Genomic DNA, 72,089 nt, shown 5'->3' with positions numbered 1-72,089 from the left:
GTTTGTATAAATGGGTGAGGCATAGAGTAGAGTAGAGATGAGATGAGTTTTGGCTATAGCAGTCCTGGCTGCTGGAGTAAGAAAGGGTTTGATTCTATAGAGGGATTCAAGTTTCTTGTTGACTGTTTTTATTGTACTGTTAATATGCATGTCAAAGTTGAGGTTGTTGTTTATAGATATTCCTAGGAGTTTGGTAGTTAGATCTGGAGAGATAATAGTACCATTGTTAGATGTAAGTGTAAAATGTATAGGGGTGGACTTGCAGTTTGGTGAGAAGAGTAGCAGTTTAGTTTTCTTTGGATTTTGTAGGAGGCAGCGGTTTGTAAACCATTGTTCAACAGTATTAAATGCATTCTGGGTGATGGTCTGCAGTTCAATTTGAGAAGTAGCTGAGCAGATAATAGTGGAGTCATCTGCATACTGAATGCAGGTAGAATGTGGAATTGCTGACTGAAGATCTTTAATATAGATGGAAAATAGGAGCGGCCCTAATATGGAGCCCTGAGGGACACCAAGGGAGATGGGAAGGAGATTAGTAAGATTATTGTGCCAGAGTACCGCTTGTTTTCTGTTATCAAGGTAAGATTTGAACCAGTTGATGGCTAATGGGTCTAGTGATAGAGATTTCATAATATGCAAGAGCAGCTGGTGATGAACCATGTCGAAAGCTTTGGATAAATCAATGAATACTGCAGAAGAAAGAAAGCCGTTGTTAAGATTATTGTTAATACAATCTGTAAATGATAGCAGGGCAGTGGTGGTACTGTGGTAAGGTCTGAAACCATGTTGACAGTTTGCCAGTAGCTTATTTTGGAGAAGGTGGTTTAGAAGTTGCTTCTGGATACATTTTTTCCATAATTTTTGCCAGAGGAGATAGCAAGGCTATAGGATGAAAGTTGGATAATTCATTAGAGTTCCCACCTTTGTGTAGAGGAATAATGTAAGAAATTTTCCAGATGGATGGGATATTTCCTTCACTAATGGTTCTATTGATAAGGATAGATATAGGGTAGGCAATGGCTTTGGCTCCCATTTGAAGGTATTCTCCTGGGAGTTGGTCAGCAGAAGGGGTGGAAGGTTTAAGTTTTAGTAGAAGAGAGCATATACTAGAAGTAGACACTGGTTGCAATTGAAAGAATGGAGGAGGACTTAAAGATGAATTGGGCAGATTTGTGGTGTCTGGTGAAAGATGGCTAGCAAGAGATTGGATGGCATTGGTAAAGAAAGAATTAAAGGAGTTGGCAGTGTGAATGGGATTATCTGGGTTGGAGCCTGGAGGGTTAGGGGTGGTTGATTGTCCTGGGTGAAGAAGTTTGTTAATACTGTTCCAAAACATTTGAGGTTTATTTCGATAGGTTTGCTGTATTTGGAGGTGAAAGTTCTTTTTATCTAGCACTATGGCTTTTTTAGTATTATTTCTTAGTTGTCTGAAAATTAAGTGATCTAATGGGTTTTTAGTAGTACGCCATTTAACCCAGGCTTTGTTTCTCAGATGGATTTTATGCCTTGTAGTGTTTGAGAGCCAGGGTGCTGGTTTAGCTTTGCATCTAATAGAGCATAATGGTGCATGGTGGTTCAGGATGGTTAAGAATGTGGTATTAAAATAGGCTACAGCTTCATCAAGTGGAAGATATTTTAGTGGTGACCAATTACATTGCTTAAGTTCTGTCAGGAATAGATCATGGTTAAATTGTTTTTTACAGCGAACAGTTCTGGCAGTGTTGGGATGAGTGAGGTTGGTTTTAGATCTAATAAAGTAGGTTAGGGAGTGGTTACTTAGATCATCTGGGAGGGTCCCTACTTTGTAGGTTTGTAGAGGATTATTAGTAAGTATCCAGTCCAAGGTAGTTTCTTTGTTGTTGGGTTTGTGAGTTCTGGTAGAGGAGTTAATAGTTTGTGTAAAGCCATATAAGTTAATATGGGTGGAAGGGTGTATACCATTACAGGACTGCCAATCAATATTGATGTCTCCTAAAATGATAGTTTCTTGTGGGAGGTTGATAGTAAGACAATTCAGGATATTTTCAAGGGTATTAATATTGTTTCCTGGTGGAAGATATAAACAGATGACATTAATAGCTTTACTAGGGTTGACCTGCAGTTTAGAGATGAGTATTTCGGCTTTATTGTCTAAAGGTGGGTTAAGGTCAATGGTGCTGATTTATAGTTTGGTTTTGTAGAGGATTGCGACCTCTCCTCCCTTTTTGGTAGTACGGTCTTTTCTGATGATATTATAACCTGGAGGGGTTACTTCATTATCTTTGACTGTTGGTTTAAGCCAAGTTTCAGATAGGCATAGGATATCAAATTGGTGGACATCTAGGAGGGCATGTAGGTGTGGGATTTTATTAGTAATGCTGCGTATATTAAGATGTGCTATAAGGAGAGAGTTAGCTGGCTTGGAAGGGGTTATGGAGCTACTGGTAATTAGAGTACATTTATCAGTGGTAGAGGTATGGTTAGGACCAGGGTTTGGGTGTATGTCTCCATCTAGTAGGGAGTGAAGGTATGTGATGTGTTTATGGTAAAGTAACTTGTAAGAATAGTTAGGTAGTTTTTTATTATTGGGATTGATATATTTAATGGGTGCTAGTCTGTGATATTTGGGAATTATGTAGTTGGGTGTGGATGTAATGTTTAGGGAGTTTGGAGTAGTGGCTACTGGTAATGTAGAAGTATGTTTAGAGGGAAAGGGGGTGGAGGAGTGAAGTGGTTGTTCATAAGAGGTTAAGAGATAGGTAGTAAAAAGAGAAGGAAGTAGTGTGAATAAGAGAAGTAGTTGAATTAGGAATTGGGTGGGAGATGTTGGCATTGTGGAGTTAATAGATGGGAGTCGAATGAGTGGTGTGGTAGGTAAGTTGGTGTAGTGGTGTCTATGAAGGTAGGAGTGAACAACAGAGTTAGTTGGAGGTGGGCGTGATTAATAATATGGTGTTGTGTGAGGTGTGGTGTGATAATGATGTGAGCAATGTTTTTGGTGCAATGTTAGAGGGGGTGTGGTGTAGGAGGAATAAGTGTAGGAGCAGGGGGGGTGGGTGAGAATTGGGGGCAGGGTAAGGGAGTGGAGTGAGCTTGCAGGGCGAACGGAGCAGGATGAGACAAGGAGTCCTGTATCAAGAAAGACAATCAGTGAAATAGCGAGGCAACAGGTGAGTATAAAGGCAGAGAGTGTAGCAGGGAGGAAGAGGCTTGGCAGTGGGAGATTTAGGATGCTTAGAGGGGTGAGTGGAGATAAGAGACACTTTAGGGCACAGTAGGATAGGAAGAGACAGAGTTTAGCTAGTGCTAGGAATTTAGTAAGGATAGCCTATTACGAGAAAAGCTTTAGTAAAGAACAGAAGGTATAGCTAGTAAGATGTAAAAGAAAAGTGTAAAGATATAATGTAGACAGTGAGTAAAGAGGCGCCACCTAGTGGGCAGTCACCGTAATTACAGAATATGCCGCACCTGAGGTAATGCCAGGCTGAGGGAGATGAGGAGATGTAGGAGAGGATGCAGTATAGATATGAGCAATTCAGGAGAAAGTATTGGGAAGTAGAGTGTGAGATAGGCTAGAAGTGGGGATATAACAGACTGCTATGAGGGGGGGGGGGATTGGCTGCTGCCTTACCTGACTCAGGAAACTTGATTAACCTGGCAGTGTAGTAATGTTTTATTATGAATACAGTCTTTCAGCTAACTATAGCAAACATACTTTCTCTTTTAGTGTTTCTGGGAAGTCTCCAGGGAGCTGATAGGTAAACCTCTTTACACTGAGTGTATTTCCTTGGGAGTCAAGCCAGGCAGATTCAGTCAGTCCGGCTAAGGGATGTGCAGGAACACAGAGCTGGTGTATAGAGAGAGAGAGAGAGAAACAGGTAGTGAGGGAAACAATACAATAGCTAGACTACACAGGCAAAACCTTATATAGACATTATAATATATCCAATCTCAGCAGGAAAAACAATAGTATACGTATATGACAAACAAATAATGACAGCACATCTGCACAGAAGGCATATACTATTAAAGGATAGCGCAAATTGTTAGGTCCCCTGTGCTAGACACTGGCAGTTAAATGCGAGTGCAGCAGGAATAAAAGTAGTGCAAGTTGTTTTCCTTTCTGCTAAAGCAATAAAAAAATAGGATATACTCGCAGCCTTTTTTATTTAATGCTAGCAGTTGAGAATAGTTAAAGAACAGGAGGGTTTAGCTAATGACTGATAATGAGAGAATGATACATTCTAGCAATCCAGTAATCTGGCTAGTTATAACGCTCGTTAGTGGATGGCCCACGTGCAAAATGCCGATAGGTATTAGCATGGGCGAGAGAATTACAATATGGCGCGCACTGTTCGCTACTATTGATAAAAACAAATATCGTACACAGCTATGTCATACATACATAACATACAAAGCTATGTCAAACCCAGAGCTGTTGGACATGCTCCACTTAAAGAAATCCCAATCCCTCTGAGCTACATGCTCTAGGGACCTAAACCTTGTCACCACAATAAACAGAACATGCTGGAGGGATAGATTCCTGTCCCAGATACTTCCCATACTCCGGAATAAATTACCTATCTATATCAAACCAAGCTCCTCATTAGCACTCTTCAAGAAAAATCTTGATGATTGGATGGGAAATAGGAAATTCACCCCGGGATCACTTCTGTGTCTCTGCTCGACAATGGCACAGGAAAATAAATTTCTTGGGTAGCAAAAGCCAGGGTATCTTTTTGGCTGGGCTTGTATAGGCCCCAGGGCCGATAGCCTAGTACCTACCTATGAAACAGAAAACCAAAGAAACTGTGTTGGGTAAAACCTTGGTGCAGAAATAAATCCAAATGAAAGATAAAAAGTAAAAAGTAAAAAATGCACCAAGATAACACACAGCAAAATGTTTAATCACAGCAAAGTACAAAGTGGTAAGCGTTTTCACAACCGAAGTTGCTTCATCAGACACCACAGTAAAAAATGCACAGGTTTAAATAGAGATTCTAAAATGCCAATTAATCAATAAAATCACACAATGATTAAGTAGCAGTGAAAAACAATTAAGCCTCATGCTCAAACTAAAAAAAAGCATTGCTTAAGAACATTGCTTAAAAAGATAGTACAAAAAGGAATCAAATACTATACATGAGAAAGCACTTAAAAAACGTATAAAATCATTATAAAACATGGAAAAATACTGTGTCTGATGAAGCAACTTCGGTTGTGAAAGCGCTTACCACTTTGTACTTTGCTGTGATTAAACGTTTTGCTGTGTGTTATCTTGGTGCATTTTTTACTTTTTACCTACCTATGACCCTATGAACCTATGAAACTTTGAGCCTTACCTAAAAAAGGTAATATGGGGACAGCAAGAGCCTTGGCTAGTATTCAGAAGCAAAGGGGTGACAGGTGCAAACCATCTCTAGCGAAGCAATGAGGCTTGTCTATCATGTCGTCACAGGCAGAGACTGGATCCCCTTTGAATGACACCAGAAGCTCAACCAGTTGTTGAAGTTTATAATTTTTCTGTTATATTGCAGTTTCATGTAGGTGAAGGTAAGATGCTACTCAAGGTCAGGGTCATACCAGCCTGGGCTACATGATCATAGAGCTACTATATATCTCTTGTCATGTTGTCCTGGGAGGTATTTCTCAGATCATTCACACTGACATGTACAAAGAACATGTCATATATGTACCTGTTCTGGAGTGATGTAAGTGCTTGTGTTATGTGGCGGATCATAGCACCTGACAGACAACTGACAGTAACCTTCCCCTTGTCCAGCCGAGTGAGTGGAACATCTGTGTGCCTGACTATGGAGCCACCTATTACTAGTGTGATGGGTATGTTGTTTTGCCTTAGGGCCTGTTGTGAGGCACACTGCTTTGGTTTACTATGTATTTTCTGGCGTGTGCTTGGTGGTGCATGTTGCTTGCTTGTCTGCTTAGGAAGACACTCTCTCTTTTTCAGATTAATATTTGTATTCTCCGAGTATGGTAATGTATATTTATGTGTGTGTTTTGCTGGTGCTTATATTGTAGGTCTATGTGAGACTGTTGGTGTTGTGGTTGTATGACCCTACTCCTCTTGATTGTATTGTCCAGTATTGGGTTGACAGAGCTTAGCCACCGGTTTGACCCTGTGTGTGCCATCATGTGGTGCATCAACCCATATATGATATGGTCATGGCCTATGCATACAATACACTCACAATACACCTAGTATGATAAGCCTGCTGAGGTTAGCAAATGTGAAAAAAACTTTGGGCAAACTGTCAGCAAGTAATGTCTGTATTGCACCCTGTAACTCCATATTGCTTGCTGAAGTGTAAAGACGTACTTAGTTTGGATTAAGAACCATGCACTTGCCAACTGTGTGTGTGTATATGTGTGTGTCTGTCTCTCCCTGGGGAGAGAGCAACCTTTTTGGAGACAACTCACACCCCTTAAAAGTGATATACTTATCTTTGTCAAGTCTGATGATGTCACCATCCTACAAATATACCTGTGGAAAAGTGCAATTCTAGTAATGTGTATAGTGCGTTGTGTAAATGCATACTGCTGTAGTATCCTAATGTAGTTAGGTAAGGGTTTAAATCCTGCACTGGCCAACTGTGTGTGTGTGTGTGTGTGTGTGTGTGTGTGTGTGTGTGTGTGTGTGTGTGTGTGTGTGTGTGTGAGTGTGTGTGTCTTCATGGGGAGAAGCAACCTTTTTAGAGACTACTCACACCCCTTAAAAGTGATATACTCATCTTTGTCAGGTCTGATGATGTCACCATCCTACAAATATACCTGTGAAAAGGTGAAATCCCAATAATGTGTATAGTGCGTCGTGTAAATGCATACTACTGTAGTATCATAATGTAGCTAGGAAGGAGTTTGAATCTTGCTCTTGCTGGGTGTGTGAGAGTGTGTGACACCGTTGGTAAATGTGGAGTGGGTTTTGCTTTTTCTAGTGTATGACATGTCACAATGACAACTGTATGTGCATTACACATGTAAGGTAGCTGTGGGGCAAAGCCATATACATACATGTGACCTCAATTATTTCATAGGTGGGTACTCTGCTTTCTCCATGAAAGCACCTGTTATCTTTGCCAGAGCATGCTGGCGCTTTCCAGACCTTAGGTCACTTCTGTATGCTTGTGACAAGCTTAGCCACTGCAGTGATCCCTGGTCTATGTCTTCTGTTTCACATCCACTCATCACGGTTTCTATTGAAGAGTGTGAGTGAGGGTTTATGCTTGAGGTATATTTGAATCCTGTTCTAAAGCAAGCAAAGTCTGGCAAAGATGACTAATCATTATAGGTGTGCAACAACCTCTGTGGATCTGCATGCAAACCCTTTATTGCTTATGTGCTGCACAGAGGGATTTCCAAAACACTTTGGTAATGTGATTATCAAAGGAGAAATGACTAAACACATGGCTCTATGTATACATTAGCAGCTGTTCCACATTTTGGGGGCTACTACCTATATGGTACTCTGGGGATACTTTGTTTTCTAAAAGTGGATAACGATACTTTCTTTTTCTTATAGCTTTACAGCATGAGTTTGACACCAGGTATCTGTCTCTATGATACCCTTTTGGAGGATGTGTGTGTCATCTGGAGAATAAAGTATAGCCCACAGTATGCATTTTCATCAAACATGGGCAGACACATCCCTACTATGTTTGCTTGTACCTAAAAAGCTATATGCCAAACAGGAGTGGTCCCAGGACTGAGTGCAGGTGAATACCACTTGTTACTGGCATAGAATTGTACATGGAGGCTGCAAATGTTACTGTGTGTCCTACATCTGTGCGTCAGTTGTCAATCTATCATCTAACAATCGTTTATGGTCAGTCTGTTGCGGTTATGTATAATACCAGAATGTGGGATGGGTATGAATTGCTGGTGAGCTATAGCTTGGCTGTGTGGACCTCCCCTTCTTCACCTATAGCCTTGTTAACTGGCTTGAAGTCTACTAGGTGTAGGAGCCATGATCTGGCCTTTAGAGAACCTAAGTGGGTATGGTGCAGTGTTTGCAGGTTCATAATGTCTCTGTTAATGAGTTCCATAATGCTGTGCTACATAGCCTTCCAGATAACATTTGTCTGGCTTACAGAGTGAGAGTTTGCAGGATCTGTTGTAGTTCTACCCTTAATCAATTTATGTTAACATTTACACTGGGTGTGACGAGGGTGGACAGGATTAAGAATAAGTATATTAGAGGGACAGCCCAGGTTTGAAGGTTAGTAGACCAAGCCAGATAGGTAGGATTAAGTTGGTTTGTACATGTGCTGAGGAGGGATGCAGAGTATATTGTGAAATAGATGCTAAAGATGAAGCCGCCAGGTAACAGGAAAAGAGGAATGCCTAAGATGAGGTTTATGGCTGTGGTGAGAGAGGACATGCAGGTGGATGGTGTGACAACGCAAGATGCAGAGGGCAGGAAGAAATAGAAACAGATGATCTACTGTGGCGACCCCTAATGGGAGCATCCAAAAGGAGAAGAAGAAGAAGAATTTGTAGCTCAACCCTTGTGGACTGTGAACACCATTACCGTGTGTCATTCCACAAGTATGTAACCTGTATACAGGCTGCATCTGGACAGAGTGTTTAGGTGAGTGGTGATTTCATATGTCAGCTTGTGTATGACACAGCCAGGGACACGGTCCATTACCATTGCCACTGTGGTTTAGACTTTGGTAAAGAGATGTTTTAACTATAGTGTCTCTGAATCATCAGGCTTTACATTCTTCAGGTCTGGAAATGTGGCCCTTGTGTAACGACAGGGTGGTGAAATCCACATTCAAACTGTCTGACAAGAAATTGGTAATGTCAGTCAGATAAGTGCACTTTGTGACCATTTACATTAACTGTGACCAGATCTGAGATTTCCCCTGTAGATTATAAACAACACTAAAGAAAGCTTTAGTGTTGTCGTTGGAATCCTTGCCATTTTGTATTTTGAAGCTTGCCTTGTATGTTTAATGAGGGCTTGTATTTTCCCAATGATACTGACCAGAGAGGTTATCCCTTCTTAGTATGTAACTCTTTTTGGTATAACTTCACACCTTCTATTATATATTTAGTTTATGGCAGGGGTCCATGAGACTAATGCACTTTTACTGTATAAGTGAGAATTTCTTGTGTTTGTGATAGCATGGTCCATGCAACCCTGTAGGTGAACAGTGTGCATTACTAAAGGATTATGCAAACCAATGACAGATAGCAACAACAGCATCACCCACAGCACAGTGTCAACCCGTGTCATACACACACATGCGTACTCAAGTTCCAAAATGTGTGTAATACAATGCATACTGGCCACCGATATAAACTATGGAGTGTGAACACCGGCCAATACAAGGCATGTCACCCTGCCCATGTCTCCAATATGCATGCAGATGCAGACAGTGCAACTCCACCATGTTCACAAATGGACACCTGCAAATGTGTGTTGCACACACCCCACACTTACTGTCCACTGTATAATGCATGCTGACACAACTACACACATCAGCCAAGTGGCACATGGGCAAACAAAATACAATTGGAATAAACACTGGTGAAAACAATACAACATTGCTAATTACAGCTTTAATGCATCATGCCTGCTCAGCTACACCTTCAAGGATATCATTACACTTTACTGCTGTACAACATGCTACACAACCAACCATTGCTATACTTTAATAAAGTCACCCTGTGCATCAGCACCATGTTAGCCTGTTCCTGCATCAATGTTACAGATGACAGGAGGTGGCACAGGTTTCATCATATGCACAGGGTGTGTTGTTGATTTGCCAGAGACCTACACTGAGCCATACAATTGACATGTGTTTGTGAGTGTGTGGGTGAGGGCCAAGAGTACTGTTATGGGTCAATGTTGATGTCATGTGTGTGGGTATGTGTTTGCCCTAGGTTTCTGGTTTATGTGTGTGCCATATACAGGGGCTTGTGAGACAGCTACAGACTGTACCTGGCAGGCTTTACAGATGACTGTCTCTGGCCATGGATACAGAAGCTGTGCCTGGCAAGGGTGCTACAGACAGTATCAGGTACTAATCCAGATTGGGTACTATCCGAAGAGGTTGACAAATGTCTACTGATCCAGGTCCCTGCTGGGACTGGCCAGAGCCATGTGCACGTGGTCTGCTAGGACGGTCTATGGACAGCCCCTCCCCAACATTGCTAGGGCTGGTACTGGCACTACAGGAGCGGCTGTCACTTGCTGGACATCCATGGTGACCTCCAGCTGGTGATGTTGCTGGCATATGTCCACATCGATGTCTCAACTATCCCGCACTGTCCTGACACATGGACATGATATTGTGGAGCACATCCAATGTCTCACCCCAATGTCTATCAATGATCTCAGTGTAGTTACGTATGGCACCTGCTAGGTCACGGATACTGTCATTTACAGAGGTATAATGAGCCCTCTGTGCCCTTAGCCCCTGTCCGGTGTGCCGCTCCATTTGTGTCTGTGCCTCCATGACAGCCTGGAACATGCATGTGGTAGAAAGAGGTGTGGCACATCTGCCAGGAGCATGATGACCAGCAGTACTCTGATGAGAACCCCTGGGCATCTGCCTATGTGGTACCATTCCATGCATCTGACTATGGCCGCTGTGTCCTGATACATGTGCCATAGATACCACACTGTCCTGACCAGTGCCAACCACACACTGTCCCTCAGCTAAGGGCAATGGTGATGATGGATGTACAGGCAGTATGACTGTGTGCATGGATGGGGTGGAGACTTGTGTACTGTCAATTGGTGGCCCAATAACAGACCCTGACAAACCTGCCTGTGCCTCAACACACCTATCCTCATGATCACTGTCTGTCTCAGTGACATCAGGTTCCCTGCTGTACTGAACCAGCCCCACCTCCCAACCTGTGAGAGGAAAACAGGAAACACACTTTATGACTTGAACATGACTTCAGACCACATGCACATATGCACACATGCACACACACACATGCACACATGTGCATATGCACACATGCACACATGCACATGCGCACATGCACACACGCACACACACAAAACTACACTCCTCCCGAAAGCAGACACACACAACACCAGCAATCACAGAACATACACAATAGCAGGTGATGGTGGGGTACAGTATCACAAGCAAAACAGTCATATCACACATGTCAGCATGCAGGACATGTGTTGCTCAACAGCAAGCAGTGCAAGTGTAGTCAGTCCTTGTTACTAACAGTAAACATAGCTTTGATGCATGTGTTTTGTTATTAGGTAATGGCCCTCCCCCTGGAACACAATGCGTACATGGACACAACATTGCTGTGCAAGTATTCATAACCCTGTGATGTACTGTGCACCATAACTCATAGGTGTACATACCATTACTGTATGTGTATCTGTGTGTCAGATAGGTATCCAATGCTGATTGCAGCCTTGGTGTCTTTAGCAAATAATTGTGGAGACATTTTTAGCACATGCATGATGAGTACTCACACAACATCATCAGTGGTGCATGTCTAATTGATGGAATACAATTTGGCCACATACCCAATGTACAGTACTTATGGTGAGTGTACATCATATTGTGGACATGCCAGTCTCATCCATGACATGGCATTCTAAAACACAACTGCATATTTAAACACTGCACATACCCAATATGTGTCATATGACCTAGCCACTAAATAGCATCACAAGACATATATGTGTCAGTTGTGCATATAGTGATTGGTATGCATACTGTTTAGAGGTGCATATGTGTGCACACACACATCATTCTGGTGTGTAGCAATGACAGCTATGTGTAGTACTGTGGTTACAATAACTGGATGGGGTATAGTACCATAGGCTGTCATCATGAAACATCAGGTGGTCACTCAAGGCTACAAATGTTTCACAAACCAGCACTAATCATGCTGTGCCAGAACTGTATTACCTTGGCTAAATTCACCATTTCACAACCAGTTGTTACATGAGTTTGTAAGGAGGCCAATAAGGAGCATTCTCTGACATGAATGCATAGTATGTTGCAGAGTGTTTAAATGCCCCAGGATAGGCCTCTACCTCTCAAGTATATTATGTGTAATGTGTGGATGAGATTTTGGATACTGGAGTGTGTCTTTACAGAAGGTTCGGAAATCCTTTATGTGTAGCATGTTAAAATGCTCTGTGTATGACATAGATGTGCATGTTATGTGCATGTTGAGTATAAACTGTGCCTATCCAATGGTCACTACAGTCTAGCCACATTTGTTTGAGATGGTCTGGGTATTGCATGTGTTTGAGGCAGCTAATCACATTAGTGAGATGTGCGTGCTCTTATACTAAACATGCACAGCATGTGTTATGGGTAGGTGTGTTACATGTGTACATGGCCTACACCTTAACTATGACATGCACTTTTTATTTACAATAATAAATTTAGAACACACTCACCAGCATCTGTCCGCTGCCTTGATGTCACCCCAGATGTACCTACATAGAGATGAGACAGTTTGTCAGTGGCCACAACTGCGGCATTGCTACTGTGTGTTTGCAATCTTACAGTACAGCAACAGTTTACGTTCACTGGGCTACAGATTATGTTCCAAATGATCAGTATTGCACAACAACAGACTCCACATCTTTGACAGATACACTCCACATCTCACATATGCATGATCTACCAGTACAGATAACAGTAGTCTACAGATATGCTATGTTACCTGCATGCTCCATGTGTGCTTGCTGGGTGGCTCCAAACTCCATCATGGTGTATGTCTGCTGCTGTTGTTGTTGGGCAGGTGCCACAAGGCTCATGAGCAGCTCCTCCACTCTGGTGAGGGGGGATGGATATTAACACCACCCCCTGTTGCAAGCTGTTGTCTACACACATCAGCGGCATGCTGACAGACATGTCTGAAAAGATCACTGCAGTGGTGGCGTACCTGCTCATATGTCCGGTTATGCAGGCCTACCTCATTGACCCTGCAGACAAGATCTTGCCACATTGCAGTATGCTCCTGCTGCTCCTGGCTGGTTTGTGAAAACATGAGACGGTAGTGCTGAATCAAACTGCTAGTAATGATATCATCTTCAGCACTACTGTAACTCGGGTTCCTGTGGTGGGCCATGATCCCTGGAAGACATAAATTCAAAAATATGTCTGAGCAAGTCATATAGCATATTTAACATTATACAGTACAGATATCACTGAACGGTCATATATAGCAACCTATAAGATAACCGAGAGTGAAACACTGTAACTGCCACTTATCACTGCTCACCCCACAACTGCTTGAAAGTGCCTTGCTCACTCTCTATCTAATAAACCATGTTCTGCAGAGCAACAAAATAAAATCACTATGTAAGACTATACAAGAGTACCTAGCACACTGTATGCAACTTGATGCACCACCTTGACACAGCAGATATACGTCAAGCTGATGTGTAAAGAAATATATCATCCATCAGAATCAGTGTAAGGTATAGTAAATGTATTACTATTATACCACACAACTTGTTAATGCCAAACCTGTGGCCAAAATATGTGCACAATTGAGAATATAGGTCACATACTGCTGTAGTACACTCTGAATGTTGCTAGATATGCAATTATATTTATTACCACACATATATCAAAGGACATGTTACAGACATACCCACACACACATCAGACAAAATCACAGGACACAAAGGTATGACAACCCAGATAAGCTTTCAGTGTGTACTATACAGTACTTTGTGTCAGTACTTACACAACCTTAATCTTGAGAAATGTAATCTGTGATGAATACAGGGACCACACAAAACAGTGAATGCAAGCAATGTGGACATACACCATACTTTGTTGTACAGGCCCAGAGCTTCAATTAGTACTACAGTACACACGGGATTTGCATTCAACATCGGTACCAATCAATAATCATAGACGTAGTGCTTTAGCCTCCACTGACACACAATAGTGAAAAACAAGGGACTTAATCACACTGTATGCAATGGCACTTATTCTGCCTAGCAACCGAATGCACAGCTTTTGATAGGATCAAAGCAAGGACCCATAATACCATAACATAAACAATTTCCCATTAAGCTATCTCACAGATACATATCTTTGACGTATTCACAAACATATTGACCATCACAGTCAGTGAACAGTACAGAGAATCTATTGCAACAAGTAGATGTAGGTGTGTATGAGTATATATGTGTATATATATATATATATATATATATATATATATACACACACACACACCCATTTGTCTACATATACACATATATATAAGCACAAATACATTTCACCTTCCATAGTGAGAATATGAATTATACAAAGGATGTAAGGTGTACAGTAATGTAATAAAATCGCACAGTCTTGGGATAAATGCATTGAAGGTGTTCACAGCCCAGGTAGCTTTATCAGGCCTTACTGGCTTCAACATTGCAAACTGAACAAACCACCCACAGTGTTAAACCACCATATGTCATATACCAGCACTGTATGCTGTCTTGTTTGTCGCAAACTAAAACCTACGTACAAATATGCGCATACTAACCTTCACCAATATATATATCTCTCCCCTTCGCAAATAGTTGCAATATGTCCCCTGCTCTAAGCACATATACAGATGTGAATATATATGACACATATATATTTCTCCGTATGTGTGTGGCATACACACACATGGTCCACACTGTTGTAAGCCCCTGGACCTCACAGATGAAATGTTGGGCCTTGCTGCAACACAAACAGGTGTCACATATGAACACATACCAACATTAGGGGGGGTATATATGGCAACAGATGCTAGATAAGCATACTAGACTGCTATTGCAGTTGCCAATGCTAAGCTTCACTTTAATATGACTATCATGCATGTGTTGTTCTGTCACACCCATGTATATATAATGTCAGCACTAATCCCCCCAACAGCCATTGGTCACACTACCTTACAGAACACAGATAACATGGATTAGATTGTTGACATTTAATGCTGAGCTACACATTTCACAGGTATGTCCCACTGCCCACAGGTACACACAGTATTGTCCATAGCAGTAGTTAAGCAGAACATATGTGCATAAATAAGTACTGCTGCCACATATGGATGTTTCACATGATGTAGACTATTCTTCAATAACATCTACTACATGCCAGTAAATACATATGTGTCGCATACCTTTCCTTTGTATAATTTGGTAATATTTATTTTTCCTTTTCTCTCTCTGTCTCTCTCTCTCTGTCAGTGTCTGCAATAGAGTGATTGAGTTTGTTGGCAGAGATTGCAGCCTGCTTTTGTAGGAATTTGCACATGAGCATGTGATGGCCTCTGCACCAATTAGTGGCCACCATTTGCTAACTGCATGCAGCCTGCTGTGTAGTAATTGCAGTAATCACTGTCATAGCAACCCAGTACTATAAATTGCTGACTCATGTAGGCGTGACCCTTTCAGCTTTCCAAGATGGAGATCATCTTTGTTTGGTGTGGACATCATTGTTTAAGACAAACGGTTGGTATAGTTCTTATATCAAAAGCCAGGGGTGTAGCCAGAGATTTACATTTTGTACTCAGACCTAATGTTGCTGCTTCCAGTACCCACTTTTCAGTGTAGAAATTTACTCACCCCTCAAAATGTTACCCCAAGAAACATGGAAAGATGTACTTTCTTTTCAACTGTTACAATTAACTGCCATACAAAGCTAATTATAGAGATGTATTCCTTTGGCACAAGAATTGTTTGTGAACTGCTATACTGTGAATATTCATTTACTCAGTTCTAAACAGTTTGTGCTTTTTTAGTGTTGACATTAGCACGAGCTGCTCTGGAAAACTGGACACATTTCAGTACAGTGAGTATGCTTACCTACATCCTTGGAAGACCCTGCACACACAGGTATATTCAACATTTGTGTAGGGTTGCATAAGTACAGAGAGCGTAAGTAGTATTGTGTGGATTTTATCTTGCTGAACTTACAGGGTTGCTGTGTACATATTAGTTTATCAAGGCAAGTAGTCCGTCTGCGTAACTCCCAACTTGGACCTATCCACATGATAGCCTGAGAATAGCCTGTTATTTTTTGTCTGTGCACCACACAGGTCTTTTCAGCAATAGAGCAATGGCATTCTTGCAGTTGATTGCTACCAGTACATGGCCACATCCATTTGTATTTCAGTGTTGCATTCCTACATAAGGGTATGCTTACAAAACTCCTTCCAAAGCTATTTGCACAGTGTGTAACAGCAGAAAGGCTAATATGCTTCTGTGTTTCTGCCTCTGCCATCCCTCTCAACCAATCAATTACATATTTGAACAGACTCAGGGAAAAGTCAAGAAAAAGTCAGGGACAATCAGGGACACCTTTAAAATATTAGTGCCATTAAGTTGAAACATTGAGATAATCACAGCATATTAATGAATACACCTTTTCTGAAGTAAAAGAAGTGTCTAACTCTTAATTATTGTCATTATTCATTAAGTGTAATTCACCACCTTTCTGACCAAAGTCAGTAGTTTTAGGAGGGATTCAGAGGGACAGAGCTAAAATTTGTGTCAAAATCAGGGATATCCCTGAAAATTAGGGACAGTTGAGAGGTATGGCCTCTGCCCTAAACAGATATGCTAGTGTTTGTCCTGCTGTGATACTGTGTGGGGTTGTAAAGTGATGGTGTAACATTATTTTCTTCTAAAATGGCTGCGTCTCTTATCACATTCATGTAATGTAATCCCACAACAACTGTTGGTCAACATCCACAGAACAAGTTGTGTGGTATGGTATTCCTAATTTTCCTTTACTTTCACTCATTCTGATGCATGATATAATTATTTAAGCACCAGCTAGATGTATGTCAATCGTGGCTTAGTGGTACTTCATGTTGTGTAGTGTGTGCAAGGTCCGGGGTTCGAGTCTTACAGAGGTGTTTTATTTTGCTCCTGAGCAGAACAGGGCCCTCACATACAGAGTGACTAAGGCACTTTTAAGCAGTTGTAAGCAGGTTTGCATGGGTTTGCGCAATGCCGAGCATTGCTTAGCTAAGCGCAAACAAGCACAAACCCATGCAAACCTGCTAACTACTGCTTAATAGTGCTTACTCCCGCTCACCCCCACGCTAATTTCTTTGAAAGAAAAAAAAAATGGGGAGAGAGGAAAGTGGTGAAAAAGGGGCCCAAATAGGGAAAGACAGTATAGAAAATAGCTCGGAATGTGCAGGACGGGTGTAGGGAAGATCCACAGCTGCCCATTTCTTCAACAGCAACTGCTGTGCATATGCAATAAATTTGGAGATAGATATGAACCCTTCAACCCCTGACAGATGGGTGAGGACAACAAAGTATGTTGTAATACCAGTTAAATAATATTTCATGTGTCCAGTGGCCATGTGTACAAAATGGGCAGCTATGTATGGGGCGTACTTTTTTTTATGGGAACAGACTGCCCTTTTTTTTCAGGTGAGAGTGGAATGTGGGGTAGGGGAAGTAGGTATATTTGGGGAGGTAGTTTGGGGAGGTAAACAGACAAGACAAACGAGATGCATACAGGGGTGGTATATGACACGTGGTGGGTGAACACCTTTGATGGGAAGGGATATTTGGAAATCGCAAGCCCATGAGCCTCCAGATGGAAACTGTGGGACTGAGGTCCCCACCCATGGGCAGTCACCACTGCACCTTCATGGTCCAGAGGGTGTCTGTGCTGTGCTGGGGGCTGTGTAGGAGGGGTAGCCTGACCCGGGAGTTGCACCACTCGGGCCTCAAGCTAGCATAGAGGTTCTGCAACAGAACGTTCAATCTCTCTACTTGCCACAGCCCGGACCATTCAAAGGGTAATAGGTGCCCCTCCACCCATGCTTGCACGGGGGGGGTGAGCCCCATCCCCTGCAGCACTTCCACCCAAAGGTGGAACAGGGCCAACGGAGGAGGAGGTCCCCAGCTGCGTACCAGTTCTGCTGGTGCCAGGTGCCATGGCCAGCTGAGGTGGGACAGGTGGGTCCGCTGGGACCGACCTTCCCATACGAACTATGTTTTGGAGAGTTAGTAAAAGTCAACAGCATACCCAATTAGTTATAACAGCATGCAGAAGTATTCCCATTAAACCAACACACCAGATTTTCAACAGTTGAAAAGCAAGCATAACACATGCATATATAGAACAATAGTGGACATTACATCATGCAGGTTGAATTGATGGCAACAGGCCACCAATATTGTGGTATTTTAACAAGGCACATGCATAGCAATAAATAAAAATATTTATAAACCAATAGGACATATGTCCCAACACATGTTTTGAGATTAGACATACCGACTGAGGTGTGGAATTGCATTTTTTATGCACATACAGTAGGGTGGGAAAAGATAGCTCAATTAACACCTTATATATCCTTCTAGTTTTCACTACATTTCTATTAACTGCAGTTATATGTCCCTTACATGTATTATTACACTACCCAATGTCCTTATATTGTGCAATTGGATTTTGTTAGATCATTATATACATGAGCTATATCTTACATACAAACTGTCCAAGATGCAGATGTTACTGCAACATATTTTGAGAGTTGCTCACACACACTACTGCTAAGATGGTACACTGACAGATCTACTTTCGTATAATTATCTAGATATGTTCAGGTGAAAGTATCTATTATATGTTAACACCTCCCTACATTTCTGGCAGCACACTGACATTTCTGGGGAACACAATACCAAGCTACTCATGTGCCAGATTAACCTGTACATGCTGGGCATGAACCAACAGTTGATGGTTGTACATTTGCATACAAGCTACTGGTATTCCCTTCATCCACGTTATATGGACCTACCCAAGTGTGGGTTGACACTGCTTAATACAACACTACTATTTGTAGAATGCAACAGTACAACAACATATCAAAGAAAATGACACAGATGCACTCCATAAATCATACATTTATTAGAGGATTATTAAACCTTTATTTATTGCATTAAAAGACTTTTTGAAGGCTCTCCCATTTATTTTATATAACAGTACATGCAGAATAATTACTAACCTGCCTCATGATGCAGCCTTTGAAGCCTATATTCATGGGCTTGCTGGTTCATAGCATGGTCACCTGCAGCTGTGAAGTAAATGCAGTGATATTGAGACATACCTATCCATAGTATAGACAAGTATATCAATTCTTAACTACTTAATACAATGGCTACTTACTCAGTACTGGGGCATTAGACATTGTACGGGATTCCTGGATCCACTGGTCCAGTTGATCATCCCTGCATTGCTTCAGGTCAGAATAATGGCGTCTGACCTGCTCACCAGTCGGAGGAACACCAGTGGCACTGGTGAGATCATGGGCAAGACTGTTCCAGGCCTCCATTTTATATTGGGTACCCTGGTACTGGCCCCACAGGAGTCTTTCCTCATGATTGTGGACATAGAGCCAAACCATAATTTTGGACTCCTGCATGCCCCAGTGTTGCGCTCTAAATCGAGTGCATTCACCAACACCAGCCATGCTGACTGCAGAAGGAAGCTACAACCAGTTATAGCAAGTATTCCCACCTGTGGAGCTTAAGTATGCCTCATTTCCCACACTTATCTGTGATTGCCTAGTTTTGGAAAAACTCAGCTGTAGGCATGCCTGCTTAGCTGATGTTGGCAATGTTTAAAATTCTTTTAATAGATATGTGTCTGTTGAAAGTGCATGTTTGTGAAATGCTGTCGTGGCCTAGTGGTTAAGTACTGTGACTATAGTGCACAGTATCCTGAGTTCGAGTCCTGTCACTGCTTTTTATTTTCCTGCTGGGCAGACCTGACTGGTTAAGGAACAGTAAAGCAGGTGTGAGCGTGTTTACCCGACTTTGCTCAACTTTGCCCGACTTTGCCTGATGTTGCCTGATGTTGCGCTGGTTAGCGTGGTGCACAGCTACGCGTAAATACGTTGTAGTTGTGCTTGTTAGCGTGGTGCACAGCTATGCGCAAATACATTGCGGTTGTGCTGGTTAGCACGGTGCGCAACTACGCACAATTGTATTTAACTATGCTCAATAAAGGTAAAATGTGCTTAGCAGTGCTTTATATTGCTTAACATTGGGTACTCATGCCTCAGAATGCATAACCATTTCACCTTTGTGTATATATATATATATATATATATATATATATATATATATATATATATATATATATGTATATAAACTTCTTTCACTACTACATTTAACATTTCAATGCTTTTTACAAAACTTATACATAAAAAATGTCAGGAAATATTTTTGTATACAGATTTCCCACAGAAAATGGAATGTGCAGTAGTGGGACTTGAACCAGGAATGCCTCCTTTTTGTGCGAAGTCTCTAACCACTATGCTATCTTGCTTAACTTGCATATATTTTTCTTATTATCCTAATCTGGTGTCTAAGCTGTTAACTGTAGCTAAGCAATGGGAAAACCCACGCAGACCTGTGAAACTACGGACAGCTATATCAGAAGAAAAAAAAAAATTTTATTTTTAATTTTGTAAGTTGTTTAACATATGGGGGAGTGTAGTGTTACATTGTACACATGTGAGCGGACTTGCTCATGTAACTCGAAATTGCAGCATTTCTTCTTTGCAGGGGTGTAGATTTTTAGACTGCTCGGCAGTCCGACACGCCCCCTACACTCATCCACACTCCGTGTAAGCTTTAGAGTTGAGGCAGCGCACCCTCATTAATATGCATGGTGTGCTGTCATCATACTCTTACAGTGGTGCTTCCGTGTAAGACTAATCTAGTCTTACATGGAAGATTAGTAAATACAGGGGAGAGTGTGGAGTTTTGCATAATCTCAAGTAACTAGATTAAGGGAAGCAATATGCCCCAGCATATTTAAGTCTGAATCTATTCTATACAGTACATGGTATGAATTTAATTTTAGTAACTCCTTTTATTTATTTATTTATTTATTTATTTATTTGTGCAACTTCAGTTCACAAACTTTACATTTGAATGCTTTACTCTGGATTCCAAGAACTGCTAAATAACAAATGTTATTATTTAGTAGAAGAACCCTGTTTTGGGAGACTGAGCTGCCTGGGATCACAGTCCAGCAGTTAGTACACACATGGAATATTTTAACTATGGTTGTAGGCTTGTTGAGTCAGAGACGTGCCATTAAGAGTGATGACGTGAGATTGTTAGGCACCCCTCTTCCATAAAGAATCAGAAAAGGCAGCCAAGACCTAAAATCCTTCTCTTTATAAAGCTGAATATTCTTGTAAGCAATAAATGATCTTCTTGAAAAAAATGGGTTGGAAAGTTTCAAAGTTAAAAATAAAATGGCTTTCTTAACAGAAGCAGTGCCTGTTGATTCATTGGTTTCTAGACATAACTGACATAACAAGGATAATATTTGTAAACATGTGGCCATATGGCACTAGCAGGTCATAAGCAACTGTTGTACCCTGTGATATAAATCACCCTAAAAAGGAAAACAACAATGTGTTTAGTGGATTTGAAATCACAGTTACTTTCAGCATCTACTGATGAGTGAAACTGAAAGATTTGGAAATGGTGCAAAAGACACGAGCACACATCTGACACATGCATACATCGAGGTAATAATCTTTTTGTTTTAAATGTCTGTGCATCTGCTTTAAAAGTCACAGTGGAGGTATGAAAACAAGGAGGACTTATGAGACAAGAGGTAGTAAACTTCTTAAATACGATTATGTTACTCACCATGAAATTGAGCTTTTCATTGCATTAGTTCTTAATCTCATAATTTTTAAAGGGAACATTTTGGATATTTGAATCTGAATTGCTGTTTTAAGAATCCATTACCAATACCGATGCCTTAAATTACTCTATGAGGAAATTAGAAAGGGAAAGTTGTGCACAAGAGACAGTCTGTCTATTAAATTTTAATGTATAATCTCTTTTCCAACAAAGGATGACACTGTCTCAAAAGAACAATTTGTTACTGCAAATTGCATTATAGAATTTGATACGAATGTGACATGTAATGCCTTAAGTGAGTCTGGCCTCAGTTTTTCAGTTTGATTGAAAGAGAATAAGATGCAGCTGTGCAAATTTTGAAAAAAAGACTGCATCAGAAGAAGTGTGAAATTGTCTTTCTTTAATATCTAATGTTGAATTAATGAAACTGACTGTGATAGGCTATGAAGGGATTATACACATATAGTATGGTCTGATACTTAATTTATACATTTAACAGGCATCACAGTCATTATCATCAAAATTTTCTAAATCACATGTCCTGGAGAGCTACAGTAATACCAGTGCAATTGGTGTAGACCAGACCTCCCTATCTCCAGTAATACCTGCCACCTCATTCTGTTGGATCCCCAAACATCCCCAGGCAAACTATAAAACTGTCTAGGTCTTCCTGGGCACTACTTCCAAAGTGTTGTAGCTGGTACACCTCCTGTGGAAAATGTATTATTCCCTCTAAGAGGCATGCATTTATGGTTGCACTCACCATAGAGAGGCTTCTGTGCAGGTCTAATGCATGGCAGTGCATGCAAGCTAACCAAAGTGTTTACTATTGTGCAAGGCTTGAAATCCTAACTACACCTTGAAACAGCAATAGCTGCAAATTCATTGCTTAAAGATTTCTTTGAATATGTGGTTGCAGAAATAATAGACAGACAGCTAGCATCTCTGAATGATTTGCTAATGGTGTATTAATATATTTATAAAGTGCAAAATACGCTGACTAACACCACTGAAATCTTTAGCTCAGTGCTATGATTTATAAGAAAAAATATGTGTTTACTGAATCCAGGCATCACAAATTAACTGGATCTGAAGTTCATCTGGTCTTTTATAGACACATATTTGTGTATTTTACAATAGCAGATACTTCTGACTTTTTGAAGTGCTTTCCAGTGTTAGTTGTGCAGTTACTCTGTTAGAATGTCGACACTTGTATTTTGAAAAGATTTTTACTATTGTTTGTGTAACTAAAATAAGAGTGCAGTTTCTGGAGGATAAGAGTACATTATTGTAATGCACAGAACAGCTTAACAACACAGATTAGAAAGCTTTTTTACAATGTGCTAGTAATCACTGTAGCACTTTAGATACCTACATGATTTAATGCTATTACAAAAAACACCTTTTGTTTACCTTTTTACCTTCCTTTGTGAGCATGTTAATTACTTATTTTGCACATTTGGTCTTTCTATTGTTATGAATTATAAGCATGTTGTTGAATGATTTACCATGCAATTAATGAAAGGAGCTTACTCAATGAATATAAAGAGACTAATTTATAATTTAGAGAGATTAATTAGTGATTTTACATGCTAATATGGGGAGGTTAATTTAAATGACCCAAACAAATAAAAAGATAATGAGTTTGTATCATGCCTTGAAAATCTTTTTTTTTTTTTTTTTGGAATGAGGGGTATGCAAAAGTCCTTAGCTATTATCAGCAGTTTAAACTTTTTTGAAACAATTCAGTGGAACATTGCCTAAGGGACATTGAAATCAAGATGTCTGACTACATTTAACATGGAGGTCCTCCCAGATTGCTAAACTCATCATTGTATTACAAATAGGTAACCAAAGCTGCTCAATAATCCATTCATAAAGTGCCTGTAACTGCAACTGGGATATTCTCCAAGAACCAAGCTTAGATTTAAAAGCAAAAGAATTTATTTGATAAAAATTGTTGTCGGTAAGCGCTTTCACATTTGCTTCCTCAGACCGTTAACATTCAAAAAATCAGTCTGCTCCTTTTATAGTAGTCAGGTGTTTGATCTTATAGAGCTTTAAAGTGATACAAACCATGTTATTGAAAGCATCATTAAAAAAGTTCAGTGTCTTAACACTTCTATGCTAAACAAAATAAATTCACATCTATTAAGAGTTTACAAAGTACACATCATTCAATGCTTACTAAGAACTTACTGATATATAATGCTTGTTGCTAAAAGAACATATCTTAATAATAGTAACTGCAGCCATTAGAAAAGGCATCAACTGTTGATTAAGCTCAAAAATGAAAATTTCTCAATCAGTATGTGCTATATATGCATTAAACTGTGTTAAACTGTATATACCATTTATATAAAGAACTATCAAAAACATTGTAAGTATGCTAATCATACAAAACAATATTCACAAAACTGATAGAAGTCACTAATCGTTAAAATCACAAGTTAAGAAGTCACTAATTAAAAAATGCATGCATTTATAACAGATATCTTTAAAAACATTCCCTAAGGCATTTTCAAAAGCCTATCATTATATATTTACACTAAAAAACTATCTAAACATAGAATTACAAGTTGTTAATACTGTAAATAGCGCTTATTTAAGGCATCTGGCTCTTAACACTGGTCGAATAGAAGCTCGTTCATTAAGGCCACTGCCTTTATCTGCTCTAAGCCGGATCATCCAGTTAACTTCTACTCTCTCAGTAGTATTATGAATATTCCCTCATCTTAATATTGGCAGGACACTATCTATAGCCATGAAAATAAAGCTGTGTTGGTTACCATACTGACCTACATGCTTAGCTAGTGCATTATTATTATGTCCAATCCTAATAGCATATAAATGTTCTCTAATTCTAGTTTTAAATGCCCTATTAGTCTTACCAACATAGAAAGCTTGGCATTCTTGGCATCTAGCCAGGTATACCAAGTTAGCTGTATTACATGTGGCATCAACTCTAAAGGTAAATGTCTGGCCAGTATCTGGGTGCTCAAATGTATTCGCTTCACATATATACTTGCAATATTGACATTGTTTACAAGGATGGGTTCCCATCAAAGCCATTTTGTCTCGCCCATCATGGCGGTGACAGAGTAACATCTTAAGGTTGTTCCTATTTTTATACTGAAACTTAGGGGTAATGCCCACTAATGACCCAATCTCCTGATTGCTGGTAAGAATCGGCCAGTGCTTATGGATAATGTCGATAATGTCCTTTCTATCATTAGTGTAGTACATTTGTATTTTTATTTGCTCATTGTCTACCTGTCCAATTATAGGCTTATGTATATGATCAGAGAAGTAGAGTGCCGCTCTATTTGATCTTAAGCTATGTATGTCTTCTATAGTTCTTTCGACTTCATGTGATTTGTAACCCCTTTGAGCAAGTCTCAATTTAAATGTATCTAGTTCATTCAGATAACCCTCATGTGTGGCATTAAGCCTGGAAATTCTCATACCTTGGCCTTTAATAATATTCTGAAATATGTAACGTGGGTGCATACTTGTCCTATGTAGGAGGGCATTCCTATAGCATTTCTTCCTATACACACCAGTATTCACTTTTTCTCCTAGCACCCTCTCCACATAAACATCCAAGAAGTCTATACGATGTGAAGAGTGCTGATGTGTAAATTTCAAATAGGGGGTCAACCCATTGACCAAGGTCATGTATCTATCAAGTTCAACTTGATTACCTTGCCAAACAAGAAACACATCGTCCACAAAATGACGATAAAAGCATACGTGGGAGGCATGTAAACCACAAGGAAACAATACATCCTCTTCCCACATAGCTAAAAACATGTTGGCGTAGCTGTTGGCACATGAAGTGCCCATAGCCACGCCATCACGCTGGATATATACATCTGTTCCATATATAAACACATTGTTCTCTAAAATGACTTCCATAAACATAGAAATCAAGTCAATATGTTTTTCTGTATATTCGCTGTGTAGCATCAAATACTTTTTTATGGCCTCTACCCCCTCTCTATTAGGTATGATGGTAAATAATGATTGGACATCCATAGTGACAAAATACATATTCTGAGACATATTAGTATTCTTAAAGAACTTATATAATTCTACTAGAAATTGTTTGGTATCCCTGAGAATGTACTCATTTCGTTCAACGACAGGTCTTAAATATTTCTCTACATATAAAGAGAAAGGCTCAGTGCTCCAACCACCTCCTGAAACAATGGGCCTCATGGGGGGGTTTGTGCCATGTTTATGTATTTTGGGGATGCCATGTATACTTGGTATCATAGGGTACTCCACAAATAAATATTTTGCCAATTCCTGGTCAATGCACTGACTAACTTCCAAATCATGAACTATATCTATCATTTTATAAATGGTACTCTGAAGCTGTTGTTCAGATATAGTCTTATAGTACCTATCATCTGCTAACATGTCCAACATGTTATTATGATAATGTAAAAAATCCATCACCACCAAAGGACCTCCTTTATCTGCTGGTCTAAAAATTACATTTTTATCTGTTCTAAGCCTATTTAATGCCTGCTTCTGTTGGAAAGTCAAGTTATATGACCTATGTGAACTATGTGTTCGAGTAGCAAATAACTGATAGACTTCATCTTCTACAACCTTATAGAAGGCCTCTAACGGGGTGATTTTGGGGTACATATTCACTCAATTTTCTCAATGATGGTTGCACACAATTAACATTATTACCAAACTGGTATCTAAGCATTACATTTCTACTAAACAGTTTCAAGTCTGTGAGTACATCAGTAATTCTACTATTTACACTGGGAATAAATGTTAAACCTTTATTTAATAGTTCAAGTTCATATGGATCCAAAGGTCGATGCGAAATATTCCATACTAGGTCAGTATTCATTTGTTCCACATTTTCTTGAGTGTCTGTCCTTGTGTCCTTTCCCCGGACAGTTTGCATTTCTGCCTTCCCCGACTGGCAGACCGGTCTCGTCTGTCCCCCCTCCCCAAAGATATGGGAAGGGGAAACTGGGGAAAATTTTTTTCTTGTGGTAATTGTGAAGAACCCAGAGCAATGTTCTTAGTGGTCTTAGAGCGTACTACAGGACCCTCTGTTGGCTCTACGCTCACACTACCTCCATCTATATGTACTTCAGCTGTAACCAGACTTTTATGTGAGTGTGGTCCCTGGGTGAAGATTAGTAGATGTAACAGAGGCTTGTAAGCATGATGATTGTTCTGGTACAGTGTTAAGTTGTATATGGCTCTCTTTATTTGGTAGGGGCGTGCTGTTATTTGAAGTCATAGTGTTAGTCGGATTGTGCTGGACTCTAGGACAAGTAAACACATGAGATGTGCGATAATCTCATATCCCTATCTATTTTGTCCTTCTTTTGATGTATAAGTCGTCTTTCATAGACCATGATGCCATCCAGCATATTGAAAACTGCTCTATCAGCTAAAGTCTCTGGATATTTGGTGCTAATATCATATTGTTGAATCATAACTGACTGTTTTAGTTCATCTTCTATAGGTTTAAAAAAGTCTAAAAGAAGCTGCATGTACTTCATACTATGTTCAAGATTTAACTTCTGCCATTTAGTGAGAAGCTCAGGGTACTGATCGCCATAAGTCGGCATCTTCAGTACTCTTAAACCTCTTGGTATTATATTCTTTTTAAGGCATGCTTCAAAATGCAGTCTTTGTGTAGACAACTGTTTCAGTTTAAGCATATCAGCCTCCAAATTATGTACAGCTTCCTGCAACTGTTGTTTAATGTCTGTAGAGAAAGTATCAGAACTTTCCCGGTCTTCTGTTTCATAATACATAAGTGGATTATCATCATTAAATATACAGGCCATTAACTTCTTCTTTAAGCATTCGCTCCTGTTAGCAATATCAAAACTTTTATCACTTGCCTGTTTGTTGAGGTGAGATCTTGCTTCAGTGTTACTTAATGTTGGCAAACCGCTTGCTTCAGTGTCTTGTGCTGTGGCATCTGGTCTATAATCCAACTCAATATCTTCATTTGTTCCAGCCATGTCACCGTGGATAACGATAAACACCAAACAATGAATAATAACCAAAGTTCTTATCCAACGGTGTAAATCCCCCTCTGTTCAGAAACCAAACAATAAAGAACAAGCCAAATATAAAGACAGAGAGGTAACCAAAGCTGCTCAATAATCCATTCATAAAGTGCCTGTAACTGCAACTGGGATATTCTCCAAGAACCAAGCTTAGATTTAAAAGCAAAAGAATTTATTTGATAAAATTGTTGTCGGTAAGCGGTTTCACATTTGCTTCCTCAGACCGTTAACATTCAAAAAATCAGTCTGCTCCTTTTATAGTATAAAGCTCAAAAAATGAAAATTTCTGAATGAACGAGCTTCTATTCGACCAGTGTTAAGAGCCAGACGCCTTAAATAAGCGCTATTTACAGTATTAACAACTTGTAATTCTATGTTTAGATAGTTTTTAGTGTAAATATATAATGATAGGCTTTTGAAAATGCCTTAGGAAATGTTTTTAAAGATATCTGTTATAAATGCATGCATTTTTTAATTAGTGACTTCTTAACTTGTGATTTTAATGATTAGTGACTTCTATCAGTTTTGTGAATATTGTTTTGTATGATTAGCATACTTACAATGTTTTTGATAGTTCTTTACATAAATGGTATATACAGTTTAACACAGTTTAATGCATATATAGCACATACTGATTGAGAATTTTTCATTTTTTGAGCTTTATGCAACAGTTGATGCCTTTTCTAATGGCTGCAGTTACTATTATTAAGATATGTTTCTTTAGCAACAAGCATTATATATCAGTAAGTTCTTAGTAAGCATTGAATGATGTGTACTTTGTAAACTCTTAATAGATGTGAATTTATTTTGTTTAGCATAGAAGTGTTAAGACACTGAACTTTTTTAATGATGCTTTCAATAACCTGGTTTGTATCACTTTAAAGCTCTATAAGATGAAACACATGACTACTATAAAAGGAGCAGACTGATTTTTTGAATGTTAACGGTCTGAGGAAGCAAATGTGAAAGTGCTTACCGACAACAATTTTATCAAATAAATTATTTTGCTTTTAAATCTAAGCTTGGTTCTTGGAGAATATCCCAGTTGCAGTTACAGTCACTTTATGAATGGATTATTGAGCAGCTTTGGTTACCTCTCTGTCTTTATATTTGGCTTGTTCTTTATTGTTTGGTTTCTGAACAGAGGGGGATTTACACCGTTGGATAAGAACTGTTGGTTATTATTCATTGTTTGGTGTTTATACGTTATCCACGGTGACATGGCTGGAACAAATGAAGATATTGAGTTGGATTATAGACCAGATGCCACAGCACAAGACACTGAAGCAAGCGGTTTGCCAACATTAAGTAACACTGAAGCAAGATCTCACCTCAACAAACAGGCAAGTGATAAAAGTTTTGATATTGCTAACAGGAGCGAATGCTTAAAGAAGAAGTTAATGGCCTGTATATTTAATGATGATAATCCACTTATGTATTATGAAACAGAAGACCGGAAAGTTCTGATACTTTCTCTACAGACATTAAACAACAGTTGCAGGAAGCTGTACATAATTTGGAGGCTGATATGCTTAAACTGAAACAGTTGTCTACACAAAGACTGCATTTTGAAGCATGCCTTAAAAAGAATATAATACCAAGAGGTTTAAGAGTACTGAAGATGCCGACTTATGGCGATCAGTACCCTGAGCTTCTCACTAAATGGCAGAAGTTAAATCTTGAACATAGTATGAAGTACATGCAGCTTCTTTTAGACTTTTTTAAACCTATAGAAGATGAACTAAAACAGTCAGTTATGATTCAACAATATGATATTAGCACCAAATATCCAGAGACTTTAGCTGATAGAGCAGTTTTCAATATGCTGGATGGCATCATGGTCTATGAAAGACGACTTATACATCAAACGAAGGACAAAATAGATAGGGATGTACGAGATTATCGCACATCTCATGTGTTTACTTGGCCTAGAGTCCAGCACAATCCGACTAACACTATGACTTCAAATAACAGCACGCCCCTACCAAATAAAGAGAGCCATATACAACTTAACACTGTACCAGAACAATCATCATGCTTACAAGCCTCTGTTACATCTACTAATCTTCACCCAGGGACCACACTCACATAAAAGTCTGGTTACAGCTGAAGTACATATAGATGGAGGTAGTGTGAGCATAGAGCCAACAGAGGGTCCTGTAGTACGCTCTAAGACCACTAAGAACATTGCTCTGGGTTCTTCACAATTACCACAAGAAAAAAATTTTCCCCAGTTTCCCCTTCCCATATCTTTGGGGAGGGGGGACAGACGAGACCGGTCTGCCAGTCGGGCAAGGCAGAAACGCAAACTGTCCGGGGAAAGGACACAAGGACAGACACTCAAGAAAATGTGGAACAAATGAATACTGACCTAGTATGGAATATTTCGCATCGACCTTTGGATCCATATGAACTTGAACTATTAAATAAAGGTTTAACATTTATTCCTAGCGTAAATAGTAGAATTACTGATGTACTCACAGACTTGAAACTGTTTAGTAGAAATGTAATGCTTAGATACCAGTTTGGTAATGATGTTAATTGTGTGCAACCATCATTGAGAAAATTGAGTGAATATGTACCCCAAAATCACCCCCTGTTAGAGGCCTTCTATAAGGTTGTAGAAGATGAAGTCTATCAGTTATTTGCTACTCGAACACATAGTTCACATAGGTCATATAACTTGACTTTCCAACAGAAGCAGGCATTAAATAGGCTTAGAACAGATAAAAATGTAATTTTTAGACCAGCAGATAAAGGAGGCCCTTTGGTGGTAATGGATTTTTTACATTATCATAATAACATGTTGGACATGTTAGCAGATGATAGGTACTATAAGACTATATCTGAACAACAGCTTCAGAGTACCATTTATAAAATGATAGATATAGTTCATGATTTGGAAGTTAGTCAGTGCATTGACCAGGAATTGGCAAAATATTTATTTGTGGAGTACCCTATGATACCAAGTATACATGGCAAACCCAAAATACATAAACATGGCACAAACCCCCCCATGAGGCCCATTGTTTCAGGAGGCGGTTGGAGCACTGAGCCTTTCTCTTTATATGTAGAGAAATATTTAAGACCTGTTGTTGAACGAAATGAGTACATTCTCAGGGATACCAAACAATTTCTAGTAGAATTATATAAGTTCTTTAAGAATACTAATATGTCTCAGAATATGTATTTTGTCACTATGGATGTCCAATCGTTATTTACCATCATACCTAACAGAGAGGGAGTAGAGGCCATAAAAAAGTATTTGATGCTACACAGCGAATATACAGAAAAACATATTGACTTGATTTCTATGTTTATGGAAGTCATTTTAGAGAACAATGTGTTTATATATGGAACAGATGTATATATCCAGCGTGATGGCGTGGCTATGGGCACTTCATGTGCCACCAGCTATGCCAACATGTTTTTAGCTATGTGGGAAGAGGATGTATTGTTTCCTTGTGGTTTACACGCCTCCCACGTATGCTTTTATCGTCGTTTTGTGGACGATGTGTTTTTTGTTTGGCAAGGTAATCAAGTTGAACTTGATAGATACATGACCTTGGTCAATGGGTTGACCCCCTATTTGAAATTTACACATCAGTACTCTTCACATCGTATAGACTTCTTGGATGTTTATGTGGAGAGGGTGCTAGGAGAAAAAGTGAATGCTGGTGTGTATAGGAAGAAATGCTATAGGAATGCCCTCCTACATAGGACAAGTATGCACCCACGTTACATATTTCAGAATATTATTAAAGGCCAAGGTATGAGAATTTCCAGGCTTAATGCCACACAAGAGGGTTATCTGAATGAACTAGATACATTTAAATTGAGACTTGCTCAAAGGGGTTACAAATCGCATGAAATCGAAAGAACTATAGAAGACATACATAGCTTAAGATCAAATAGAGCGGCACCCTACTTCTCTGATCATATACATGAGCCTATAATTGGACAAGTAGACAATGAGCAAATAAAAATACGAATGTACTACACTAATGATAGAAAGGACATTATCGACATTATCCATAAGCACTGGCCGATTCTTACCAGCAATCAGGAGATTGGGTCATTAGTGGGCATTACCCCTAAGTTTCAGTATAAAAATAGGAACAACCTTAAGATGTTACTCTGTCACCGCCATGATGGGCGAGACAAAATGGCTTTGATGGGAACCCATCCTTGTAAACAATGTCAATATTGCAAGTATATATGTGAAGCGAATACATTTGAGCACCCAGATACTGGCCAGACATTTACCTTTAGAGTTGATGCCACATGTAATACAGCTAACTTGGTATACCTGGCTAGATGCCAAGAATGCCAAGCTTTCTATGTTGGTAAGACTAATAGGGCATTTAAAACTAGGATTAGAGAACATTTATATGCTATTAGGATTGGACATAATAATAATGCACTAGCTAAGCATGTAGGTCAGTATGGTAACCAACACAGCTTTATTTTCATGGCTATAGATAGTGTCCTGCCAATATTAAGACGAGGGAATATTTGTAATACTACTGAGAGAGTAGAAGTTAACTGGATGATCCGGCTTAGAGCAGATAAAGGCAGTGGCCTTAATGAACGAGCTTCTATTCGACCAGTGTTAAGAGCCAGACGCCTTAAATAAGCGCTATTTACAGTATTAACAACTTGTAATTCTATGTTTAGATAGTTTTTTAGTGTAAATATATAATGATAGGCTTTTGAAAATGCCTTAGGAAATGTTTTTAAAGATATCTGTTATAAATGCATGCATTTTTTAATTAGTGACTTCTTAACTTGTGATTTTAACGATTAGTGACTTCTATCAGTTTTGTGAATATTGTTTTGTATGATTAGCATACTTACAATGTTTTTGATAGTTCTTTACATAAATGGTATATACAGTTTAACACAGTTTAAGGCATATATAGGACATACTGATTGAGAAATTTTCATTTTTTGAGCTTTATGCAACAGTTGATGCCTTTTCTAATGGCTGCAGTTACTATTATTAAGATATGTTTTTTTAGCAACAAGCATTATATATCAGTAAGTTCTTAGTAAGCATTGAATGATGTGTACTTTGTAAACTCTTTAATAGATGTGAATTTATTTTGTTTAGCATAGAAGTGTTAAGACACTGAACTTTTTTAATGATGCTTTCAATAACCTGGTTTGTATCACTTTAAAGCTCTATAAGATGAAACACATGACTACTATAAAAGGAGCAGACTGATTTTTTGAATGTTAACGGTCTGAGGAAGCAAATGTGAAAGCGCTTACCGACAACAATTTTATCAAATAAAATTCTTTTGCTTTTAAGTCTAAGCTTGGTTCTTGGAGAATATCCCAGTTGCAGTTACAGGCACTTTATGAATGGATTATTGAGCTGCTTTGGTTACCTCTCTGTCTTTATATTTGGCTTGTTCTTTATTGTTTGGTTTCTGAACAGAGGTGGATTTACACCGTTGGATAAGAACTTTGGGTTATTATTCATTGTATTACAAATAGTGTGCTCATATAACCTTCTAAGGGACCTTATTTCATCTCCTTTTATCCATGACCTGGCAAAATTGCAATCACTCCACACTCAGCAGCTAATCTGAGACTGCAGTTACTTCAAGGCAGAGTTATACGTAGAGTATGAGAAAGAGGGCAGCTGCCCCAGGTACAAGGGATTAGGGAGCTAGATTAGTAGTGCAGTATCAGCATTCTTCACTGCATTTGCATTGATACTCATTTTGGGAAGTTTCATGCAGGGCACTAGATAAAAAGGACATCAAAATACCCAGCAAAATCTCTGCTTGAAGTTAAGATGACAACATTTTCTACAACCAGCAAGAGATGTAACCATTGTGTTTCAAAAGTGGATCACAACAAATGGTCAATTTCATAAGCATGAAAGTGCTTAATTTTTGATCTATTAAATTTGTTTTATTTGCCTTCACCTTGCATTTTTTTATGTCCAGGTTCAGGTCCTTATTGTGTGCACTTTTTCTTGTGGTTTTTGATTTTATCTGGTGCACAATGTGTTTAGAAATGGATACCTTCTTTGTCTTGCATGTAACTTGATATCATGTATGCGAAAATAAATAAAAAGATGGGGAGTCAAGACACATGCTTGATGACATGTAGGTAAAGAATAAACCTAGCTTTGAGAATGTTGAAAAAACTTTAGCCCTTCAAACCAGGGACAAACAGTATACAGCAATAGTCATAAAACCCCATCTTGTTGGAAAGCTTTCCAATGAAATATTTGGGGTACGTAGTCATAACTCTCTCCTACTCCATAGCCTTTGCTTCTCTCTAATTAAAAAAAAAAACATTCAAATAGGCTTAATCCTTCAATATATATCAAAGAGACATTATAAATTTGTTGTTTATAAAAAAAAAAAAAAAAAGATCAGCTAAAGTCATGCATGGGAGGGTACTCTGAGATTTTGTGATTCTCTCTCGTTAATACACTAGGACAAAGAAACTCTGGTTCAGATGTTACCTGGGTTGTTCAGTTTGCAAATTTCATGTTTTATCTTACTTAACAGGAATTTACACAGCTATTATTTAGATACGTATTGCATTGTGTAACTGATCTGCTTGTTAAAAATATTGAAGACTGTTACAAAAGATAAATGCTACAAAATTGTTTCCCTTTAATGTACATCTATTATGTTATCACTTTTCTCAACTTCATGCTAAACTAATGCTTGGAAAATAGTATGCATGCAATGCAAAAGGTGAGAGAGCATGCACTAAAATATATCATCATGATAAAATGGTAGTCAAGGAGTTTTTGAGATACTGAATGAATATATTTTCCTGAAAAAAGTATTTGAAGACACCCTCATACGTGCTTTTTCATTCTGAATCTATCAGTCTTCATAGATGTTTTCTGTATCTTTGCATTTCTGTAATTTAGTAGCATATTAGTGATTAGGATAATGAATGATATTATTTTAATTAGTAATTAGTTTGCTCTCATCACCTCATTTTTCTAAAGCCAAGGGTTAGTCTGCTGGAGAACAAATCAAAAAAAAAATTTAAAAATGCATAGCGGGCTTACTAAATCAGCATGCAACAACAGGGCATAAATAGCTTACAGCTGCCCTAACTTTCATATTTAATTTATGTCAGTCATGCTATCAGAATATATATTTTTAAGATGATCAGAAAGAATACTGTAAAAGATTCAACTTGCTCTTAAAGTTTGCCATTACTAAAGTTGAAACTAGCATGAGATTCATTAGCTATGATAGTATTTGCCCTGGTCAGTCTGCAAATCTTAGGTGAATACCATGTTTCTTAATAAATGCAGTGATTTGGCACTGGGTGAGGAATTTGGCTAACCTTATAACATAAAGGTATTAAGCATTCAGCCTCAAAGGCAATACAAGTCTTTACATATGTAACAATACAAAACAAATATACTCATGATAAATATTACACTTGTGATATTGGCTACACAATACAACTTGATACTTGTAATCCCGATTGTCCATGAGATGAGCAAGGTGTGCAGTAGCAAGCCCACCACTTCTATAGGTAGGTCACAGAAGCTGAGGCTCAATTTTGGCAGTGGCTCACAGGATCCTGCCCACTTGCCTCTTCTTAAAGCTTAATAGAGGGATGCCATCATTGCAGCTTTCACCCCTGGCTGTATTGCAGCCTCTTCATGGTGGGTAGCTTTGTTTGAGTTTTAAGCCTTGGACAAGGCAGCTTTTGCTGGGACTGGAAGGTAAGCCCAAAGGGTCATTGTAAGGAGGCCGGCAGTTGCTTAGATTAAGCACCTGAATGCTAAAGTTTAGCTGGAATGGGCTTGGTTATGTCAACCAGCAATGGTTTCAGAGGTTATAGCCTGTGTTATAATGTGGTCTTTGTTGTCATTTCAGTGATAACATCACTAATGTTTGTCCATTTTAAACAATAAATGGTCACAAAGGCAAAGATGGTATCTTCATTGATTCAGCTTCAGAGGGCAAGATGTTTAATATATATAAAGTGGAACTTACTCAGTACTGAAGAATGAATACCTCTTTAAATGTTTTGGTAGGCATGGTTTTAGTGCACTGTGGTACACAAGACTTCAGGTGATATTTGTTAAACCACCCATACTGTTCTTAAGTGATGAATGTAAACTGTTTAATGAGTTATTTGACTTCTGCACTTAAATGACATGTGAGTTCAGTTAGTGAGGGATGATGTAATCATGTCTGTATTTGTTCCAGTCAAGACCTTTGATTTTCAAATTTGTAACATTTATTACACAAGTACAGGTGTATGATTTCTCTACCTTTCCTTGCACTGAATGGGATGAAAAGTAACTTAGCTGAGCCATACTAATTACATGAAGCAAATACTTTACTCTGACTCGGATCTATATTATAACATCGAAGTCTAAAAACTTTGAATGTTATAATATCGAACCAGTACAGCGAATGCTTAAAATAACAAAACTGCAGAACACTGAATACTTTCCTAGGGAATGTATTCACTGGGCTGTTTCTGCATCTTCGCTATTTCCTCAACTGTGGAGTGAAGGTGACGGACTGGATTAAGGTAAGTGTGTGAATGAAGTTGAGTGTGCGATTGGGCGTGGATTAGGTGAGTTAGGGTTAGGGCGCGGGTCAGGTAAATGTGCGATTGTGTGGATGTGAGGGTTAGGGTGGAGTAGGTGAGTTAGGGTTAGGGAGCGGGTAAGTTGAGTGCGTGATAGTTAGGGACCTTAGGGTTAGGGTTGGGTTAAGGTAAGTGGATAGCTAGTGGTGTATGTCTGGTTTAGTGCAGGGTTTTGTGAAGTGTATCTGTGTGGATTATTTATTTTGGTGTGCTTGGGTTGTGTGTATGTTTGTCGGAACAGCTAATTTTTTTCCCTGGGAAAAAATTCACTATTCTGACTGTTTGGTTTTCTTGTGTTTCGATTGAATGGGTTCGATATTATAACATTCAAAGTTTGTAGACTTCAATATTATAATATAGACCCCTCTGACTCCATCCCTTTTATTTTTTACTTTTCCTATTGAGACTTTTATCCACTTTGTTTTGTGCCTGAGTAAAACATTAAAGTCAGAGTAACATGGTGAATCCTCATCTTGTTTGTCCTTCTGATTTAGCCTGTACTTAACTCTTCATCTTTTCTGTTGTAGTTATGATGAAGTGCCATGGGCCAATATTCCTTCAGGCAGGTTTATTGATTTGTCTCAACTCTTGGAATTTTCATAGGTCACTGGTCTACATCTGTATTTTGTAATAATTGGGGACCAATTTGTCAGTGAATGGGTAGTCTATTTTCTTCCTTTTTTATGCTAAGAGGCACCAAAGAGTAGAATTCAAATTTCTCATAACCTGCATCATGCAGTATTCTTTCAAACCAAGACTGTATTTACTATATACTTTCATAATAAAACCCGTGCAAACTCCAATAAATCAATCAGTTGTACAATGTGGAATAGATACAGGCCTTGGGTGACATGTGGACTTCTAATGTACTGAAGTCTCTTATTCTTGGCAACAACTTCATATTTATGAGTGTAAGTTATCATTTCCTACTTTGACACTTGCCAGTAAGACCGGCAATATGAACAGAGTGTGGGATGTTGCCTTACATACCAGAGAAGAATTACATTTCTGCTTCATGAAAATCCTGCTATAATTCCTGAATAGTTGGGATCTCAGTAATAGACAGCACAGCATTAATATGAATAAATTAATTGAAATAATCTGTGTCTGTATCTCACTTGGATTTATGCCAAAGAAGATGAACAGTAAAGTGTACAAGACACTAGGATGGCCAGTACTTCTTTATAGCACAGAACAGGGCAGGTGAGGAAGCTAGAGATGATGAAGGGCTTGAAATGGGTGGCAAGATGTTCACTGTGGTACATATGAAGAAATGATGACATCAGAGCTGAAGCCAAGGTAACTCCAATTGCAGAGAAGGTTAACAGAATAGATTACAGTAATTTTGGCACATATGCAGAAAAGCAGAAGATGATTTGGTGAAGAAGATTTGGAAAAGACAGTTATAAGTCATGAGGACATCCAACAAAGGGATGGATATACTCCTTAAGAAAAGATTTACAATAACCAGGCATGACTACTGATGAAGGCAGGAGAGTGACAGTAAATCAAAAGAGGTGACGACATTTGATGTGACACCCAGACTTTGTATAGAAAATGGGACAAACAGGGATAATGAGGAGGAGGAGTCCACTTATATTATCCACATGTCGATCTGTTGAGGCTGTAAGATGCTCGGCACTAAGCAGTGAATAAAGAATAACTCTTTCTGAAGATTGTAATATTAACTGATCCTCCAAAGCACCCATTTACTTCCACATCCCAAAACCTGTGATGGAACTAGATTAATCAATCTTTAACTGGATACTTTTTTTCTATAATATTAAGGCATAAGTAAACCTCAGCCATTTTTGGGACTCAGTCTTAACAAAATAGACAGCCTACTGTTAAATCAGTGGACATCAGGAAATTAATGAAAGAGCAGTTTCTTTGCATCCTGTTATTCTAATTCTGGTCTGACACTCACTTAAAAGTAATAATTTTTATACCAGTTATGAGGAGCATAGTCTCCCTTTCAGAAATGGAATATATAAAGTTCATTGTTTGATAGGGGTTATTTAGATACCAAAAAAGTTCAGAAATTCAATACTGGGAAAATAATAATATTGAAGGAAATCAGTTATAGCCTGAATTAAGACTGAGGAATTCTGCTTTATCTGTTTGAAGTGGAATTCTTCTTAATAACCTTTTTCTTTAGTTGCCTAGCTTCATAGGAGCATATGTTTATATTAGGCTGTTGATGATATAGAGGATTTGTAGACCAGCCTCAAGATCACATTTTGTTAGTGACTCATACCACGAATAACTATCTGGTAGTTGGTGCAGAGGGTTAAAACTGTAAACTCTAGTTCCTGTGGTACAGAGGTAGAATTGCTCAGCCCTAAATACGGACTATGTGACCTTAAGCAAGACACTTAACAAGGCAGTGCTTAGCGACAATTGGGAATTTCAGACAGGCTACTCAATAGTCCCCTGAAGTGCAAGTCTAGAAACTACTACCTATTTTGTCTCTTCAATGAGGGCTTGAGGGCCCAGTTTACTGTTTTCCATCCAACTGTCCAGGTGGTACTTGAAGAGGGTCAGGGAGCTGCTTTTCATGACATTTAAGAAAAGTCTGTTCCATAAGAGTGAGATTCTCTGTAAGAGATGTCTATCATGCTAGCAAGTCCTATTAATGCTGTGGTTTTAGTTTATTTGACCAGGAGTATAAGGAGTTGTTTCTTTTGTGGATGTGTATGAGTTTGCATAGGGCTGGATGCATCAGTGCTTTGTAGATGAGATAGAGGTTTCCTCACGGGTCTTTAGGATAGTTAAAAAGTGGTGCTTTAAAGTGTACTGTGTAGCACAAGAAAGACACACCCATCAATCTACTAGCAAGAAAATGTTGCAATCTTCTAAGTCAGTTCATATGTTTAGGCAGGAACATACTGAACAGGATACTACATTCTATTATGGGTAGGACAATGGAGGAGAAAATGAATGATGACAATATATACCTGATAATCAGTCTGGCTAGATAAAATGATTTTCCTAATGCTAATGGACACATAAAAACAAAAGGATAATTCTTTCTCAATGAATGCACTCAAGTCCCTTATCACCATGTCATCTTTGAATGGACTGTCATATATATGTTTATGTACCTATGTTTTCCAAAGGGTATAAAACTGCATTTCTTGGGATTTACATTAAATTTGTGTTCCAAACACAACTTATTTGAATGTGTTGGACCTTTCTGAAGAATTTGAGAGGCAGACGAAGAGCTTATGACAGATTCCGGTTTGTAGTCATCCACAAGTCTGCTGCATTTACCTTATTTCAGAGACTATACCCCAAAGAGAAAGGGTAAAAGGATGAATCCCTGAGGCCCACCACTCATAACAAACCTTTTTGATCCATGAGTAGCCATTATGATAATAATTTAGGTTCTGTCAGTTTGCTATTAAACGGATAACATAGGGGTTAATACTTAGTTTAATTGTTTTGTCAGTAATGCCAGAACGTGGGATGGTGTCAAAAGCCTTGTCATTTTGAGGTAAGTAGTGTGTATCAATCTGCCTACATCCAGTGTATCAATGACTTGTTCAATAAAGTGAACTAAATTTTGGAATCATGATCTATCTTTATCAAACCCAGACTAGTTTGTATCTAGGGAATATAGAATATCAATGTCTTTGTTTATAAGTTCCATAAGAATGTGTTCTACTGTATTATCAATCAGAATGGTTAGGCTTATAGGTGTATAGTTTTCTGGTTTAGTGACACTCTTACCTTATGAAGTCAGATAAATATAGTAGTTTTCTGGACCCTCAGTATGAATACTGTGGAAAGGCTGAAACTGAATAGGTTAAATGATGAGTGTATAAGCCTGTGTTTAGTGCTGAGAAGAAGACAGTGTGGCAAATTGACTAAACCCATGGAGCTAGTGATTTTTTTTCATTGGAGTGTTCTCAGATAATTTTCTAAAGTGATCTGAAGGGGAGGAGGGTAGATATACTAACTTCTGGAGGGAAAGTTTGGGGAAGACAAATATATAAAGTTAAAGCTAAGTTTACCCACTAATATGTTTGCCATGTCTTCTGAGGATCAGTATTTCTTAAATAATGGGTACTGTTCCTAAAGTTTTTGACATAGTTGAAAAAGGCATTGTGATTGGCCTTTACACTGGAGGCAATTTTCAGTTCTTTGGAGGATTTGACTTTGCTCATTAAGTCCTTTGTTTATCTTCTGAGGTATGTTTTAGAAGATTGGTGGCTAAAATTGTACTTATGGGCAATGCATTTCTTCCTCTTATTCTATAGTTTATTTATACCATAGCTCCATTATAAGGGTTTATTCCAAAACATTGCATTGTAGTTGTGTCTAATGGGGGTCTATTTCTAAGTGCATGCTTATAGGAGACTTTCAAATTTTCCATGACTGTAGCAGTGTGTGAGATAAGGTCATTGGGGGTGGGGTACATATATTTCATCAGGTTATCAGCTAGATATTATTGAAGGCTAATATATATTGGATCCTATTAGAGTGACACAAAGAGCTAAGTAAATGACTGAAATCTGTTACAATTTTTTGATTATTGCATCACTCTTGACAATGGTGAGATACTACTCTGTGCTAGTTTCATGACAATTTCAGATGCATATTCTGAGATCTCCATCATGTCCCACTTCATGTGATCAGAATCAGCATATCTCAATTCATTCACAACCATGTACCCAATGATGATGTAATACATATATTGTGGGTGAAGAGACTCAAGGGCCTTCATTACAAGGTAGATCCTAATACCTGAGAAGCTGCTAACACCCACTCTGTCTTCGCTCAGCCTTGTATACCTGTATGTTTGACTATGGAGTCACCTATGACTAAGAAATTAAGAGATGTATGTTTTGGCCTTGAAGTCATAATGGATTCAGCTTACCAAATGAGTAACTCCTTATTGTGGTTGACTTTTCTGCAGTGTCTGAGAATGTTGTTTGCCTTTTAGAGTGATACTGCATGTTCTATTTACAAACCTTCATCCAGGAGGCAGTTTAGGCAGGGACATTTTACATACTTCAGTGTAAGAAAGCTTCCTTGTCTATCAAAGACATGATGGGCTTGGTTGTGTCAAAATGGTGTCAGAACTGATAGCATGCTGTGTATAGTCTTACAGTCCTTGAAGAGAAGTTGGTCTACATGGTTAGTAGATACTTGCACATCTCTCATATAGAATAGTCTATGGAAGAAACAAACAGCTGTTTGTGAACACGAGACAGTTCTAGCATTGCCTTAATGCTAATGTCAGGCTAGCAGCAGATAGTCAAGTAAACTGTGACAACTTTTTGTTTAGTGCCTGGAGAAATAGAGGAGGGTACTAATGAAAGCCAATGAATTGAATTTGCAGGATGAGTCTATATACCCCAGCAATAAGGACAATGAGTCAAAGCACCAAAGCTAGGGAGGACAATGACTTAAAGCATCAAACCTAGGGATAACAATGAGTCAAAACACCAGCACTAGGGAGAACAATGAGTCAAAACACCAACACTAGGGTGAAAAATGTGTCAAACACCAACAATAGGGAGGACAATGTGTCAAAGCACCAAAACTAGGGTGGACAATGTGTCAAAGCACCAAGACTATTGAGAACAATGACATAAAACACCAATGCTAGGGAGGGCAATGAGTCAAAGTACAAACACAAGGGAGAACAAGGAGTCAATACACCAACAATAGGGAGGACAATGAGTCAAAACACCAACATTAGGGAGAACAATGAGTCAAAGCACCAACACTAGGGAGAACAATGTGTCAAAGCACAACCACTAGGGAGAACAATGACTTAAAGCATCAAACCTAGGGATAACAATGAGTCAAAACACCAACACTAGGGAGAACAATGAGTCAAAACACCAACACTAGGGTGAAAAATGTGTCAAACACCAACAATAGGGAGGACAATGTGTCAAAGCACCAAAACTAGGGTGGACAATGTGTCAAAGCACCAAGACTATTGAGAACAATGACATAAAACACCAATGCTAGGGAGGACAATGAGTCAAAGTACAAACACAAGGGAGAACAAGGAGTCAAGACACCAACAATAGGGAGGACAATGAGTCAAAACACCAACACTAGGGAGAACATTGAGTCAAAAAATCAACAGAAGGGAGAACAATGTGTCAAAGCACCAACACTAGGGATAACAATGAGTCAGAGCACCAACACTAGGGAGGACAATGAGTTAAAACACAAACACCAGGGAGGACAATTAGTCAAATCACCAATACTAATGAAAACAATGAGTCAAAACACCAACACTAGGGAGAACAATGAGTCAAACCACCAACAACAGGAAGAAGAATGAGTCAAAGCAACAACACTAGGGAGGACAATGAGTCAAAGCACCAACACTAGGGAGGACAATGAGTCAAAACACCAACATGAGGGATGACAATGAGTAATAGCACCGACACTAGGGAGGACAATGAGTCAAAGCAATAATACTAGGGAGAACACTGAGTCAAAACACCAACACTAGGGAGAACAGTGAGACAAAGCACTAGCATTAGGGAGGACAATGAGTCAAAACACCAACACTAGGGAGAACAATGAGTCAAAGCACCAACACTAGGGAGGAAAATGATTCAAAACACCACCACTGTGGAGAACAAAGAATCAAAGCATCAACACTAGGAAGGTCAATGAGTCAAAGCACCAACACTAGGGATGACAATGAGTAAAAGCACCAACACTAGGGGAACAATGAGTCAAAGCACCAACACTAGGGAGAACAATGAGTCAAAACACCAGCACTAAGGAGGACAATGAGTCAAAATACCAACACTATGAACAAGAATGGTTCAAAGCACCAACACTAGGGAGGACAATGAGTCAAAGCACCAACACTAGGGAGGAAAATGAGTCAAAACACCAACACTAAGGAGGACAATGCATCAATTGCACCAACACTAGGGAGAACAATGAGTCAAAACACCAACAGTAAGGAGTAAAATGAGTTAAACACCAACACTAGGGACAAGAATCAGTCAAAACACCAACACTAGGGAGGACAATGTGCCAAAGCATCAACACTAGGGAGAACGATGAGTTAGAGCACCAACACTAGGAAGGACAATGAGTCAAAACACCAACACTAGGGAGAACAATGACTTAAAGCACCAACACTAGGGAGGACAATGAGTTAAAACACCAACAGTAGGGAGGACAATGTGTCAAAGCACCAACACTAAGGAGAACAATGACTTAAAACACCAACACTAAAGAGGACAATGACTTAAAACCCCAACACTAGGGAGGACAATGAGACAAAGCACAAACACTAGGGAGAACAATGAGTCAAAACAACAACACTAGGGAGGACAATGTGTCAAAGCACCAAAACAAGGGAGAACAATGTGTCAAAGCACCAACACTAGGGAGAACAATGACTTAAAGCACCAACACTAGGAAAAACAATGAATCAAAGCACCAACACTAGGGAAGACAATGTATCAAAACATCAAAACTAGGGAGAACAATGAGTCAAAACACAAACACAAGGGAGAACAATGAGTCAAAGCACCAACACTAGGGAGGACAATGAGTCAAAGCACCAACACTAGAGAGTACAATGTGTCAAATCACCAACACTAGGGAGAACAATGACTTAAAGCACCAACACTAGGGAGGACAATGAGTCAAAACACAATCACTAGGGAGAACAATGAGTCAAAACACCAACAATAGGGAGGACTATGAATCAAAACACCAACAATAGGGAGAACAATGATTCAAAGCACCAACACTAGGGAGAACAATGACTTAAAGCACCAACACTAGGGAGTACAATGTGTCAAAGGGCCAACACTAGGGTGGACAATGTGTCAAAACACCAACACTAGGGAGAACAATGAGTCAAAACACCAACACCAGTTAGATCAATGAGTCAAAGCACCAACACTGGGGAAAACAATGAGTCAAAGCACCAACACTAACGTGAACAATGTGTCAAAGCACCAACACTAGGGAGAACAAAGAGTCAAAGAACCAACACTAGGGAGGAAAATGATTCAAAACACCACCACTGTGGAGAACAAAGAATCAAAGCATCAACACTAGGAAGGTCAATGTGTCAATGCACCAACACTAGGGAGAACAAAGAGTCAAAAAACCAACACTAGGGAGGACAATGTGTCAAAGCAGCAAAACTATGGAGAACAATGAGTCAAAACACCAACACTAGGGAGGACAATGTGTCAAAGCACCAACAGTAAGGAGAACAATGACTTAAAGTACCAACACTAGGGAGAACAATGAGTCAAAACACCAAAACTAAGGAGAACAAAGTGTCAAAACACCAACACTGGGGAGAAAAATGAGTCAAAACACCAACACTAAGGAAAACATTGAGTCAAGGCACCAACACAAGAGACAACAATGAGTTAAAGCACCGACAATAGGGAGAACGATGTGTCAAAGCACCGACATTAGGGACAACAATGAGATAAAGCACCAACACCAGGAAGAACAATGTGTCAAAGCACCAGCACTAGGGAAGACAATGAGTCAAAACACCAACACTAGGGAGAACAATAAGTCAAAACACCAACACCAGGGGGATCAATGAGTCAAAGCACCAACACTAGGGAGAACAATGAGTCAAAGCACCAACACTAACGTGAACAATGTGTCAAAGCACCAACACTAGGGAGAATAATAAGTCAAAACACCAACACTAGGGAGAACAAGGAGTCAAGACACCAACAATAGGGAGGGCAATGAGTCAAAACACCAACACTAGGGAGAACATTGAGTCAAAAAATCAGCACTAGGGAGAACAATGTGTCAAAGCACCAACACTAGGGATAACAATGAGTCAGAGCACCAACACTAAGGAGGACAATGAGTTAAACACAAACACCCGGGAGGACAATTAGTCAAAGCACCAATACTAATGAAAACAATGAGTCAAAACACCAACACTAGGGAGAACAATGAGTCAAAACATCAACACGAGGGATGACAATGAGTAATAGCACCGACACTAGGGAAGACAATGAGTCAAAGCAATAACACTAGGGAGAACACTGAGTTAAAACACCAACACTAGGGAGAACCGTGAGACAAAGCACTAACATTAGGGAGGACAATGAGTCAAAACACCAACACTAGGGAGAACAGTGAGTCAAGGCACCAACACCAGGGAGGAAAATGATTCAAAACACCACCACTGTGGAGAACAAAGAATCAAAGCATCAACACTAGGAAGGTCAATGAGTCAAATCACCAACACTAGGGATGACAATGAGTAAAAGCACCAACACTACGGGAACAATGAGTCAAAGCACCAACACTAGGGAGAACAATGAGTCAAAACACCAACACTAAGGAGGACAATGAGTCAAAACACCAACACTAGGGACAAGAATGGGTCAAAGCACCAACACTAGGGAGGACAATGAGTCAAAGCACCAACACTAGGGAGGAAAATGAGTCAAAACACCAACACTAAGGAGGACAATGCGTCAATTGCACCAACACTATGGAGAACAAAGAGTCAAAGCACCAACACTAGGGAGAACAATGAGTCAAAACACCAACACTAGGGAGAACAATGAGTCAAAACACCAACACTAGGGAGTAAAATGAGTTAAACACCAACACTAGGGACAAGAATCAGTCAAAACACCAACACTAGGGAGGACAATGAGTTAAACAGCAACACTAGGGACAACAATGAGTCTAAACACCAACACTAGGGTGGACAATGAGTCAAAGCACCAACACTATGGACAAGAATCAGTCAAATCACCAACACTAGGGAGAGCAAAGAGTCAATGCACCAACACTAGGGAGAACAATGAGTCAAAACACCAACACTAGGGAGAACAGTGAGTCAAAACACCAACACTGGGGAGAAAAATGAGTCAAAGCACCGACACTAGGGAGGAAAATGAGTCAAAACACCACCACTGGAAAGAACAAAGAATCAAAGCACCAACACTAGGGAGGTCAATGAGTTAAACACCAACACTAGGGACAACAATGAGTCAAAACACCAACACTAGGGAGAGCAAAGAGTCAATGCACCAACACTAGGGGGAACAGTGAGTCAAAACACCAACACTAGGGAGAACAATGAGTCAAAACACCAACACTGGGGAGAAAATGAGTCAAAACACCAACACTAGGGAGAACATTATGTCAAGATGCAGTTACACAGCCAAACTGGTGGCAGAGCTCTCTCAACCCAAGACTGGCACAGTCAGTCAGGAGGAAAAGGTAACCACCCGCACCACAAATCTAGTCTCACACAGACCTATTGCATCTGCATACCCAATGCATAAACACACAAAAACATACTCAGAGGCTCTAAATAAAAATCTGCCTAAACAGCAAAGACCTCCTAAACAGATATCCAAGCAACAGCCACCCCTCAACAATACCCACGAATCACATATCTCATAAAATCAGTGTGCCTCAGAGTCACAGCCCTTAAGGCCAAACAACACACCAAATACACTTGTTATAGGGGACTCTATTGTCCAGCACACTGAAGTCCCACTCACCAGACTGAACAAGGAGAAGGTCACTGTAAGCTGCCTGTCAGATGCCAGGATCCGCCACATAACGCAAGCACTCAGGTCACTCCAAAGCAAGTACAAGTATGACTCCATCATTGTCCATGCTGGTGTGAATGACCTGAGAAGTACCTCCCTGGACTACATGAAAAGAGACATAAAGGAGCTCTCTGGCCATGTAGCCCAGGCTGGTATGACCCTGACCTTGACTAGCATCTTGCCCTTACCAACAATGATGCCACAGTATAAAGACAAAATGATCAGTTTCAACAATTGGCTAAAGTATTGGTGTCATTCAAAGGGGATCCAGTGTCTGTCAGCCTGGGATGACATGCTCAACAAGCCACATTGCTTTGCTAGGGACGGCTTGCACCTGTCACCCTTAGGCTTTCATATACTGGGCAAGGCTCTTGCCACCCCCATAGCACCTTTTTTAAGCAAGGCTCAAAGGGCAAACCCACCTCCATAGACAACCCAAGGATAAAAAAACTAAAGGTAATGCTACTCAATGCCAGAAGTCTAAACCTCAAGATGCACGCACTCGAGGCTCTCCTCAGTATGGAGAAAATCGATGTCTGTGCAGTAGCAGAAACCTGGTTCAAGGCTCCTGAGAGCACCCCAGCACTACCAGGTTATAACTCATACCATGCGTTTCGGCCCCAAAACTCGGACCGAAGCACAAAAGGAGGGGGAGTATCTATATTCATCAAAGATACCTACACCTCCAGGTTAGTGGCTTTGCACGAAGCATTGGAAACCATCCATGTGCAACTAACAGCGGGCAAAACTGCCTTTCAGTTTGTAGCCTGCTACAAAACACCCTCCCTGTTACAGGAACTTCACTTGGCATTCCTGAGAATACTGGAGAATATGAAGGTCACTCCAAACACTATGTTATTGGGTGACTTCAACTACCCAAACATTGACTGGGAAAACTACTCAAGCCCAAACACCCTCGCCAAATGGTTACTTGAATTTATAAACTCTAATGCGATGAAACAAATGGTCACCACTCCCACAAGAGGGAACAACATATTGGACCTGGTCATCACCAACATGGGGACTCTATGCTCCACACCAGAGGTAAACCCCTCATTGGTAAGATCAGACCATAAACACATTTCCCTGGACATCCATATCCTATCCCCACCCCCAGCCAAGGAAATCACTGTAAAGAATTTCTCAAAAGCCAACTTTGCACTTCTCAAGACTGAGGTGGAATCCTTCAAAGCCCCCGGGCCAGAGGATAATACAGCTCAATCCGCAGAATCCTTTACAAATGCATTCTATGAGCACCTGCCAGGAATACATGGATCGTGCTATCCCAAATAAAACCAAGACTCACTCCTCCAAAAACAGGAGACCAGTCTGGTGGACCCCGGCCATAAATAGGCTATACAACAGAAGGAGGAAGCTACTACATGACAGAGCAAAATCCCAAAAAGGAAAGGCATCTCTGATCAGTATTAGCAAGAAACTTTGATCCCTCATAAAATCATCAAAGGCCAGTTTCGAAAGAAAAATTGCCCTAGACACTAAAGATAATCACAAGGCCTTTTTTAGTTATGTCAGGAATATGGGTGGAAACTCCCAGATATGCTCTGAGTTGTTGCATAACGGTACAAAATATACCGAACCTACAGACATAGCCAACATCCTGGCAGACAGATTCAGCGCAAACTCCCCCCCTTCCCCCCAAAGGAGCAAATGCTTATCCCAACTGAATGTAACCTCCCTGACATCACAGATGCACATATGAAAGCTGCCCTCTCCAAAGCAAAAAATACAGCATCTATGGGACCAGACTGTGTCTTACACGAGCTCCAAGAAGAACTGAACCCTCACATTAAGTCACTGTTCAAACTTGGCCTTACTACAGGATATGTACCCAAAGAATGGCGTACAGCTACAGGGGTCCCACTCCACAAAAGTGGTGCCACAACGGACCCCGGAAACTATCGCCCCATAAGCCTGACTAGTTTGGTCTGTAAAGCTATGGAGTGTATTATCATGGAACTCATAAACAAAGACATTGGGAGCCTCCAGACACTGGACCCTACCCAATTCAGCTTTGGTAAGGGCAGATCTTGCCTCTTAAACCTAGTTGATTTCTTTGAAACAGTTGCCAAAGCCATAGATGAGGGCAAGGTAATCCACACAGCCTACCTGGTCCTCGCAAAAGCCTTCGACAAAATACCCCACTCGGGCATCATAAATAAGCTTACCAGCTTAGATATCAGCTTAGATATCAACCCCTATATCACAAGATGGGTTGCAAACTGGCTCAGATATAGAACCCACATGGTCAGAATTGCAGGTGCCATGTCCGAATCCAAACCAGTTACAAGTGGTGTCCCACAGGGCTCAGTTCTGGGACCTCTCTTGTTCGGTATATACTTCTCTGAGGTTCAGGCTAACACGGGGGGATTATGGCTGACAAAGTTCGCAGATCACTGCAAACTGGGGGCCATAATCGAATCCCCAGCTGACATAAGCATCCTCCAAAAGGGTCTCACAGAGATGGATGCTTGGTGCCAGAGCCACGGCCTCAAGCTAAATGCTAAAAAGTGCATAGTCATCCCCTTTCGGAAAAACAAGGTGCCCACAAATTACCACATAGGTGGTAATCCATTAAGTACGGAAGAAGTAATTAGATATTTGGGGACCAACGTAGATAGTAATCTCTCCTTTGATAATCACATTGCCAAAGTGGTTAGAAAGACCTTCTATATAGCCCACCTTATCACGAAAGGGTTGTCATCTAGATCAAGAGAAGTCATTGTGCCCCTCTACTCGTCACTCATCAGGCCCATAATTGAATACAATGCCCCTTTTGGGATGTACTTTACCCGACACCTGCAGCAACTTGAGAGACCCCAAAAGTACCTCTCCAAGAGGATCATGGGCTACAAACAGATGTCCTATGCAGCTTGACTAAAGAAACTCCAGCTCTACTCAGTTGCTTACCGCCTACTCAGAGGCGATCTATGCCTGACGTACAAAGCCATGTCAAACCCAGAATTAATGGACATGCTCCACCTCAAAAAATCAAAGTCCCTTAGAGCTACACGCTCCAGGGACTTAAACATCAGTGCAAAAATAAATAGGACATGCTGGAGGGACAGATTCATTTTCGAGAGGCTCCCCTCACTCTGGAATAGAATCCCAATTCATGTTAGACATAGCCCCTCACTGACCATCTTCAAGCAAAATCTGTACGCGTGGATGGGAAATCGCAAATTCACCCCTGGGATCTCTTCTGTGTCCCTGCTAGACAGAGGCACACTAAACTAATCTTAAAAGGGTACCTTCTGTGACCTACATTACAGAGGCACAGTAGGCTAATCTAATAGGGAGGCGGAAGCCAAATACACTCTGGTTAGGCTTATAAATGCCATAGGGCAGATAGCCTAGTATCTACCTATGAACCTACGACACCAACACTAGGGAGGACAATGAGTCAAAGCACCGACAATAGGGAGGAAAATGAGTGAAAATACCACCGCTGGGGAGAACAAAGAGTCAAAACACCAACACTAGGGAGAACATTGAGTCAAGACACCAACACTATGGAGGACAATGAGTGAAAGCACCAACACTAGGGACAAGAATGGGTCAAAGCACCAACACTAGGGAGGGCAATGAGTCAAAGCACCAACACTGGGGAGGAAAATGAGTCCAAACAACAACACTAGAGAGGAAAATGCGTCACAGCACCAACACTAGGGAGAACAAAGAGTCAAAGCACCAACACTAGGGAGAACAATGAGTCAAAGTACCAACACTAGGGACAACAATGAGTTAAAGCACCGACACTAGGGAGAACAATGTGTCAAAGCAACAACACTAGGGACAACAAAGAGTTAAAGCACCAACACTAGGGTGAACAATGTGTCAAAGCTCCAACTCTAGGGAAGACAATGAGTCAAAGCACCAACTCTAGGGAGAGCAATGAGTCAAAACACCAACTCCAGGGAGAACAATGAGTCAAAGCACCAACACTAGGGAGGGCAATGAGTCAGAAACCAACACTAGGGAGAACAATGAGTCAAATCACCAACACTAGGGAGAACAATGTGTCAAAGCACAAACACTAGGGAGAACAATGTGTCAAAACACCAGCACTAGGGAGGTAAATGAGTACACTAGGGATGACATTGAGTCAAAGCACCAACACTAGGGAGGAAATGAGTCAAAGCACCAACACTAGGGATGACAATGAGCAAAAGCACCAACACTAGGGAGGAAAATGAGTCAAAGCACCAACACTAGGGAGAACAAATTGTCAAAGCACCAACACTAGGGAGGACAATGAGTCAAAGCACCCATACTAAGGAAAACAATGATTCAAAACACCAACAATAGGGAGAACAATGAGTCAAAGCACCAACACTAGGGAGGACAATGAGTCAAAACACCAACACTAGGGAGGACAATGAGTCAAAACACCACCACTGGGGAGAATAATGAGTCAAAGCACCAACACTAGGGAGGTCAATGAATCAAAGCACCAACACTAGGGAGGACAATGAGACAAAGCACCAACACTAGGGAGAACAATGAGTCAAAGCACCAACACTAGGGAGAACAATGAATCAAAGCACCAACACTAGGGAGGACAATGAGACAAAGCACCAACACTAGGGAGAACAATGAGTCAAAGCACCAACACTAGGGAGGAAAATGATTCAAAACACCACCACTGTGGAGAACAAAGAATCAAAGCATCAACACTAGGAAGGTCAATGAGTCAAAGCACCAACACTAGGGATGACAATGAGTAAAAGCACTAATACTAGGGAGGAAAATGAGTCCAAACGCCAATACTAGGGAGAACAATGAGTCAAAACACCAACACTAGGGAGTAAAATGAGTTAAACACCAACACTAGGGACAAGAATCAGTCAAAACACCAACACTAGGGAGAACAGTCAATGCACCAACACTAGGTAGAACAATGAGTCAAAACACCAACACTAGGGAGAATGATGAGTCAAAACACCAACACTTGGGAGAACAAAGAGTCAAAGCACCAACACTAGGGAGAACAATGACTCAAAACACCAACACTAGGGAGAACAGTGAGTCAAAACACCAATACTAGGGAGAACAATGAGTGAAAACACCAACACTAGGGAGGACAATGAGTCTAAACACCAACACTAGGGGGACAATGAGTCAAAGCACCACCACTGGGGAGAATAATGAGTCAAAGCACCAACACTAGGGAGGTCAATGAGTCAAAGCACCAACACTAGGGAGAACAATGAGTCAACTCACCAACACTAGAGAGGAAAATGAGTCAAAACACCACTAATGTGGAGAACAATGAATCAAAGCACCAACACTAGGAAGGTCAATGAGTCAAAGCACAAACACTAGGGATGACAATGAGTAATAGCACCAACACTAGGGAGGACAATGAGTCAAAGCAATAACACTAAGGAGAACAAAGAGTTAAAACACCAACACTAGGGAGAACGGTGAGACAAAGTGCTAACATTAGGGAGGACAATGAGTCAAAACACCAACACTAGGGAGAACAATGAGTCAAAGCACAAACACTAGGGAGGAAAATGATTCAAAACACCACCATTGTGGAGAACAGAGAACCAAAGCATCAACACTAGGATGGTCATTGAGTCAAAGCACCAACACTAGGGATGACAATGAGTAAAAGCACCAACACTAGGGGAACAACGAGTCAAAGCACCAACACTAGGGAGAACAATGAGTCAAAACACCAGCATAAAGGAGGACAATGAGTCGAAACACCAACACTAGGGACAAGAATGAGTCAAAGCACTAACACTAGGGAGGACAATAAATCAAAGCACCAACACTAGGGAGGAAAATGAGTCAAAACACCAACACTAAGGAGGACAATGCATCAATTGCACCAACACTATGGAGAACAAAGAGTCAAAACACCAACACTAGGGAGTAAAATGAGTTAAACACCAACACTAGGAACATGAATCAGTCAAAACACCAACACTAGGGAGAACAGTCAATGAACCAACACTAGGTAGAACACCGAGTCAAAACAGCAACACTAGGGAGAACGATGAGTCAAAACACTAACACTTGGGAGAACAAAGAGTCAAAGAACCAACAATAGGGAGAACAATGACTCAAAACACCAACACTAGGGAGAACAGTGAGTCAAAACACCAACACTAGGGAGAACAATGAGTCAAAACACCAACACTAGGGACAAGAATGAGTCAAAGCACCAACACTAGGGAGGACAATGAGTCAAAGCACCAACACTAGGGAGGACAATGAGTCAAAAAACCAACACTAGGGAGGACAATGAGTCAAAGCACCAACACTAGGGAGAACAAAGATTCAAAGCACCAACACTAGGGAGAACAATGAGTCAAAACAGCAACACTAGGTAGAACAAAGATTCAAAGCACCAACACTAGGGAGAACAATGAGTCAAAACACCAACACTAGGGAGAACAATGAGTCAAAACACCAACACTAGGGAGGACAATGAGTCAAAGCACCAACACTAGGGAGAACAATGAGTCAAAACACCAACACTAGGGAGAACAATGAGTCAAAACACCAACACTAGAGAGAACAATGTGACAAAACACCAACACTAGGTAGAACAATGAGTCAAAACACCAGCACTCGGAGAACAATGAGTCAAAACAACAACACAAGAGAGAACAATGTGACAAAACACCAAAACTAGGGAGGACAATGAGTGAAAGCACCGACACTAGGGAGAACAAAGAGTCAAAGCACCAACACTAGGGAGAACAATGAGTCAATGCACCAACACTAGGGAGAACAATGAGTCAAAACACCAACACTAGGGAGAACAATGAGTCAAAACACCAACACTAGGGAGAACAATGAGTCAAAACACCAACATTAGGGAGAACAATGAATCAAAACACAAATACTAGGGAGAAAAATTAGTCAAAACACCAACACTAGGGAGAACAATGAGTTAAACATCAACACTAGGGACAACAATGAGTCAAAGCACCAACACTAGGGAGAACAATGAGTCAAAACACCAACACTAGGGAGAACAATGAGTCAAAACACCAACACTAGGGAGAACAATGAGTCAAAACACCAACTCCAGGGAGAACAATGAGTCAAAGCACCAACACTAGGGAGAACAATGAGTCAAATCACCAACACTAGGGAGAACAATGAGTCAAAGCACCAACACTAGGGAGAACAATGAGTCAAAACACCAACACTAGGGAGAACAATGTGACAAAGCACAAACACTAGGGAGAACAATGTGTCAAAACACCAGCACTAGGGAGAACAATGAGTCAAAGCACCAACACTAGGGAGGTCAATGAGTCAAAGCACCAACACTAGGGATGACATTGAGTCAAAGCACCAACACTAGGGAGGAAAATGAGTCAAAGCACCAACACTAGGGAGAACAATGAGTCAAAACACCAACACTAGGGAGGACAATGAGTCAAAACACCAACACTAGGGAGAACAATGAGTCAAAGCACCAACACTAGGGAGAACAATGAGTCAAAGCACCAACACTAGGGAGGACAATGAGTCAAAGCACGGACACTAGGGAGAACAAATTATCAAAGCACCAACACTAGGGAGGACAATGAGTCAAAGCACCAACACTAGGGAGAACAATGAGTCAAAGCACCAACACTAGGGAGAACAATGAGTCAAAGCACCAACACTAGGGAGAACAATGAGTCAAAACACCAACACTAGGGAGAACAATGAGTCAAAGCACCAACACTAGGGAGAACAATAAGTCAAAACACCAACACTAGGGAGAACAATGAGTCAAAACACCAACACTAGGGAGAACAATGAGTCAAAGCACCAACACTAGGGAGAACAATGTGTCAAAGCACCAACACTAGGGAGAACAATGTGTCAAAGCACCAACACTAGGGAGAACAATGAGTCAAAACACCAACACTAGGGAGAACAATGAGTCAAAACACCAACACTAGGGAGAACAATGAGTCAAAGCACCAACACTAGGGAGGACAATGAGTCAAAACACCAACACTAGGGAGAACAATGAGTCAAAGCACCAACACTAGGGAGGTCAATGAGTCAAAGCACCAACACTAGGGAGAACAATAAGTCAAAACACCAACGCTAGGGGAACAATGAGTCAAAACACCAACACTAGGGACAACAATGAGTTAAAGCACCAACACTAGGGAGAACAATGTGTCAAAGCACCAACACTAGGGTGAACAATGTGTCAAAGCTCCAACTCTAGGGAGAACAATGAGTCAAAACACCAACACTAGGGAGGAAATTGAGTTAAACATCAACACTTGGGAGAACAAAGAGTAAAAGCACCAACACTAGAAGAGCAATGAGTCAAAGCACCAACACTAGGGAGAACAATGAGTCAAAACAGCAACACTAGGTAGAACAAAGACTCAAAACACCAACACTAAGGAGAACAATGAGTCAAAGCACCAACACTAGGGAGAACAATGTCAAAGCACAAACACTAGGGACAACAATGTGTCAAAGCACCAACACTAGGGAGAACAATGAGTCAAAGCACCAACACTAGGGAGAACAATGAGTCAAAGCACCAACACTAGGGAGAACAATGTGTCAAAGCACCAACACTAGGGAGAACAATGAGTCAAAACAGCAACACTAGGTAGAACAAAGACTCAAAGCACCAAAACTAGGGATAACAATGAATTAAAACACCAACACTATGGAGAACAATGAGACAAGACACCAACACTAGGGAGGACAATGAGTCAAAGCACCAACACTAGGGAGAACAGAGTCAAAGCACCAACACTAGGGAGAACAATGTGTCAAAACACCAACACTAGGGGAACAAAGGGTCAATGCACCAACACTAGGGAGGACAATGAATCAAAATACCAACACTAGGGAGAACAATGAGGCAAAGCACCAAGACTAGGATGACAATGAGTCAAAACACCAACACTAGGGAGAACAATGAGTCAAAATACCAACACTGGGGAGAAAAATGAGTCAAAACACCAACACTAGGGAGGACAATGAGACAAAGCACCAACACTAGGGAGAACAATGATTCAAAACACCACCACTGTGGAGAACAAAGAATCAAAGCACCAACACTAGGGGGACAATGAGTCAAAGCACCGACACTAGGGAGGAAAATGAGTCAAAACACCACCACTGGAAAGAACAAAGAATCAAAGCACCAACACTAGGGAGAACAATGAGTCAAAACACCAACACTAGGGAGGACAATGAGTCAAAACACCAACACTAGGGAGGAAAATGAGTCAAAACACAAACACTAGGGAGGATAATGCGTCAAAGCACCAACACTATGGTGAACATAGAGTCAAAGCACCAACACTAGGGAGAACAATGTGTCAAAGCACAAACACTAGGGAGAACAATGTGTCAAAACACCAGCACTAGGGAGAACAATGAGTCAAAGCACCAACACTAGGGAGGTCAATGAGTCAAAGCACCAACACTATAGATGTCATTGAGTCAAAGCACCAACACTAGGGAGGAAATGAGTCAAAGCACCAACACTAGGGATGACAATGAGCAAAAGCACCAACACTAGGGAGGAAAATGAGTCAAAGCACGAACACTAGGGAGAACAAATTGTCAAAGCACCAACACTAGGGAGGACAATGAGTCAAAGCACCAACACTAGGGAGGACAATGATTCAAAACACCAACAATAGGGAGAACAATGAGTCAAAGCACCAACACTAGGGAGGACAATGAATCAAAACACCAACACTAGGGAGAACAATGAGTCAAAGCACCAACACTAGGGAGGACAATGAGTCAAAACACCACCACTGGGGAGAATAATGAGTCAAAGCACCAACACTAGGGAGGTCAATGAGTCAAAGCACCAACACTAGGGAGGACAATGAGACAAAGCACCAACACTAGGGAGAACAATGAGTCAAAGCACCAACACTAGGGAGGAAAATGATTCAAAACACCACCACTGTGGAGAACAAAGAATCAAAGCATCAACACTAGGAAGGTCAATGAGTCAAAGCACCAACAATAGGGAGGAAAATGAGTCAAAACACCACCACTGGGGAGAACAAAGAATCAAAGCACCAACACTAGGGAGAACAATGAGTCAAACACCAACACTAAGGAGGACAATGAGTCAAAACACCAACACTAGGGACAAGAATGGGTCAAAGCACAAACACTAGGGAGGACAATGAGTCAAAGCACCCACACTAGGGAGGAAAATGAGTCAAAACACCAACACTAGAGAGGACAATGCGTCAAAGCACCAACACTATGGAGAACAAAGAGTCAAAGCACCAATGCTAGGGAAAACAATGAGTCAAAACACCAACAATAGGGAGAACAATGAGTCAAAACACCAATACTAGGGAGAACAATGAGTCAAAACACCAACACTAAGGAGAAAAATGAGTTAAACACCAACACTAGTGACAAGAATCAGTCAAAAGACTAACACAAGGGAGAACAGTCAATGCACCTACACTAGGGAGAACAATGAGTCAAAGCACCAACACTAAGGAGGACAATAAGTCAAAACACCAACACTAGAGAGGTCAATGAGTCAAAGCACCAACACTAGGGAGGACAATCAGACAAAGCACCAACATTAGGGAGGACAATGAGTCAAATCACCAACACTAGGGAGGAAAATGAGTCAAACCACCACTACTGTGGAGAACAAATAATCAAAGCACCAACACTAGGAAGGTCAATGAGTCAAAGCACCAACACTAGGGATGACAATGAGTAAAAGCACCAACACTAGGGAGGACAATGAGTCAAAGCACCAACACTAGGGAGAACAATGAGTCAAAGCACCAACACTAGGGAGAACAATGAGTCAAAACACTAACCCTAAGGAGGACAATGATTCAAAACACCAACACTAGGGACATGAATGGGTCAAAGCACCAACACTAGGGAGGACAATGAGTCAAAGCACCACCACTAGGGATGAAAATGAGTCAAAACACCAACACTAGGGAGGACAATGCATCAATGCACCAAGACTATGGAGAACAAAGAGTCAAAGCACCAACACTAGGGAGAACAATGAATCAAAACACCAACACTAGGGAGAACAATGAGTCAAAGCACCAACACTAGGGTGGAAAATGATTCAAAACACCACCACTGTGGAGAACAAAGAATCAAAGCATCAACACTAGGAAGGTCAATGAGTCAAAGCACCAACACTAGGGACAAGAATGGGTCAAAGCACCAACACTAGGGAGGACAATGAGTCAAAGCAAACACTAGGGAGGAAAATGAGTCAAAACACCAACACTAGGGAGGACAATGCATCAATTGCACCAACACTATGGAGAACAAAGAATCAAAGCACCAACACTAGGGAGAACAATGAGTCAAAACACCAACACTAGGGAGAACAATGAGTCAAAACACCAACACTAGGGAGTAAAATGAGTTAAGCACTAACACTAGGGACAAGAATCAGTCAAAACTCCAACACTAAGGAGAACAGTCAATGCACCAACACTAGGTAGAACAATGAGTCAAAACACCAACACTAGGGAGAACGATGAGTCAAAACACCAACACTTGGGAGAACAAAGATTCAAAGCACCAACCCTAGGGAGAAAAATGACTCACAACACCAACACTAGGGAGAACAGTGAGTAAAAACACCAATACTAGGGAGAACAATGAGTGAAAACACCAACACTAGGGAGGACAATGAGTTAAACAGCAACACTAGGGAAAACAATGAGTCTAAACACCAATACTAGGGTGGACAATGAGTCAAAACACCACCACTGGGGAGAATAATGAGTCAAAGCACCAACACTAGGGAGGTCAATGAGTCAAAGCACCAACACTAGGGAGGACAATGAGACAAAGCACCAACATTAGGGAGGACGATGAGTCAAAACACCAACACTAGGGAGAACAATGAGTCAAATCACCAACACTAGGGAGGAAAATGAGTCAAAACACCACTACTGTGGAGAACAAAGAATCAAAGCACCAACACTAGGAAGGTCAATGAGTCAAAGCACCAACACTAGGGATGACAATGAGTAATAGCACCAACACTAGGGAGGACAATGAGTCAAAGCAATAACACTAGGGAGAACAATGAGTCAAAACACCAACACTAGGGAGGACAATGAGTCAAAACACCACCACTAGGGAGAATAATGAGTCAAAGCACCAACACTAGGGAGGTCAATGAGTCAAAGCACCAACACTAGGGAGGACAATGAGACAAAGCACCAACACTAGGGAGAACAATGAGTCAAAGCACCAACACTAGGGAGGAAAATGATTCAAAACACCACCACTGTGGAGAACAAAGAATCAAAGCATCAACACTAGGAAGGTCAATGAGTCAAAGCACCAACAATAGGGAGGAAAATGAGTCAAAACACCACCACTGGGGAGAACAAAGAATCAAAGCACCAACACTAGGGAGAACAATGAGTCAAACACCAACACTAAGGAGGACAATGAGTCAAAACACCAACACTAGGGACAAGAATGGGTCAAAGCACAAACACTAGGGAGGACAATAAGTCAAAGCACCCACACTAGGGAGGAAAATGAGTCAAAACACCAACACTAGAGAGGACAATGCGTCAAAGCACCAACACTATGGAGAACAAAGAGTCAAAGCACCAATGCTAGGGAAAACAATGAGTCAAAACACCAACAACAGGGAGAACAATGAGTCAAAACACCAATACTAGGGAGAACAATGAGTCAAAACACCAACACTAGGGAGGACAATGAGTTAAACACCAACACTGGGGACAAGAATCAGTCAAAAGACTAACACAAGGGAGAACAGTCAATGCACCTACACTAGGGAGAACAATGAGTCAAAGCACCACCACTGGGGAGAATAATGAGTCAAAGCACCAACACTAGGGAGGTCAATGAGTCAAAGCACCAACACTAGGGAGGACAATCAGACAAAGCACCAACATTAGGGAGGACAATGAGTCAAAGCACCACCACTAGGGAGGAAAATGAGTCAAAACACCATTACTGTGGAGAACAAAGAATCAAAGCACCAACACTAGGAAGGTCAATGAGTCAAAGCACCAACACTAGGGATGACAATGAGTAAAAGCACCAACACTAGGGAGAACAATGAGTCAAAGCACCAACACTAGGGAGAACAATGAGTCCAAACACCAACCCTAAGGAGGACAATGAGTCAAAACACCAACACTAGGGACAAGAATGGGTCAAAGCACCAACACTAGGGAGGACAATGAGTCAAAGCACCAACACTAGGGAGGAAAATGAGTCAAAACACCAACACTAGGGAGGACAATGCATCAATGCACCAAGACTATGGAGAACAAAGAGTCAAAGCACCAACACTAGGGAGAACAATGAGTCAAAACACCAACACTAGGGGGACAATGAGTCAAAGCACCAACACTAGGGTGGAAAATGATTCAAAACACCACCACTGTGGAGAACAAAGAATCAAATCATCAACACTAGGAAGGTCAATGAGTCAAAGCGCCAACACTAGGGACAAGAATGGGTCAAAGCACCAACACTAGGGAGGACAATGAGTCAAAGCAAACACTAGCTAGGAAAATGAGTCAAAACACCAACACTAGAGAGGACAATGCATCAATTGCACCAAAACTATGGAGAACAAAGAATCAAAGCACCAACACTGGGGAGAACAATGAGTCAAAACACCAACACTAGGGAGAACAATGAGTCAAAACACCAATACTAGGGAGTAAAATGAGTTAAGCACTAACACTAGGGACAAAAATCAGTCAAAACTCCAACACTAAGGGAACAGTCAATGCACCAACACTAGGCAGAACAATGAGTCAAAACACCAACACTAGGGAGAACGATGAGTCAAAACACCAAAACTTGGGAGAACAAAGAGTCAAAGCACCAACCCTAGGGAGAACAATGACTCACAACACCAACATTAGGGAGAACAGTGAGTAAAAACACCAATACTAGGGAGAACAATGAGTGAAAACACCAACACTAGGGAGGACAATGAGTTAAACAGCAACAGTAGAGAAAACAATGAGTCTAAACACCAATACTAGGGTGGACAATGAGTCAAAACACCACCACTGGGGAGAATAATGAGTCAAAGCACCAACACTAGGGAGGTCAATGAGTCAAAGCACCAACACTAGGGAGGACAATCAGACAAAGCACCAACATTAGGGAGGACAATGAGTCAAAACACCAACACTAGGGAGAACAATGAGTCAAAGCACCAACACTAGGGAGAACAAAGAATCAAAGCACCAACACTAGGAAGGTCAATGAGTCAAAGCACCAACACTAGGGATGACAATGAGTAATAGCACCAACACTAGGGAGGACAATGAGTCAAAGCAATAACACTAGGGAGAACAATGAGTCAAAACACCAACACTAGGGAGAACAATGAGACAAAGCACTAACATTAGGGAGGACAATGAGTCAAAACACCAACACTAGGGAGAACAATGAGTCAAAGCACCAACACTAGGGAGGAAAATGATTCAAAACACCACGACTGTGGAGAACAAAGAATCAAAGCATCAACACTAGGGATGACAATGAGTAAAAGCACCAACACTAGGGGAACAATGAGTCAAAGCACCAACACTAGGGATGACAATGAGTAAAAGCACCAATACTAGGGGAACAATGAGTCAAAGCACCAACACTAGGGAGAACATTGAATCAAAACACCAAAACTAAGGAGGACAATGAGTCAAAACACCAACACTAGGGACAAGAATGGGTCAAAGCACCAACACTAGGGAGGACAATGAGTCAAAGCACCAACACTAGGGAGGAAAATGAGTCAAAACACCAACACTAGGGACACGAATCAGTCAAAACATCAACACTAGGGAGAGAAAAGAGTCAATGTACCAACACTAGGGAGAACATTGAATCAAAACACCAAAACTAAGGAGGACAATGAGTCAAAACACCAACACTAGGGACATGAATGGGTCAAAGCACCAACACTAGGGAGGACAATGAGTCAAAACACCAACACTAGGGAGAACAATGAGTCACAACAACAACACTAGGGAGTAAAATGAGTTAAACACCAACACTGGGGACAAGAATTAGTCAAAACACCAACACTAGGGAGAACATTCAATGCAGCAACACTAGGTAGAACAATGCATCAAAACACCAACACTAGGGAGAACAATGAGTCAAAACACCAATACTAGGGAGAACAATGAGTGAAAACTCCAACACTAGGGAGGACAATGAGTTAAACAGCAACACTAGGGACAACAATGAGTCTAAACACCAACACTAGGGTGGACAATGAGTCAAAGCACCAACACTAGGGAGAAGAATTAGTCAAATCACCAACATTAGGGAGAGCAAAGTGTCAATGCACCAACACTAGGGAGAACAATGAGTCAAAACACCAACACTAGGGAGAACAGTGAGTCAAAACACCAACACTGGGGAGAAAGATGAGTCAAAGCACCGTCACTAGAGAGAAAAATGAGTCTTGTGTGGGGTCAGTTACTGCACTGTTATAACTTGCTGATACTTGTTAACCTCTGCTCGCTCTGAAAAAACAAAAAAAACAAAAAAAAATCTTGCTTTTTTCCCACTTTTCTGAGATTTAAAAAAGTTCAGTTACAGGCTTGCTGTTCTTGAACTGTTTGTAAGTTTCTGTGAAGCCATTTTTTGATTGGGCTAAAGGAAAGTCTCTCTGTTGATCAGTGGCAGTGAAAAACATTGAGCAGCCTGCCGGCCCCTGTGGGAGTGGTTACTGACTTGAAACTGTAGTTTTATTGGCCATTTTGGGTCATTTCCAAAACTCCTTCACCTTCCTCTCTTAAAACCCTCTTTTGAGCGGTTTTGCGCGTTTTTGTGCATAGCGCAACAGCGGGAAGCGCCGCGTAATTGGGTTTAAACTATTCCTGGCTCCACAAAGTCTGCTCTTCACTTTTTCCCTTAGAACTGCTCTATCTCTCAATTTAAACACCATATTCTCATTCTAAGGCCCTTCACTGGTCCAATTAAGTAATCTTACAAGTTAGCACTATTTGACCATAAGCACTACTTACTCTTATACTCTCTACGATTACCTGGTCCTCTATTGGTCCATCTTAAATTCAGTTTCCCTATTACTTTAGCATGTCCAAAGGTCAGTCAATGGTTTCCGCTCCAGTCCAGCTGGTGAATCTGGGGATTTTGAGGCAATTTTACAACTGTCTCATGTACACGGACGACCCTCTCCTCCTCCAAACAGGTTCAAATATATGTGAGAGATGCAACTATTTAGCCAAACTGGAGGCTGAGCTCTCTCATCTCAAAACTGGTGTAACCAGTCAGGAGGAGAAGGTAACCTCACACAACACAATTCCAGTATCACATAGTCCCACCACATCAGTGAACCAAACACATAAATACACAAAAACATACTCGGAGGCTCTAAATAAAAATCTACCTAAGCAACAGAGACCTCCAAAGCAGACATCCAAGCAAACGCTACCTCAAAACCAAACACACACAACACATAACACACAATGTCAGTGTGCCAAGCAGCCACAGCCCTTAAGGCTGAATAACACACCTGATACTCTTGTTATAGGTGACTCTATTGTCAGACACACTGATGTCCTGCTCACCAGGCTGAATAAAGAGAAGGTCACAGTGAGCTGCCTGTCGGGTGCTAGGATCCGACACATAACGCAAGCACTCAGGTCACTCCAAAGCAAATACAAATATGACTCAGTCATTGTACATGCTGGTGTGAATGACCTGAGATGTACCTCCCTGGACTACATGAAAAGAGACATAGAGGAGCTCTCTGATCATTCATGTAGCCCAGGCTGGTATGACCCTGACCTTGAGCAGCATCTTACCCTCACATAGAATGATGCCACAGTACAAAGACAAAATGATCGATTTTAACAATTGGCTAAAATTTTGGTGTCATTTAAAGGGGATCCAGTGTCTGTCAGCCTGGGGTGACATGCTCGACAAGCCACGTTGCTTCGTTAGGGATGGCTTGCATCTGTCACCACTGGGCTTTCGGATATTGGAAAAGGCTCTTGCCACCCCCATAGTGCCTTTTTTAGGCAAGGCTCAAAAGTCAAACCCACCCCCATAGACAGCACAAGGAACAAGAAACTAAGGGTAATGCTGCTAAACGCCAGAAGTCTTAACCTCAAGATGCATGCACTCGAAGCTCTCCTCAGTATGGAGAACATCAATATCTGTGCAGTGACAGAAACCTGGTTCAAGGCTCCAGAGAGCACCCCAGCACTACCAGGCTATACCTCGTATCATGCTTTTCGGCCCCAAAACCCGGACTGAACCACAAAAGGAGGGGGGAGTTTCCATATTTATCAAGGATATCCACACCCCCAGGTTAGTGGCATTGCATGAAGTATCGGAGACCATCCATGTGCAACTAACAGTGGGCAAGACTGCTTTTCAGTTTATAGCATCCTACAGACCACCCTCTCAAAGTCAGGAATCCCATTTGGCTTTCCTGAAAACATTGGAGAACATGAAGATCTCTCTGAACACCATTATATTGGGCGACTTCAACTACCCAAACATTGACTGGAAGCACTACTCAAGCCACAGCACCTTAGCCCAAAGATTCCTGGAAATTATAAACTCAAATGCTATGGAACAACTAGTCACCACTCCCACAAGAGGGGACAACATACTAGACCTGATCATTACCAACATGGGGACTCTATGCTCCACACCAGAAGTATATCCCTCATTGGTAATATCAGACCTTAAATTAATTTCACTGGATGTCCACATCCCGACCCCACCCCCAGCCCAGAAAACCACAGTGAAAAACTTCTCAAAAGCGAACTTCTCACTTCTCAAAACCGAAGTGGAATCCTTCAAGGCCCCAGGGCCAGTGGAAACTACAGCCCAAACTGCAGAATCCTATATAAATGCATTCTACGGACATCTCCAGGAATGTATGGATCATACTATCCCAAACAAAACCAAGACCCAATCATCCAAAGGCAGGCGTCCAGTCTGGTGGACCCCTGCCATAAATAAACTGTACAACAGAAGGAGGAAGCTACTACATGATAGAGCAAAATCCCTAATAGGGAAGGCATCTCTGATCAGTACTAGCAAAAATTACGATCCTCATAAAATCCTCCAAGGCCAGCTTCGAGAGAAAAATTGCACAGGACACCAAAGACAACCATAAGGCTTTTTTCAGTTATGTTAGAAACCTGGGATGCAACTCCCAGACTTGTTCTGAGTTGATTCTAAACAACAAAAAATACACTGAACCCACAGACATCGCCAATATCCTGGCAGACAGGTTCGGTGCAAACTTCTCCCCCCCTTCCCCCCCAAAAGAGCAAGTATCTATCCCGGCAGAGGGCTGCCTCCCAAACATCTCAGATGCTCAGGTGAAGGCTGCCCTCTCCAAAGCAAAAAACACTGCTTCCATGGGACCAGATGGCGTCCCAGGTTGCATCCTACATGAACTACAAGAGGAACCAATCCCTCAAATAAAACAGCTATACAATCTCAGCCTCACTACAGGATATGTGACCACAGAATCGCGTACAGCAACAGTGGTCCCACTCCACAAAGGTGGAGCCTCTACGGACCCTGGAAACTATCACCCCATAAGCCTGACTAGCTTAGTCTGCAAGGCTATGGAGATGGTCATCATGGAGCTCATAAACAAAGACATTGGGGACCTACAGACACTAGATCCTACCCAGTTCGGCTTTGTCAAGGGCAGATCCTGCCTTTTGAACCTGGTTGACTTCTTTGAAACAGTCACCAAAGCCATAGATGAAGGGAAGGTAGTCCACACAGCCTATCTGGACCTTGCAAGGCATTTGATACAATACCCCACTCGGGCATCATAGATAAGCTATCCAGCTTAAATATAAACCCCTATGTCACAAGATGGGTTGCAAACTGGCTCAAAGACAGAACCCACAGAGTGAGAGTTGCTGGAGCCATGTCAGACTCGAAACCAGTCACAAGTGGCGTCCCACAGGGTTCTGTCCTGGGACCACTCTTGTTCGGTATATACTTTTCCGAGGTACAGGCAAACGTGGGAGGACTATGGCTCACCAAGTTCACAGACGACTGCAAACTGGGTGCCATAATCAACTCTCCAGCTGACACAAACATCCTTCAAAAAGGTCTCACAAAGACAGATAACTGGTGCCAGCACCATGGTTTAAAGCTAAATGCCAAAAAATGTATAGTCATACCCTTTGGCAAAAACAATGTGCCCACAAATTACCACATAAGTGGAAACCCATTAAGTACAGAGAAAGTTATTAGGGACCTGGGGACCCAAGTTGATAGCAATCTCTCCTTTGAAAACCACATTGCCAAAGTGGTTAGAAAGACCTTCTACATAGCCTACCTCATCATGAAGGGTTTCACATCTAGATCAAGAGAGGTAATCGTGCCCCTTTATTCATCCCTCATCAGGTCCATTATAGAATACAATGCCCCTTTTGGGATGTACCTTACCCGACACCTGCAGCAATTAGAAAGACCCCAAAAGTATCTCACCAAGAGGATCAAGGGTCTCAAACAGATGCCATATGCTGCTCGGTTAAAAAAACTCCAGCTCTACTAAGTTGCATACAGCCTACTTCGGGGTGATCTATGCCTGACATACAAAGCTATGTCAAATCCAGAATTAATGGACATGCTTCACCTCAGTAAATCTAAATCCCTTAGAGCCACACGCTCGAGGGACTTGAACTTCAGCACCGAAATAAATAGAACTTGCTGGAGGGACAGGTTCATAACCCAGAGGCTCCCTTCGCTCTGGAATAGAATTCCAGTTTATGAGAGGCAGAGCACCTCACTGAATCTCTTCAAGAAGAATCTCGATAAGTGGATGGGGGATCGTAGGTTTGTCCCAGGGATTACTCCCGTGTCACTATTAGACAGAGGCACAGTAAACTAAACCTTAAAAAGGGCACATTATACTCAAATCAAGGGGTTGCGTAAGCCATACAGAATCAGGCTAGGCTTATAATTGCCCCAGGGCAGATAACCTAGTATGAACCTATGAACTTATGAACCTATGAAAACATCACCACTAGGGAGAACAAAGAATCAAAGCACCAACACTAGGGAGTTCAATGAGTTAAACACCAACACTAGGGACACGAATCAGTCAAAACACCAACACTAGGGAGAGAAAAGAGTCAATGCACCAACACTAGGGAGAACAGTGAGTCAAAACACCAACAATAGGGAGAACATTAAGTCAAGACACCAACACTAGGGAGGACAATGAGTCAAAGCACTGACAATAGGGAGGAAAATGAGTCAAAACACCACCACTGGGGAGAACAAAGAATCAAAGCACCAACACTAGGGAGAACAATGAGTTGAAACACCAACACTATGGAGGACAATGAGTCAAAACACCAACACTAGGGACAAGAATGGGTCAAAGCACCAACACTAGGGAGGACAATGAGTCAAAGCACCAACACTAGGGAGGAAAATGAGTCAAAACACCAACACTAGGGAGAACAATGAGTCAAAACACCAATACTAGGGAGAACAATGAGTCAAAACACCAACACTAGGGAGGACAATGAGTTAAACACCAACACTAGGGACAAGAATCAGTCAAAACACCAACACTAGGGAGAACAGTCAATGCACCTACACTAGGTAGAACAATGAGTCAAAACACCAACACTAGGGAGAACAATGAGTCAAAACACCAACACTAGGGAGAACAAAGAGTCAAAGCACCAACCCTAGGGAGAACAATGACTCAAAACACCAACATTAGGGAGAACAATGAGTCAAAACACCAATACTAGGGAGAAAAATTAGTCAAAACACCAACACTAGGGAGGACAATGAGTTAAACACCAACACTAGGGACAACAATGAGTCAAAACACCAAAACTATTGTGGACAAAGAGTCAAAGCACCAACACTAGGGACAAGAATCAGTCAAAACACCAACACTAGGGAGAGCAAAGAGTCAATGCACCACCACTAGGGAGAACAATGAGTCAAAACACCAACACTAGGGAGAACAATGAGTCAAAACACCAACACTAGGGAGAACAATGAGTCAAAACACCAACACTAGGGAGAACAAAGAGTCAAAGCACCAACCCTAGGGAGAACAATGACTCAAAACACCAACACTAGGGAGAACAATGAGTCAAAACACCAGCACTAGGGAGAACGATGAGTCAAAGCACCAACCCTAGGGAGAACAATGACTCACAACACCAACACTAGGGAGAACAGTGAGTAAAACACCAATACTAGGGAGAACAATGAGTGAAAACACCAACACTAGGGAGGACAATGAGTTAAACAGCAACACTAGAGACAATGAGTCTAAACACCAAGACTAAGGTGGACAATGAGTCAAAACACCACCACTGGGGAGAATAATGAATCAAAGCACCAACACTAGGGAGGTCAATGAGTCAAAGCACCAACACTAGGGAGGACAATGAGACAAAGCACCAACATTAGGGAGGATGATGAGTAAAAGCACCAACACTAGGGGAACAATGAGTCAAATCACAAACACTAGGGAGGAAAATGAGTCAAAACACCACTACTGTGGAGAACAAAGAATCAAAGCACCAACACTAGGAAGGTCAATGAGTCAAAGCACCAACACTAGGGATGAAAATGAGTAATAGCACCAACACTAGGGAGGACAATGAGTCAAAACACCAACACTAGGATGAAGAATGAGACAAAGCACTAACATTAGGGAGGACAATGAGTCAAAACACCAACACTAGGGAGAACAATGAGTCAAAGCTCCAACACTAGGGAGGAAATGAATCAAAACACCATGACTGTGGAGAACAAAGAATCAAAGCATCAACACTAGGAAGGACAATGAGGCAAAGCACCAACACTAGGGTGGACAATGAGTCAAAGCACCAACACTAGGGAGAAGAATTAGTCAAATCACCAACATTAGGGAGAGCAAAGTGTCAATGCACCAACACTAGGGAGAACAATGAGTCAAAACACCAACACTAGGGATGACAATGAGTAAAAGCACCAACACTAGGGAGAACAATGAGTCAAAGCACCAACACTAGGGAGAACAATGAGTCAAAACACCAACCCTAAGGAGGACAATGAGTCAAAACACCAACACTAGGGACAAGAATGGGTCAAAGCACCAACACTAGGGAGGACAATGAGTCAAAGCACCAACACTAGGGAGGAAAATGAGTCAAAACACCAACACTAGGGAGGACAATGCATCAATGCACCAAGACTATGGAGAACAAAGAGTCAAAGCACCAACACTAGGGAGAACAATGAGTCAAAACACCAACACTAGGGAGAACAATGAGTTAAAGCACCAATACTAGGGAGAACAATGAGTCAAAACACCAACACTAGGGAGGAAATTGAGTTAAACATCAACACTTGGGAGAACAAAGAGTCAAAGCACCAACACTAGGGAGAACAATGACTGAAAACACCAACACTAGGGAGAACAGTGTGTCAAAACACCAATCCTAGGTAGAACAATGAGTCAAAACACCAACACTAGGGAGGACAATGAGTTAAACACCAACACTAGGGACAACAATGAGTCAAAACACCAACACTAGGGTGGACAATGAGTCAAAGCACCAACACTATGGACAAGAATCAGTCAAATCACCAACACTAGGGAGGACAATGAGTCAAAACACCACCACTGGGGAGAATAATGAGTCAAAGCACCAACACTAGGGAGGTCCATGAGTCAAAGCACCAACACTGGGGAGGTCAATGAGACAAAGCACCAACACTAGGGAGAACAATGAGTCAAAGCACCAACACTAGGGTGGAAAATGATTCAAAACACCACCACTGTGGAGAACAAAGAATCAAAGCATCAACACTAGGAAGGTCAATGAGTCAAAGCAAACACTAGGGAGGAAAATGAGTCAAAACACCAACACTAGGGAGGACAATGCATCAATTGCACCAACACTATGGAGAACAAAGAATCAAAGCACCAACACTAGGGAGAACAATGAGTCAAAACACCAACACTAGGGAGTAAAATGAGTTAAGCACTAACACTAGGGACAAAAATCAGTCAAAACTCCAACACTAAGGGAACAGTCAATGCACCAACACTAGGTAGAACAATGAGTCAAAACACCAATACTAGGGAGAACGATGAGTCAAAACACCAAACCTTGGCAGAACAAAGAGTCAAAGCAAAAACCCTAGGTAGAACAATGACTCACAACACCAACATTAGGAAGAACAGTGAGTAAAAACACCAATACTAGGGAGAACAATGAGTGAAAACACCAACACTAGGGAGGACAATGAGTTAAACAGCAACACTAGAGACAATAATGAGTCTAAACACCAACACTAGGGTGGACAATTAGTCAAAACACCACCACTGAGGAGAATAATGAGTCAAAACACCAACACTAGGGAGGTCAATGAGTCAAAGCACCAACACTAGGGAGGACAATGAGACAAAGCACCAACATTAGGGAGGACGATGAGTCAAAACACTAACACTAGGGAGAACAATGAGTCAAATCACCAACACTAGGGAGGAAAATGAGTCAAAACACCACTACAGTGGAGAATAAAGAATCAAAGCACCAACACTAGGAAGGTCAATGAGTCAAAGCACCAACACTAGGGATGACAATGAGTAATAGCACCAACACTAGGGAGGACAATGAGTCAAAGCAATAACACTAGGGAGAACAATGAGTCAAAACACCAACACTAGGGAGAACAATGAGACAAAGCACTAACATTAGGGAGGACAATGAGTCAAAACACCAACACTAGGGAGAACAATGAGTCAAAGCACCAACACTAGGGAGGAAAATGATTCAAAACACCACGACTGTGGAGAACAAAGAATCAAAGCATCAACACTAGGAAGGACAATGAGTCAAAGCACCAACACTAGGGATGACAATGAGTAAAAGCACCAACACTAGGGGAACAATGAGTCAAAGCACCAACACTAGGGAGAACAATGAGTCAAAACACCAACCCTAAGGAGGACAATGAGTCAAAACACCAACACTAGGGACAAGAATGGGTCAAAGCACCAACACTAGGGAGGACAATGAGTCAAAGCACCAACACTAGGGAGGAAAATGAGTCAAAACACCTACACTAGGGAGGACAATGCGTCAATTGCACCAACACTATGGAGAACAAAGAGTCAAAGCACCAACACTAGGGAGAACAATGAGTCAAAACACCAACACTAGGGAGAACAATGAGTCAAAACAACAACACTAGGGAGTAAAATGAGTTAAACACCAACACTAGGGACAAGAATCAGTCAAAACACCAACACTAGGGAGAACAGTCAATGCACCAACACTAGGTAGAACAATGAGTCAAAACACCAACACTAGGGAGAACAGTGAGTCAAAACACCAATACTAGGGAGAACAATGAGTGAAAACACCAACACTAGGGAGGACAATGAGTTAAACAGCAACACTAGAGACAACAATGAGTCTAAACACCAACACTAGGGTGGACAATGAGTCAAAACACCACCACTGGGGAGAATAATGAGTCAAAGCACCAACACTAGGGAGGTCAATGAGTCAAAGCACCAACACTAGGGAGGACAATGAGACAAAGCACCAACACTAGGGAGGACGATGAGTCAAAACACTAACACTAGGGAGAACAATGAGTCAAATCACCAACACTAAGGAGGAAAATGAGTCAAAACACCACTACAGTGGAGAACAAAGAATCAAAGCATCAACACTAGGAAGGTCAATGAGTCAAAGCACCAACACTAGCAATGACAATGAGTAAAATCACCAACACTAGGGGAACAATGAGTCAAATCACAAACACTAGGGAGGAAAATGAGTCAAAACACCAACTCTTGGGTGAACAAGGAGTCTAAGCACCAACACTAGGGAGAACAATGACTCAAAACACCAACACTAGGGAGAACAGTGAGTCAAACCACCAATACTAGGGAGAACAATGAGTCAAAACACCAACACTAGGTAGGACAGTGAGTCAATTGCACCAAGACTATGGAGAACAAAGAGTCAAAGCACCAACACTAGGGACAACAATGAGTCAAAACACCAACACTAGGGAGAACAATGAGTCAAAACAACAACAGTAGGGAGTAAAATGAGTTAAACACCAACAATAGGGACAAGAATTAGTCAAAACACCAACACTAGGTAGAACAATGAGTCAAAATACCAACACTAGGGAGAACGATGAGTCAAAACACCA

This window comes from Protopterus annectens, chromosome 6.part1, assembly GCF_019279795.1.
Source record: "Protopterus annectens isolate FY-2018-M chromosome 6.part1, PAN1.0, whole genome shotgun sequence".
NCBI lineage: Eukaryota > Metazoa > Chordata > Ceratodontiformes > Protopteridae > Protopterus > Protopterus annectens.
The sequence above is the reverse complement of the archived record's forward strand: the minus strand, read 5'-3'. Positions refer to the sequence as shown.